Genomic DNA, 71859 nt, shown 5'->3' on the forward strand with positions numbered 1-71859 from the left:
GTGGTGCAGAGTTCAGCTGCCTCTCCCACCTGCTGGCTGCGTGAACTGGCGTAAGTTCCTTCGCTGCCCCTTGCCTCAATTCTCCACCTCTAAAATGGGGCTAATGATTATACTCACTTATCCTGGTATGAGGACTGAGCCAGTTTACATTTATAAAATGCACATTAAATAAAATAAATTTCCACCAAGAATCTGCTCATTATCATAACCCTCACTATCTAAGGGCAAGCTTTGGTGGGAAGCAAAGTAAGAAAGAATCTTGTATTAAAGAAATACGTCTGTGATTGTAGATTATGTCCTACTTCTAAAGAAATCAAAATGCAAAATTATGTTTCCTGGCCTCTAGAAAATAGAATTTTCTATTTCCCCCATTTTAAAAATGAGGTTTAAAACAATATCTCAGAGAGGTGTGGTGCCAGGCAAAGGGTCACGCAGTATGTAAGCTTTAGGTGATTGCAAATGCATGCATTTGGACCCCTTATTTCTGGAGAATGCCAATTAAACTATTTCTTCACCATGGCCAGGGTTTAGCCTTGGTAGCACATGCGGATCTCCTTCCTGATGGGCAACCATGAAGAAAGAGTAAACCATCTGCATAGGAGCTCTGTGTCTGGGCTGAGGAAACATCCCTTCCAAACAGAAGGCTTGCTCAACTTCAAATCCTGTTGTGTCATCTTGGGCAACTTATGTACCTCTTAGGGCCTCAGTTCCATCATCTGAAAAACCAGGGAAATAATGAGTGTCACACAATGTTGTGCGTGAGATGAAAATGCATCACACAGCGTGGACCTGTTTCACGGTGGGGGCACAGGACATTGATGTTTTTGGGGGGTTGAAATTGTCAAGCATATGGAACTGTCAATTTTAGGTCGAAAAGCACTTGAAGCTCATCAATTTCATATAGTTTGCCCTACTACTATGGACCCTGTTGTGGTTGGCACAAGGACAGGGCACACCAGCCCCATTTTGCAGTGAGCAGCTGACCCTCAGGGAGAAGTCACGCCCTGCCCAAGGTCATGTTCTGCTCAGGAGGCTGGGACTGGAACCCACCTGCCAGCCTGGCCCTTTCTCCCAGCCCCTCCTTCACTTTCCCAGCACTGGCTGCAGGTCATGCTGGGGATTTATTTGACTGTTCCTCTGTGCTTGTTTGTTCCTCTGTGAAATTATTGTGGCAAAGATTCAGTGAACTACAGGGAGAGTCCACAGTACTTTGATGGCGGCCGGAAAATCACAGAGCTTCTGATGCTCCTGGAAATTGGGCTGAGGTTGCCTTGACGTTTCTCCAGCAGCTGGTCAGCGGGATTGAGCATGCGCGGAGGCTCAGCTGAGCGTGGCCCTGTGGGAAGCTCACTGCACCTGTGCCGCCACCAGCTGGCTGTGCGATGTGCAGCCGCACCAGAGACTTCCTAACCAGGGTGGGGATTCTTCCTGCATCTGCCATGGGGGGGACACGTTGGGTAACTTTCAACCAGGCTGGTCATCAAATAACAGAAAGTGGGGGTGAGCAGGAACCCAGAAATTACACCAGATAGTCCCGAGAGGAGGCTGCTGCTTTTGGATTCAGAAAGCCTGGTCATTCCTCCAGGTGATGTTTATCAGCGTCTTGTGTGAGCCAATCAGCACAGGTTAGAGACGCGGCTCCAAGACAGGTGTGTGTGTGAGTCCCAGCGCTGCTGCTTCCCAGCTCTCTGACCCTGGGCTGAGGAGCTAACGGAGAACTTAACATAGCCACGCAGCACACAAGGTGTTTGACCTAACTTTCCCATTTGATCTCCACAGCCACCCTGGGAGCATTGAAATAAGGCCATTTAGGTGGGGAAATGGAAGGCTATAAAGTTGGTTAGCTTATGCAAGGTCACCCTGCTAGCACAGTGGTTTAGCCAACTGCACATTTTACATTCCCATCAGGCATGTATGAGGACGCTGACTTCTGCACATCCTCGTCAACGCTAGTTATTCTCTGTCTTTTTCACTTTAGTCAGCCATATGGGTGTGAAGTGTGTGAAGTGGTATCCCATGGTGGATTTGATTTTCATTTCCCTGATGGCGAATGCTGTTGAGCATCTTTTCATGTGCATGTTAACCCTTTGCTTATCTTCCTCTGAAAAATGTTCAGATCCGGGCAGAGCCCTGTACATACACTGGATGATAACAGAACTTAGCAAGTGGAACCCAGGAATAAAACCAGGGTGTGCTGAGTCCCCAGAATGTGCCAAGGGAGAGGCAGTGAATGTCTCCAGCTATGTCCTCTGAAGCTCAGTCCTGTCTTCTTTAGGTGAAATGCCCCTTTATCCCCCCATGGAGTCCACCTCCCAAAGGCCACGCCCCTTCCTGCTCACAGCAGGTCTCCTTGGAGCCCTTGCTGGCCTGGATGAAGGCAGCAGTCACTTAGACACCTCCGTGCCTCATCTCATGGCCTCTCAGCCTACCTCACCCAGCACTTGAAGTCCACCCCACAGTGCCTGCAGGACCCGACTGAGAAGGAGGCCGTCCCCCTACCCTCCTGGGTTAGCAGGACCAGACCCTGTTGCCCCCCAGAATCCTCATTGTTATCACATTGCTCCGGGGCCCCAGGTTGGCAATGGGAGCACACGCACTCCCTCTTCAGTGAGGGGGCTTTGCTGCAGGCCCTGGTGTCCTGTCCCCCTGAGATCCGGCTTCAGGTGAGAAGCTCCCCGAGGACAGGCTGCATGTCTCTTCCCCCATCCATCTGGCACAGTGTCTGCAGAGGGCATTTGGTCAGTGGATGTTTGTTCAACAAACAAGTAGCTGTAGAGTCTGGTCTTGGACATCTGTTCCAGGCCAGGCATCTCACCTCTGCTATCATCCCTCATCCTTCCGAGTCCCTCCAGGTAGTCCTGGTTTCTCCAATTTTAGGGGGTGATAAAACTGAGGTACAGAGAGTGGAGGGCAGGGCCCAGCTGGCGGTTAGTGCGGGGTCCCACCCAGGGCTCCTTGGCTCTGCACACCTTTCTCCTAATTAACGAGACACCTACCTGTGTCCTCAGGTACTACGCACCCCAGCTCCTACCTCAGCGCCCACAGCCAGAGTGTCTGCAGAGCGGCCCCCACAGCCTCCTCCCGCCGCCCACCAGCTCCCCCTGGACAACCTGCAGAGGCTGGAAGAGGCCCTGCGCTGCACCGTCCGGGCTGCCAAGAGCGTGCGCTGCACCAGCCAGTGGACGAGCTGCTCCCTGCTGGCCCCCCTGCACCAGGCCCATGGCCCACGGGGCTCCTGCCTCTCCTGACTCCCTTCGGGGCCCAGAGATGGACGGGGAGAGGGGCAGGAGCCCGCTACTGTCCCCCAGGCCAGGACTCAGGTGTAGCCACAGACCCCCGAAGCTCCTGTAGAGCCCCCAGCAGGAGGCGACCCCCCAGCCCAGGGCCCGCCTGCTCAGTCCTTTTTTTTCCAAATGGAGGGGGCAGTGGTCAGATGCTAAGAGAAGTGACTCCTGGGGTCCAGCCTCCTCTAGGAGAGGAGGGGCCAGGCCACCTTCTGTCCAGGCAGAATATCAGGGAGTGTTTTCTCCTCACCCTGCACCTGCCCACCTTTGGTTGTGGGGAACCTGGGGGAGAGCCCAGGGTGACATGCGCCCAGCTCCCATGGGTGAGAGGCCTTTCCCACAGGCCCACTGAGGTGCAGACACCGCAAAGGGCCCCGGGAAGCTGGCCTGCCACGGCCCTCTAAGAGCCTTACCCTGAGGCCCAGCTCTCTCCCTGGGACCCCTGTGGCATTTGGTGAGTGGCCAGCTACCTCCCGGGCCCCGGTTTGGGACCCAGTCCATGGCCTGCAGGCCAGGCCGTCTCGTGCTCTCCCACCCCACAGCGGGGCTCACCTCAGCATTTCAGGAACGGGTGTGCATAATTTATGTTTGCATATTTGAGGCATTTAAAGATATTTTTTCCTTTCCAGTGCAAATGAAGGAGACTGAATATTGACCTTAAAAGAAAAAGAAAAAAGTTCCCAAAGCCTCCTGCATCTGCAGTGAGCGTCATTGACTTGTGGTTTCTACCCTCAGGTCTGTGGGGGGAAAAGTGGACACCCCACCAAGCCCTTCTCCCAGGGCACCTCCAGGTGCACATTCCCAGACCACCTGCCTCCTGCTCGTGGCTTCTGCTTCTCCTACTTTCCACTCTGCCCAGCTCAGAATCATAAACCATTGGTCTGGAGGGGCCTTGCAAGGAGAGGCCGTCAGGCCGAGTCCGTTTTTATAGAAGACAGAGATGTTTCAGTTAAATCGGTGTCAGCGAAAGCATGAACTGGACTCTCTTTCTAGTGCTCCTGAGCACGGACAATTATGGTAGCTGCTGTTTCCTGACACCCTCAGAGTCCTCGGCGCCCCCCACTCAGCCCCTGTGTTTGCCTAGGAGGTTCCCACTGTGGCCCCTTTTACTCAAGAATGAAAGCGAGGTCCCGCTGCACTGCCCGGGCTCAGCCAGGGCTAAAACCCATGTTTATTGACCCCCAGATCCACGTTCTCTGTTTTATTTCTACACCTCAGTGACTTTTTCCTCTCTGACCCTGTTTCTCATTTACTCAGCCTTGTCCTCAGTCCCTCTTCGCTGCTCACATGCACCTCCCCTGCAAAGAACCCATTTCTGTTTATTTATCACCTGATCTTCCCCAGATGAGTTTAAAGTGGCATCTTGTTGGAATGAATGCTGAAATGCAAAGATTTCTTACAGGTTCTGAGCCTCCTGGTCTGGATCTTCCTGGGGTCTGAGAGGCTGTTACGTCCGCTAGTGTCCCACCAGGTGGGGGGAGGGGCCCGGGCTGGGGGTCCAGGGCAGTGTCCCCAGCCTCAAGGTCCCAGGCCCAGCACGGCCCCACCTGTTTGGTGAAGGGAGCCAGAGTCTGGGCCTGTGGAGCTCGGCCCTTGGGAGGGGAGGCTGAGAGGGTGCTGGCCGTGAGGGCCCAGGACTGGGCATGGCCCCTGGGCTGTGGACCTGCCTGAAGAATTTGGCCCCAGCTTTTAGCCACCTGTGTGATGCTGCCTCCCTCAGACACAAGAAGCCGTGCGTCCCATGGCCCTCTGGTTCGGGAAGGTCCGCTTCCCTGTGCTGGGTGCCTGGCCTCAGGGGTCATCTCTGTGGATGCCTCAATGTGAGCTTCAGACGTGGCCCATATCCAAACCCACGTGCAAGGTGGTGGCTGGTTCCAGGCCCTCACCCCGAGGTGAATCTCCTACCCTGGGTCTGACAGGGGAGCACGCTGAGGACATTTCTGAGGAATCACCCGGCTCCTCCAGCTCACCAGTTTTACCAGGGTAGACACAGCAGCCTCCACAAGGGTCTTCCTGCCTCCAGTCCAAACCCTCTAAACCCTCCTCCTGAGTCAGCCAGGGCCATATGTCTAGAGAAAGGCCTTTCCTAATGGGGCACCAGCGTGCTGGATTCTCACTGCCCCTTACCCATACCTCCTACATGGTCCTCTGCCTCAGCCTTCCTCATGCATGCCTTCTCAGGTCTTTGGCTGGCAGAGGGAACAGAGAGTTTTATCTAGTTTCTAATCCTTTTATACAGATGGTTCTGACGCCCATTCCAGGAAGCCTTCCCAGACTTCTTGTCTGCAGAAGGAAAGCTCCCTACACTGGGCTCCTATGGCACATGGCCCATCTCATCATCCATCATACACATGGTGAGTATCACACCAGGGGCCCTTCCTGCCAGGGGCAATATCTTATCCAATGCCAGCCAAGACTCGACTTGGGGTAGGCTTTAAATGAATGAATGAATGGATGGATGGATGGATGGATGGATGAACAAACAACAGGACTTGTCCCAAATACAGAAGCTTTATTAATGCAACTGGGGAAACATTCAAGAGATGAAGAGCTGGTGGTGGGATGAGGATGGGCCCCAGATCCCCCAGTACCCTCCTTCCCAGCTCAGTCTTCGGTCAGTCCTTGTGTCCTAGGACTCCATGTTTCCTTTCTTCCTCTCCTCCTCATGCTCTTTCTCCAGGGTCCTACACATATCCTAGTGGAGAAAAAGGCACAATTATGGTGGGAGGAAAGGTTTTTTCCACAGGGATGGGAAGAACTCTGGACTCTGGAACCAGCCCAGCAGGGACTCCCAACTTTGTCACTTCCTAGCTGGGCACCTTGGGGAATCACTTTCCCTTTCTGAGCCTCAACTTATTCACTCCAAAATGGAAGCTCAGATTCTTCATCACTGTCCTTTTCTGAGCATACCTGACCTGTCAGATCCTGAGGCAGTGTCTCCTGGGTGCCTCAAAACTGTACCCATTTTCAGAGGATGAAACAGAGTCAGTGTGGCCCCATCACCTGTCTGAGGTCTCCTAGCCAAAAAATGAGTGAGGCTTGTCGTCCACATGGTCTTCATTGGGGACCTGTGCTCTTAAGCCCTTTCCCAGGTTTCCCACAGCTGGGAGAGAGCGTGCCCTTCTAGAGGGCATATGAGATGAGCTCTGGTGGCAAATGGATGTAGTTGTCTTTATTTAAAAGTTATGAAATTATTTCATGTATGTAAAAATATATATAACCAGCTCATAAGCTGTGTGATTTTATAGATAATATTGCATAGGATGAGATGAAGTGGAGGCTCGCATTTGCATAGTTTTAAAGAAAAAATATAAAGGAGACACTTATGCAGGCAATAAGTGGATATACAAAAACTGGAATGTGTTCCTGGACTTGTGGCAGTTTGAATGACACTGAAACCACAGTTCTGAATCCCAGCTGTTCAGGCAATAAAAATGAGCAGTAGGAACTGACACAAGGACCAGGGAATGGCTAATGGCACTGCCTAGAGAGTGTCGCCCCCCACCACCCCAACCCCGCGTCCGACCACCACACCTTTGCTAGGTTGCTCCCCTCCAGTTGACCTCAAATATCCTCCCCACCTACCCTGTGCATCCTTCTGGATTTCACAGTGCCTATTCCCTCTTGGATCCCCACCCAGCACCCACAGGCCTGCGGGAAGCTCTGCTGTCCCTGCTTCAAAGCAGGATGCCCTGTGCAGCCTGGGCTGGCGGCCTTCCTTCTCTTGGCCTCCAGGGCTGCCCACGGCTGGACCACCCCCAGGCTGGCACTGGGCACTGCCTGGGCCCTCTGGCATTCACCTTCTTCCCATCCATGTATAGGATTTCCTCGTGCTGCAGGCCCATGCAGGTGAGGGCTTCGTGGAACTCCCTCAGTTGTTCCTTGGTCACCTCCTGCTTCCTGGCTGCAGGGGTGGAAGGGCCTGGGTGAGGAAGCTGGGAGGGGGCCAGGCAGGGGTGGGGTTCTGGGCACCCACCCAGGGGTGTGGGAGCCTGGGTGAGTCTGGAGTCAAGGGCTGCCCACATGCCTACCACAGAAGGCTAGTCCCAGGTTCTGCTCATCTTCTGGGGAGAACAACAATATGAAGGTCTCGGGGTCCTTGGTGAGCCACAGGTTGGAAAAGTGTTCTCTCTTCTTCACTGGAGGGGAAAAGAGCCTCTGGATGGGACAGAGAGGATGGTACTGTCCCCTCTTTCATGAGGACACCTGCGCGTGCTGAGAGTCACTCATCCGACCAATGTGTCCAGAGTTCCCTCTTGCCATTTTACAGATGAGGAGAATGAGGTCCACAGAGGAGCCCCAGGGCAGGAAAATGGGGCCAGTTCAGCACAATTGCCCTTCATGTGCCCCTGCTATGTGCTGTCTCCCTGGTGATAATTGGGACTTGTGTGAAGCCACCATCTGCCCAACAATGGGGCTGCCACACTTCATTTCCAGAGCATCTCACAGTGCGTCTAAGACAGAGGCAGGTCTGGAGCCAGCCTTGGATCTGAGTCCCAGTTCTAATTATAAGCTGTGTGCCCTCAGGGATAGGCCTTGACTTCTCTGTGCCTCTGATTACTCACATGTAAATTGGGTAGGATTTTCATCATGTTCTCTTAGGGCTACTAAATCACTTCATCCATGTAAAACACTGCATAGGAGGGGCTCAAACATGGTGGTGATAATTCCTTTGATTCCTGCATGTGCTGGCACCAGGGCCACAGAGACATAAGCCACGAGCCTTTCCTGTGTTCTCCACACCCTTAGCCCTCCTCCTCCTCTGGGTTCTACCGACCTGCCCCAGGGCCCCCATTTCCGCATGCAGCCTCCCAGGTGCTGGCCCAGGCTCACCAATGCGGGACAATATCCCCTTCTGCCGCTGGATGCGCCCAGAGTTGACATTGTAGAAGCACTCGGACCCACTAACGTCAGACACAAAGTGAGATCACAGGTCAGACGGTCATGGAGAGAGGGTCACGCTCCCATGACAGTCAAGAAGTAACAAGATTCAGGCAGATTCCAGTCGGCCCTCCCACTCCAAGGATAGGGAGACAGACCAAGGCCAGGGGAGTCCTGGAAAAATTGCTCCCATCTTCCCAGTCTAGGAGGAGGAGCCAGGGCTGGCCCCTGGGGTGCGGTGGAGGTTGGCACGTGGGGTCTCACATTGTCCGGTACTCCCTGAACTGTAGGGTATCTTCCATCAGGTTGGGGACAAGGTAGAAGAAGACTGACTCGACCATTTGAGCAATCTCATTGTAAGCAGGGTTGCGTAAGACGGCGGCGATGAAATACCACTTGCCAGAGAGCTGGGGAAAAGGCAAGAGCTGATGACGGGGAGCTGGGGCAGAATCCTTCACAGGCTCAGGCAGATCCTCCCCCCACTTGGCAAACAAGGAAACAGAGGCCCCACGTGGGGAGCTGGATGTGCAGGAGCTCACCCCACGACCAGGCATCTCTAGGGGTACCCCCTCCATGCCCAGCACAGAACTGCCCCTGCTGTGGTGCCTCAGAACGGGGTTTCTGATTTTGGGGACAGGAGAATGGTTCCCGAGGCTCCTGGATTTCACCCCAGGGTCCGGGCAAGGAAAGGGGAGAGCCAGCAGCCAGCAGGGGAGAGGGCGCCCTAGAGGCTGGGCCCAGGGCTCACCCGCTGCAGGGTAGCATCGGTGATGGGTGCGTTCTTCGTGTAGTCACACACTGGGCCCTGGGCACTCAGCAGAGGAAGGAGGCTCAGGGCAGCAAGGGCCCAGGGAAGCGCCATGCTGGGACAGGAGGGCTCTGGGTGGCCAGAACAGGTGGCAGAGGGTGCAGTGACCTTTTTAAGAAGCTGTGGTTTAGGGTATGTGGGGCCCAGCTAGAGTCCCCTGGGCTGTGACACAATCCGGGGAGCGCTTGGGAAAGGCCTTGCACAAACCCTGCCTTCTTTCCCAAAAGGTAGCTCTGGGTAAAACCTCCAAGTCCAGGTCTAATCTGGGTCCCCTTTGGCCGAGAGCACGGAGGGCTCTGGCTAATTCAAGGTTAGGATGGACGTGGGGCTGGAGAGAGAGGTAATATTTTGAATCCACAGATTTCATTAGAGGGGTCACCCACTGGGCAATTTCATCGTTTCATCCAGTTGATTAGGACCAGCAGTGAAGCAAGTGCCCATGTCACCTTCAACTTTCCCGGCTGGTTGGCACTGGGGTTTCCGGAAAGGGGAAGAAAACATGATTCAGTTCCAAATAAGAGTGTTTCTAGCCATGGAGGCAGGAATATTTACAAAAGAGGGGACAGCTAGGTTGACTTCTTATTTCCAGGAAATGGATTACTTGAACCAATTCCCAGCAAGAATCAAGGACACAGTAAGCCCACGCTGCTCCCCAGCCAGGGCCATTCAAACAGGGAGCCTGCTGTCTTTTCTCCAACATACCCCGTATCTTGGGACAGTGACCAGCACATTGTTAATACAGTAAATATTGTGGAATGAATCCTGCCTGTTTACATTCCTACTGGATGCACTCAAATGTTTCCCACATGAATAAATACTTTCAAAGAGTGTTATTACAATATGCTTACAATTTTATATTCTCAATCATTCCACATATTCTCCATTATATTTTATGTTTCAGAGCAGCCTGTACTTATAATTTTCATGGATTCTTTACTTTCATTAACTTCATCCTGTCCTCTCTGCATGTCTACAGCATTTTGTATTTGGATTATTATCCTGATGCTAAGTGTCAGACAGCAGGAAACGTGCTCCCAAAAAATATCATGGTATCCAAGAAAAGCAAAGCAAATGTCCACTAGAACCTTAAAAACTAGAAAAACACAAAAGTGTTCATCAACAGGTAAATGGGAAAAATTTGTGGCATTTTCATTCAATGGGATATTGCTAAGTAATAAAAGGGACATGAATCTTAAAAACGTTATGCTGAGGAAAAATAAAGTAGACATTAACAGGGCACATATTATATGATTCCATTGATACGAAGTTTTAGAATGGTAGGAACTCATTTCTAGTGATAGAAATGAGACCAGCAGGAAGCTGGGGCAGGCAGGGCAATTTGATGGCCAAAGGGCACAAGAGAAGTTTCTGAGGGGATAGCAGTGCTCTATACTGTCATTGTGGTGTCAGTTCCAAACATCTATATCTTTGCCAAGACTTATTAAAATGTAAACCTAAAATGTGTGCGTTTTATTGTATGCAAATAGTATCTTGATAAAGTAGATTTTAAAAAATCCTTTCTCAAAGCAGAAAAAGCAAAACCATAGCAAATTTAAAAGAAAAACACTAATGGTTTTTAATGCTGTGCCAATTTGGCAATGCACCAGTGAGTCTTTCTCCATATCTTCATCAGAACTGGAATTCCCCTTTTTCTGCATATTTGCCAGCTCAGTTTGGTTTTTGAGTTTGCATGGCTGTAATTTGATTCTTGAAAAAGTGGAGCTTATCAGGAGAGAGCAGACTGAGGGGAGGGTGAGGCATATCGAGTACTGGAAGGGCTGCAGGGCACGGACCAGGCTGAGGGGTTTGCTATGGACTCAGGTGGCATATAACAGAAATTGGAGGATGTTAAGTATGAATGAGAGTGAAATAATCATATTTGCTCTTTAGAGATGACGTTGCCTGTGTGCAGTGGGGAGGATGAGGAGGGTGGAGTTGGGAGAACAGCCTGGAAGGGCCAGTGGAGGCTGGCCCAGTGGTCCAGGAGTGAGATGATGGCGGACAGATTCCAGATGCTGTTTATTCCAAGGGGAGGCTGTGCATTGTGCAGGGATAGCAGAACCCTGCACTTTAGAGGGCTGCACATACCAGACACAAGCATGCACGTGCACGCACGCACACACACACAGCTTATTAAATAACACAGAAGCACCTGTGTCACCTGGGTTCTGGTGCCTGGTCCTGCCACAGAATGACCCATGGCCCCAACCCCCACTTTCATGACCAATACCGTTCAGGTCCCAGACAAACAGTTCCCGACATCTTATACTCCTTACTCTTGAAGAAAAGCCCACTGCATCAAAAGATCCTGATTATTGGGGGGTGATGCTGCCACTGACATAGGAGACAAGCCCTGCTTTGCAGCTTAGAGAACAGTGGAGTGGACGAACAGGAATGACAGACCAGGTAGGGTAGGTGGTGGTGCAGAGCGAAGCTGGCTCTCCCACTTGCTGGCTGTGTGACCTGGGGTAAGTTACTTCACTGCTCCCTGCCTCAATTTTTCCATCTCTAAAATGAGGCTAATGATCATATTCACTTCATCCAGGTATGAGGACTCAACCAGTTTACATTTATAAAATGCACATTAAATGAAAATAAAGTTTCTTTAAGAATCTGCTCATTATCATAATGCTCACCATCTATTTAAGGACAAGCTTCAGTGGGAAGGAAAATAAGAATCTTGCATTAAAGAAATAGTTCTGTGATTGTGGATTACATCTCACTTCTAAAGACATCAAAATGCAAAATTATTTTCTTGAATCTTTCCTGGACTCAAGAAATTAAAATATTTCCCCTATTATTAGATAAAGTTTAAAACAATAGCTCAGAGAGGTAAGGTGACATGCAAAGGGTCAAACAGTAAGTGAGCTTTAGACAATTGGAAATGCATGCATTTGACCCCCTTATTTCTGGGGAAACCCAATTAAAATATTTCTTCACCACGACCAGGGTTTAGCTTTGGTGACAAAAATAGATCTCCTTCCTGATGGGCAACCATGAAGAAAGAGCAAACCATTCTCATAGGAGCTCTGTGTCTGGGATTAGGAAACACTCCCCCCAAAAAAGAAGGTTTGCTCAAGTTCAAATCCTATTGTGTCATCTTGGGCAATTTATGTACCTCTTTGGGCTCAGTTCCCTCACCTGAAAAACCAGGGAATTGGCGCGTGTCATGCAAGGTTGTGTGTGAGATGAAAGCATGTCATACTTAGCATGTTACCTCATTCATGGTGAGAGCACAGGACATTGAGGTTACTGGTTTGAAATTGTCATTTAAGATTTGGAATTATTAAGCATAAGAAACTTTCAATTTTGTAGGTCATAAAGCACTTGAATCTCATCGATTCGTTGTAGTTTATCCTACAATTATTAACCCTATTTGTGGTTTGTATGCAAGACAGGGCATAACACCTCCTTTAGCAGAGAGAGAAACTGAACCACAGGGAAATGTCAAGACCTGGCCATGGTTATGTTTCAGTCAGGAGGCCGGGACTGGAACCGACCTGCAGCTTCTCCCTTTCCCCCAGCCACTCCTTCACTTTCCCTTATTGGCTGCATGAGTGTTCTCCAAGCCGGCTGCCTCATTTGACATTCCACCAGATGTGCAGGAGGGTGCTGATTTGTCCACATTCCTCATCAACACTTCTTATTGTCTGTCTTTTTTTTTTTTTTCTTAAGCCATCCTGGTGGGTGTCAAGTGTGTGAAGTGGCATTTGTTGTGGTTTTGATTTGAATTTCCCTGATGGCTAATGATGCTCAGCAGCTTTTCATGTGTTTCTTGGGCCTTTGCATATCTTTTGAGAAATGTCTGTTCAGATCCTGGCAGAGCCCTGTATACACACTGGATGACAACACAACTTTGAAAGTGGAGGCCCAGGAATAAAACCAGGGTATGCTGAGCCCCCGCAGTGTGCCACGGGATAGGCAGTGAATGTCTCCAGCGATGTCCTCTGAAGCTCAGTCCTGCCTTCTTTAGGTGAAATGCCCCTTTATCCCCCCTTGGAGTCCACCTCCCAAAGGCCACGCCCCTTCCTGCCCACGGCAGGTCTCCTTGGAGCCCTTGCTGCCCTGAATGAAGGCAGCAGTCACTTAGACACCTCCGTGCTCATCTCATGGCCTCTCAACCCACCTCATCGGCTCTTGATGTCCACCCCCCACGTGCCTGCAGGACCAGGCAGAGAAGGAGGCCGTCCCCCTACTGCCCTGGGTTAGCAGGACCAGACCTTTCGGCCCCTCAGAATCCTCATTGTTATCACATTTCTCCGGGGCCCCAGCTTGGCAAATGAGAGCACATGAACTCCCTCTTCAGTGAGGGGGGCTTTGCTGCAGGCCCTGGTGCCCTGTCCCCCTGAGATCCCAGCTACAGGTAAGAAGTACCCTGAAGACTGGCTTCAATGCCTCTTCCTCCATCCATCTGGCATACTGTCGGCAGAGAGCACTGGTCAACAGATATTCGTTTGATGAACAGGTAGCTGAAAGCCTGTTCCTGGGCACCTGTTCCTGGCCAGGCACTCTCACCTGTGCTATCATCCCTCATCCTTCCAAGTCCTTCCAGATAGTGCTGGCTTCTCCCAGGAAAGAGATTTGAGGGCAGGGGACTAGCTGGTATAAGTACGGGGTTTCAGGCTTGGGACCTGGAAAACCTGGAAACAGCCCAGCAAAAGAGGACGTGCAGCCAGTGGGTGCACAGTCATGCCAGGTCTCCCAGGTCCACCAGTCCCCAGAGCTCTGCCCCTCATGCGGGCTCGGCGTCCTGGCTGTGCCACACCCTCAGCCCTCAGCCTGTGGGGGCTTCTCTGAGCAGAGAGGTGTGGACCACAGCTGCACCTCTCCCACACAGTGACCATGGGGAGAAGAGGAAGAAGAAACGCAGCAGCCCAGCACAGGGCCGGACAGATGGAAGTGCACAGGGAGCTGGACCTGATGTGATGCCTGTCACACACATGGCCCCCAGCAGCGCCTCAGACACTGAAGGGGAAAACCACGTGGGAAACCTCTGGGAGACCTGCTGGGAGCTCTGGGTAACTGCCAGAGGGCCGCACTCATTAGAGGGTAAGTTTGTCCTGAACTGGGGCTGGGTGGGGGACTGGAGCCAGCCAACTGCTTTCTGACATCTAGGTCTTTGCTCAAATCCAGAAGACAAAACATGAAAAGACAGGGCATCCCAGCCTCTTTCAATTCCTGGCACCCACGTTAGAGTTTGAACCCTCCTGATTTACAGCAACAAAGACTCAGGCCTAAGGAAAGGCTCAGGCAGGGAGTGTCTCATGTGAGCCACCATCCCTGACTTCTCAGCAACCTCATGATTCTTCCCTTAGGCCATGAGAGAGCGCCAGCCCATCCCCACCACAGGTGAGATGTCACACCCTCAGTATTCCAGAGCCTCCTGCTGGGCAGCATGGTCCTGCCTGGGAGTGACCTGTAACCCCTAACCCGAGGGCTGGACAGGAGCCCAGATGGGATGGGATGTCCAGTCAGGATGGTGATGGGGCAATTCCAGCTCCTCGACACATGGGCCACAGAGATGACTAGTGAATGGGTGACCCCAGGTACTAGAGTTTAGGGAACACGCTATGCTGATTCTCCACAGATTCTGACCCATTTCCAAGAAGACACACCAACCCCACCCCTGAGCCCAGCTCCCTGTCTCTTAAGCATTCAAGGAGAACAAACAGCTCAGGTTGAGCAGAGACACAGCCCCTCACAGGTGGCCCACCTTGTCTTCTCCACCTCTTCATGCCCCCATCATGACCACATTCTGACTGTCAGGCTGACACGTCAGCACAGGGCCCCAGCTTGGGAGGAGGAATGGCTGGTGGTGGCTGAGGAGGAGGGTGGCCAGGTTTGGGGTGGGGCCATGAGGGTTCTCCAGAATCTTCTAGGCTCTCATTCCTAAAGCAAATCCCACAGCAAGGTGTTGTTCCCTGGCCTAGGAGGTTCTAACTCTAACTTGCCCTCTGGCCACTGTCCATTTCTGGATCTTAGGTCAATTCCTAACTGAATGCTCCCGGAAACAGGCAGATCTCCAAAGGTCCATGGTCTTCAGGTGGTTTCACATGCCCAACTCCAATCCCCCAGACCTCACTTTCAATCCAGGAAATGGAGGCTCTGAGAGCCCAGGACTAAGGGACCAGCAGATACCAGCCACATGGCTAGCCAGCTGACAGAGGTGTTCCTGACCCATCAGCCTTCCTGGAATTATGTATCACTCCCTGGATCTGTTCTTTGGGACATTTTTATAGACTGGAAACTGTAAAGTGGAACTTAGTAAATTCCCATTTTAAAAGCCATTCCTCTTCTTGTATATTGCATTCCCGCAGCTTGCAAAGTAAAACAGCTCCTAACAAAGAAAACATCAGATGGCATCACAGGCAAACTTTATTAAGCATTCCAATAAGAATTAATACCACTCCTCCCTGCAACCTTCCAAAAAATGGAACATGAGGGAACAGTACCTAAACTCATTCTATGTATCCAATATCACGCTAATAACAAAACCTCAACAAGATACTGTATGAAGAGCAAACTACAGACCAATCTCTCTAATATTCTAATAGAGATGTAAATATACTTAACCAAATCCTTGCAGATCAAATCCAACTGCATACTTAGAGAATTATTCATCATCACCATTAGCTTTTATTCCAGGTATCCAAGGATGCTTCAACACAAGAAAATCAGTTAACATAACTCATCACATTAACAAAAAAAGGGAAAAACTGCATGATTATCTCATTTGATGCAGGAAAGGCAAATCACAAAATTCACCACTCTATCTTGATAAAACACTTTGGAAGGTAAGAATTGAAAGAAACATCCTCTAAATAATGAAGGGCTTATATGAAAAATAAACTGCTTGCATCTTACTAAATGGTAAGGGACTGAAAACTTTCCCTCTAAGATTGGGAACAAAGGACACATATTGTCACCATGGTTATTCAACATTGGGCTAGAAGTTCTAGCAAGAACAATTTTTCAAGAAAAAGAAATAAAAGTCATTCACATTGGGAAGAAAGAAGTAAAACTTTCCATATTTGATGAAGACATGCGGTATATTTTGTCAAAACTGAAAAAAAAAACCCATGGCAATGCTTTACTTAAGCAGATCAATGATTTTAGCAATGTGGCAAGATACAAGATCAACATGCAAAAATCTGTGCTGTCTCTATTCAATACTAATGAGCTATCTGAGGGGGAAATCTAAAAAAAATTCCTGTTGGAATACCAAATAAAAAAATCAAATATCTAGGAATAAATTTAATGAAGAATGTAAAGGACCTGTACATAGAATACTGCAAAACACTGATAAAGGATTTCAAAGAAGACTTAAATAAATAGATAGACAATCCATGTTTATGGACTGGAAGGCTGATTGTCCTTCAGATATCAATGCAATACCAAACAAAATGCCAATGGCCTACTATACAGAAATGGAAAAACTAATTGTCAAATTAATTTGGATGGGAAATGGGCCTCAAATAGGAAAAAATATATTGAAACAGAAGAATGAAGTGGGAGGTCAAATCCTTCCTGCATTAGAGCTTATCATAAAGCCACAGTGGTCTATGCATCTTGAGACTTGCATAAAAGTGGATATATCAATCAATAGCATCAAATTGAGAATTCAGAAATGGACCGTTAGATCTATGGTCAATCGTTTTTGTTTGTTTGTTTGTTTGTTTGTTTGTTTGGTCTTTCGTGCATGGGCAGGCACGGCAAATCAAACCCAGGTCTATGGCATGGTAGGCGAGAACTTTGCCTGCTGAGCCACCATAGCCCACCCAGTCAATTGGTTTTTGGCACAGCCTCAAAGTCCATTGGGCAGGGACAGAACAGTTTCTTCAGTAAATGGTGTTGGGAGAACCAGATATCCATATACAAACAAATGAAAGAGGACTCCAAACTCACAATCAATGAAAAATTAACTAAACATGGAACTAAGACCTAACTATAAGAACCAGTACCATAAAGCTCCTGGAAGAAAATGTGGAGTAATATCCACAAGATCTAAGGATAGGATGTAGTTTCATAGACTTGCACCCAAAGCACAAGAAACAAAAAAAATAAATTAATAAATTAGACTTCTTCAAACTTTGAAAACTTCTGTGCTTCAAAGACCTTGTCAAAACGGTAAAAAGGCAGCTGATTCAAGAAGAGAAAATATTTGGAAACCACATGTCTAATGACAGTTTGATATCGAGACTATTTAAGAAAATCCTACAACCCAGTAATAGAAAGACACAACCCAATTAAAAAATGGACAAACGACATGAAAACATGAATATAGGTAGCTAAAGGCAGCACTGACTGAGAAGTACATTGGTGAATGATGGCACATATTTAGGAATTGTGCTGGTTTGAAATGCTATATATACCCAAGAAAAGCCATGTTTTAATCCTAATCCCATTTTGCAAAGGCAGCTGTTTCTTCTAATCCCTATTCAGTGTTGTATGTTTGAAACTGTTAGTGGAACATCTCCCTAGAAATGTGATTTAATCAACAGTGATTGTTAAGCTGGATTAGGTAGAGGTGAATTCCTACCCATTTGGGTGGGTCTTGATAGTTTCTGAAGTCCTACACAAGAGGAAATCTTTTAGAGAATGAAAGAGATTTGGAGAGAGCAGAGAATGCTGCAGCACCACGAAGCAGAAAGTCGACAGCCAGCAACCTTTGGAGATTAAGAAGGAAAACGCTTCCCAGGTTGCTTCATAGAACAGAAAGCCAGGAGAGACAGCTAGCAGATGATGCCGTACTCACTATGTGCTCTTCCAGCTGACAGAGATACTGTGACCGTGTTCACCAGGTGCCTTCTCACTTGAGAGCGAAACTCTGAACTGCATCAGCTTTCTTGAACCAAGGTATCTTTCCCTGGATACCTTTGGACATTTCTTTTGACTTGTTCTAATTGGGATATTTTCTCAGCCTTAGAACTGTAAACTATCTACTTATTAAATTCCCCTTTTTAAAAGCCATTCCATTTTGGGAATATTGCATTCCGGCAGCTAGCAAACTAGGACAGGAATGAATATTGTGCTGCTACAAAAAGTAACAAAGGCATGAGGCATGCAACGATGTGAGTGAATGTGTGGGACATTTGGTGGGGCAGAAGAAGCCAGAAACAAAAGAACAATTATGGTATGGTCTCCTTTAGAAAATGCTTCTTAGAAAACAGTGGCCAAGATTGTGAGCTTTAATGGCAGATGTGTTTGGTCCAGAGTGATAATTATTATTTCTGGATTTCGAGAGGCTATATATCTATACATAACCCGATATTTGGAGATGGAAATGAGGCTGATCAGGTTGGAGCTAAAGTACTTCAGGACACAGGGATAAGGAAGACATTGCTTATACTTTAGAACCACACATACTCTTGGAGACCAAAGGAAGAAAGGTCTACTTGTTCTGTAACTGAAATTTCTTTAGAGCACATAATCTACCTCAACGTATCTGTATAGCTCTTGAAACACAGGGAGCCCAGAGGAGGAAAGAGGTCCTTTAATCCTGTGTGGCTTAATGCAATGCTGGATACATCCTAGAGTCCCTTAAGCAGATAATTGAGAAGAGTTGGCAGGTCCCTTGGGTGATGGGAGAAAAAATAGGGAACCATTAAACTTTACCATCAGGAAATCCCCTGATGCTGTGTCCAAATTTTGGGACACCCAAATCAATAGGCCATGCCCTTGATCTTGAAGCTTACTCTTGTGAAGCTTATGTAGGTAGTGGAGAAGCTTAGCTTACCTATAGGCATGCTTAAGAGTTACTTCTGGAGGACCACTTTTGTTGCTGAGATGTGGCCCCTCTGTCTCTAAGCTGAACTCGGCAAGTCAAATTACTGCCCTCCCCCACTGTGTGGGACATGACATTCAGGGGTGAAAGTCTCGCTGGCAGCATGGGAGCTGGCTCCCAAGACTGAGTCTGGCCCTGGCACCATGGGATCAACTATTCCATTCTGACCAAAAGGGGGAAAAGAAGTGTAATTAATAAATTATCAGTGGCTGATAGTCAAATAGAGTCAAGAGCCTGCTCTGGAGGTTGCTCTTACGCAAGCTTCAATTAGAAATTGCTTCCTATCCTAACCTGCCAAACCCCAAGTAGGACCATTCTAGACAATCCTAAAGAACACTTACAGCAATATAGAAGATTCCACAAAGGTTCCATGCACTAGAGTCACTTTCCAGAAGCCTACAACCTCCAGATGGGTCCCTGGACCAGGTAAGTCCTGAATCCTAGAGGGCCCAGCCTCCACAGAACATCAGCTAGTTCCACCACTCTAACCTATATTTTTGACAGACCCTTCCAACGTGAAAAATTTAGAATGGCCATAACCCAAACAACCCTAAAGAGAGGGACAGAAACATTAAAGGTGATCGTAGAGTTATACAGAAAAGATAGGATTTAGCAAATGAATATGACTGCTGAATCATTCAACTGATAACTCTTTTAGTCTCCAGTATCTTAAAATAGCTAGAAGTGAAAACCTAAAATTCTGGAATTGAAACCATGTCAAATTCTGAAATATGTAGACAATCAATTGTGGTGCAGTGTTTTCAAATTTATTACTTTTTTGTATATATGTTAATATCAACAAGAAAAAGAAAAGAAAGGTCATTTGTGATAATTAAAAAATATTTCTTCTAGCCTCCAATGTTCTGGAGCAGCTAGAAGGAAAAATCTGAGAGGATTGTAGGGTAGCCCATGACAAACTCAGGGATCAGTCTTGTAATGGTTTTTGGAAGAGTACTTTAAAAACTATTCCTTTTGATTTATTTGCTTTCTGTAGATGTTATATTATACAATCAAAAAGTGGGGAAAAAATGGTGGGTGCTCTTCCCTGAAAATGTGCATTGTCACCTGCATGAATTTGTCTACAATTTGAGGGGCCTAGAGAAAACAAAGGGCAAGGACCCCAATGCAGGGGAGGGCAAGGGTGAAAGGATGTTCCTCATTATCATATTTATCTACATAGACTCTCATTTTGTGCAATTTCCTGCCAAAAGCCCATTATTATCAAGACCATTTATTGGCACATGTTCAGAGACCTGGGCTGACAGTGGCAGTCCTGGCCTCCAGGAGGGAGCTAGAAAAGAGCCTCCATTGGATTTTCCCCATCTATGCAGTTGGACCAACTCTGTCCTTATACAGCAAAGTCTCACATACTTCTCTGTCTCTCCCTCCTGACTGCCTCCAACTGGAACCCCAAGAGTGCAGGGAAGGGTTGGGTTGCTATTGATGCCTCGATGCTAGCACACAGTAGGAACTTCTTAAATATCTGACCCATGAGGGGACTGAGTCTGTCCTTCTCCCTCACTGTCCAGGGCCCTTATGGATCCTCAAATTTTACTTCATGCCCTGAGATGTTGCTTCCTGCTTGTGCCATGTGTGGGCCTCTTATTCCCACAGTCATTGTCCTCCCGAAGAGGAATGGTGCAGCGGACCCCAAGCAGTCAGAAACTGGGCTTAGGAGTGTAGATTTTGAAGAACATGTCTGGAAGGTAGCTCACCAAATCCCTTAATCTGGATCTGAAGCTGGGGTAGAGGAGAACGCAGATCTCAGATGAGGCCATGGTGGGAACTCATTCTCTATTGGGCTGGCTCTGACCCTCAGGGCCTCCTCTACATCCAGTGACCCAGCACCCCTGACAAAGCTGTCCTTTTCTCCAACCCTCAAGCAGGGGAATGCCTTTTAGCCCTGTACTCCATTGAGCTTGATAGGTGTGTGGGACCCAGGGCTATGCCCAGCCCCTCACTGCCACATTGTCCACACTCCCTGAGCTGATCTGGGGAAAGAGGTGGCCCTCTCTCCTCACCCATTATCCATGGCATTTTTGCATGCTCCTGCATGTACCATGCAGGTCACAATGAGAGAGGATAGGTCCCCATCTACAGGAGACCATGACAGAGTCACATCTCATTTATTGGGTGAGCCACCCACTCAAAATGTCTAGTGTTACTATCGGAGTCACTGACCACAATGGAAACCAAAGATGGAGAAGATCCATCTACTAGGTGACCTGAATAAGAGCTTAGGGAATAAGCCATTGGGTACATTGTAGAGATTTCATATACGTTTGATGACTGAGCCCTGAGCTGAGTCTTCTTAGCTATTTGTGTGGTTTGGGGGCACCCTGCCCACCCCCAGCAATTCAGTCACTGCCTATACCCAGGAAGGAGCACCCTAGTGGAATCTGAAATCTGCTTTATAAGTGGGAAAAGAGGTTTCCCAAAGGTCATGAGCTCAATGACAGGTGAGGCAGAGCTTCTGCATGGGAGAAAGGAAAATGCTGCACATGGAACACACCCACCCCCCTGCCCACTCTTTAGCAATGCCAGACACCACTGATGCATCTCCCATGGCTTCTCCCACATACTCATGACAATCACCTCCTATCACTCCACTTTTCAGAGGAGCAAACTGAAACAAGAAGCTGCAGTGAGCTTCCCTATAAAGAAGCTAGTGGTGGCAAAGGCTCACTATGCCATGGGGGGAAACAAGGGCTCACCTATCATAGAGCAAGTCCAGGACCCATCAGGTGGAGGTACCCAGGATGATAATGATATAGGACGTGGCTGTTATGGAAAGCAGGCCCCTGGTGTTCCTCATGCCTCTTTCCAATGCCTGCCTTGACGGGCTGTGCATTGCTGGTCACAGCCTTCCTCAGGGCCACTCGGATTTACACTGGGATGGGACAAAGGAGGACATGCAGTCAGTGGGTGCACAGTCATACCAGGGTTTCTTCCCAGGCCCACTAGTCCCCAGAGCTCTGCCTCTCATGCGGGATCTGAGTCCTGGCTGTGCCACACACTCAGCCCTCAGTCTGTGGGGGCTTATCTGAGCAGTCGGAACCATAACTGCACCTGTCCCACGTGGTGACCATGGGGAGAAGAGGAAGAAGAAATGCAGCAGTCCAGCACGAACCCGGACAGACAGAGGTGCATAGGGAGCTGGACCTGACATATGCCTGTCACACTCACAATCCCCAGGAGCTCCTCACACACTGAAGGGGGAAAACCACATGGGAAACCTGTGGGAGACCTGCCAGAGCTCTGGGTACCTGCCACAGGATTGCAGTCAGTAGAGGGCAAAGTTGTCCTGAATGGGGCTAGGTGGGGGACTGGAGTCAGCATCTGCTTTCTGGCTATTTAGGTTTTTGCTAAAATCCAGAAGGTAAAACATGAATAGAGAGGGCATCTGAGCCTCTTTCCATTCATGGCACCCAGATTAGAGTTTGAATCCTCCTGATTTACAGCAACAAAGGTTCAGGCCGAAGGAAAGGCTCAGGCAGCAGGTGTCTCATATGAGCCAGGATCCCCAACTTCTAAGACAACCTCACAATTCTTCCCTTAGGCCATGAGAGAGAGAGCCAGCCCATCCCAACCACAGGTGAGGTGTCACACCCTCAGCATTCCAGAACCTCCTGCTGGGCAGCATGGTCCTGCCTGGGGGTGACCTGTACTTAACCCAAGGGCTGGACAGGAACCCAAATGGGATGGGACGTCCAGTCAGGGTGGTGGTGGGGCAATTCTAGCTCCTCGACACCATGGGCCACAGAGATGATTAGTGAATGTGTGACCCCAGGTACTGGAGTTGAGGGGAAAGGCTATGCTGATTCTCCACAAATTCTGACCCATTTCCGAGAAGACACACCAACCCTGCCCCTGATCCCAGCTCCCTGCCTCTTCAGCATTCAAGAGAACAGCTCAGATTGGGTAGAGAACCAGTCCCTCATGGGTGGCCCACCTGGTCTTCTCTACCTCCTCATGCCCCCAACATGACCACATTCTGACTGCCAGGCAGCCAGGCACACAGGTCAGCACAGGGCCCCAGCTTGGGAAAAGGAATGGCTAGTGGTGGCTGAGGAGGATAGTGGCCTGGGCCATGGGGTAAAGACAGCAGGGTTTCCAGAATCTCAATGCTAAAGAGAATCCCACAGCAAGGTGGTGTTCTCTGGCCTAGGAGACCCTAACCCTAACTTGCCCTCTGGTCTCTGCCCATTACTGGACCTTGGCTCAATTCCTAATTTTAACTGGGTCTCAATTTCTAGTTTTATACTGAGGGGCTAACCATGGAGCTGAGTAAGGGCCTGCCCAGAGAGAACTGGCTGCTCAACTTCTCCATAAGGAAGCGGTGAGAGCTGGTGCCATGAAGCACCCCTACAACACTTTTTTCTTCAACTTTTTAAAATTGTAGAATATAACATTTATACAAAGCAAAGAAATAAGAAAGCAATAATTTTCAAAGTACTCTTCAACAAGCAGTTATAAGAGAGATCCCAGAGTTTGTCATGGGCTAAAATACCATCATCTCAGAGTTTTCCTTTCAGCTCCTCCAGAACATTGGAGGCTACAAGGAATAAATATCTTTTTTTTTTATCATCACAATCAATTTTTTCTTCTTTTTTTGTGAAAAATAGCATATACACAAAAAAAGCAATACATTTCAAAGTACAACACAACAATTAGTGATACAACAGACTTCAGGGTTTGGTATAGGTCACAATTCCACAATTTTTGATTTTCACTTCTAGCTGCTCTAAGGTACTGCAGACTAAAAGGAATATCAATATAATGATTCAGTAATCATACTCATTTGTTAAATCCTACCTTCTCTGTATAACTCCATGCTCACCTTTTAAATTTCTATCCCTCTCTTTCAGGATACTTGGGCTATGCTCATTCTAACTTTTACACTTTGGAAGGGGCTGTCAATAATATGGGGTAGGAAGATGAAACAAACTCATGTTCTGGAGAGGCTGGCCTCTAGGTTTCAGGACTTATCTGGTCTGGGAACTATCTGGAGGTTGTAGGTCTCTGGAAAGTTACCCTACCTCATGGAATCTTTGGAGAATCTTACAAATTGCCCTAGGTGTTCTTTACGATTGGCAGGAATGCTTTGGGTTTGGGTTTGGCAAGTTCTTATAGGTAGCTATGTCTAACTGAACCTTGCATAAGAGTGACCACAAGAGTAGTTTCTGGACTCTATTTGAATGCTATCAGCCACTGATACCTTATTTGTTAAACTTCCTTTCCCCTTTTTGGTCAAGATAGCATTATTGAACCACGGTGTCAGGGCTGGACTTGACCCTGGGAGTCATTTCCCACACCACCAGGGTAACTTTGAACCTGGCTGACATGACACACATAGAGGGGAGGGCAATTGTTTGATTTCCACGTTGGGCTAAGACAGAATGAGGCCACAGGTGACAACAAAAGGAGGTCATGCAGAGATAACTCTTAGGCACACCCACCACCCTTGAAGGGGGATTAGTACCTGAGTGGGGCACCACCTAGAACTCACCATCATCCTCATCCAGGGTCACTAATTACTTGTCATGTGGGGCCCAGGACTGTCTGCTAGGGCCCTGTCAGTGCTGGGTGGTGACTCAATGCTGGGCTCTAGGCCAAGCCTCTGCCCCACTCCTGGGCCCGGGGTACATGGCCCTTCATCACCTCCATGCATTGGTAGTGTCACCCCCAGTTTCTGCCATGCCAGGTTCCTGGGGGTCCTGACTGACTGTATGGTCCACACTGGGTGCAGGCCCTCAGACTGTGATGGTTGTGGAGATCCTCGGGCCCTCATAGCCTCTAGCCATCTCTACTCCAGCCCCTGTCAAGACCCCACCCTGGTGGCACTTAGGACTTGCCTTAGGTCCCATCCAGTCCCAACCCACATATCCAGGGAAGAACCTATGAGGGCAACTTACACGTGTGAGTGGAGGGCTCTGGCAAGTGCATGAACATAGTCCTTGTGATGGGACTTTAAATGCAACAATGGCTCTGCTCACCAGAAACAACAGACAGGATGCCCCTGTGCAATGCTGCCTTCTGCTCTGTGCCCACAGTGTCATTTGGGCTAGCACTCACCCCAGGTCAGCTGGGCAAGCCGAAGGTAGAGCTGGGCCTATTGCAGATGGAAAGCTTAGAGACAGGGCGACAGTGAAATATTTTAAAGGCACAAGAGGCCATTGAGAGAGCCTAGATAGGCCAATAGTCAAGGATAGGGTGACCTAGGAGCCAGTCACACCCCCTCAGTCCAGGCAGAAGAGAACACTAAGCAGCTCTTTCTCTTCAACCCCTTCCTCCTTCTTCCTGACAAGGTCAAGAAGCCACGTTCTAATGGGTCCAGAGTCTCTCACTAGTGTAAGATGAGCTGGAGGGTGCAAGAGCAATGGGCCCAAGGGTCAGGATGAACGCATGCTGAGGACCGTGACTGCTGTTAGGAAGCCCCTCCTGTGCATCAGTGCTTTTACTCCATTTTATAGATGAGCAGGTAGCACTGCCATCAAGTCCCAGCCTGGAACGTGGGACTCTGGAGCTCTTCTCTCAGCTCTCAGCCCTTTATCTTACTCCCTTGGGCTATCACAGCCCTTCTTCTGCATTGGATGCTCCCTGAAACAGGCAGATCTCCAAAGGTCCATGTTTTTCTGCAAGTGTTTTCACATGCCCAACTCCAATTCCCCAGACCTCACTTTCATTCCAGGAAATGGAGGCTCTGAGACGTCAGCAGGGCTATTCAAGGCCCAGCTGTGGGTTTGAATCAAGGTCCATTTGACTCCAAATGCACTGCATTGCCCCAGGGCCCATAAAAGTGACTTCCAACCTCAACCTAGAGAAGATGGGTGAGTGACAAGAAAGACCAAGGCAGCAGGGGTCTTCCATGGTGGGCAGGGGCATGGGCTACCCCACGAGTGAAGAAGATGCTCAGGAACCTGGATGGTCGGCAGAGGAGTCTGGAGTGGGCATCTACAATAGGCCATCTGCTCAGGGCTGGGAAGACCGGGAAAAGGCTTGGGGCCATTGCAGGTTGGCAGATGAGCAAGGGATGTGATCCAGGATGTTCTCTGAGAGCTTCCATGCCCCAGAGCTCAAGGGACCTTAGGGGGCACATGGTCCACCCCCAGCCAAGCAAGGACCCCTGAGCATCAGCCAGAGATGAAGAGGCCACCAGTGATCTTCTTTGTATAGTGGGTGCTATGGGAGCTGCCTGCTTCATCCTGGGGGAGAAGGGGTGGAATTCTGACTGGAGGCCCAGTCCTGGCTATGTGTACACATTCAGGAGTACTCAGCTGAGAGGACTGAGTGGGGCACAAAGGCCTACTGTGCCCACCTGCATCCCCGGAAGCTCTTCTATCTGGGGTTGGTTTTCATGACCAGGTTGAAGGTGCAGGTGCACATCACCCCCTGCTGGTGGTAGACAGCAGTGTCAAGTTAAGGTGGCAGTGTCACAAGAAGGAGCAGCTATGGGTGGGTTGGAGTGCATCAGGCAAAGGAGAGAGAGACTGAGGAGCAAGATGTGAAACTAGAGGCTGAGCTGAGGCCTGAAGTCCTTCCTCAGAAATTATGGGAGGCCATTGTTCTAAACTGTAGGAGAAAGCTAGATTAGCAGATGCCTAGGCCTTGTGGCCTGGTCCATGGGGCTTCTAGAAGCAATATTCTGGCACAAGGGTCTATGGCAATTGTATGAGCAGGCAGGAGAACAGTGGCCCCAAGATTGGAGGAATCAGAGAAGGGCTATAAAAGAGAACAGACAAAAAGTTGCCTTCTTTCCCTAGCCTCAGGATACTCTGGGACAAGACTCATGTTCATCTCTTCCCCACTGAAGCTGGAAGAGTCAATCCTTTGAAGACTGAGCTTGTTGGCTATATTCCTGAAAAGCCACACCTTCACTGGTCAGGAAGTGAGAGCTGGTCCACAAACTAGAAGCTGAGTTAGGGGTGTAACAGCTGGACGGCAGGCTTACACTGAGAGAATGGGTGGAGTGGGGGCTCTCCCAGGACCTCGCTAGGCCTCCCTGTACTGCCACTAGAGTTTGTTCATGGGACACCAGCTTATGATCCATTAACAGAACCACAGGTGCCCTAGGCACCTGAGTGATCAACATCAACGCCCCATTATCAAAAGATGGAAACTGAGACCAAAAGTTGAGGCCACTTGCCCCTGCCACAGTTTGGACAGGTATGGAGTGAAATCCCACCACACGCTGTCTGACTCCTGGGGACAGGGCTGAGCTCCCAAGCAACCAAACCTTTCCCACTGTAGCCTGTACCCCCAGCAGCATTTTATCCTAGCCTTGTTCTTTCAGTTCTTAAAGTTGTTGTTGGCTAATAGAAGGAGAGGACCCAGGTACCAAGGCAGTGGCTACTACATGACAGGGTGGCCACGGTGCTGTAATCAGAGCCCTCACACCAGATGTCCTCCCAGAGGCAACCCACATGTTGGAGTGTGTGTACCTCAGCTGTCCCTAGGAAACAAGTCTGATGATGAACAAGGGGCCATGGTGGCAGGGAAGCTGGCCACAACCACAGGAAGATGGTGCCCTTGCTGTTACCCAATTCCTGTCCTGGACTTACCTCTTTGCCTTGCTGTTGCCCTCCTGGGACGTGGACGAGGTCTCAAATTGCTCATCTGGCACAATGTTGAGATTCCTGCAGGTTGATGGGAACAATTTGTTTGGGGCCATGACTCTGTGTTCCTGGGACAGAGAGATGACAGGAGGCTGAGGATGACAGGAAGGGGACGCTGGGCAGTCTAGGGACCCGAGTCTAGGTCTGGGCTCCTGGTGCAGCCTCTCCCCACCTCTAATCCAACCCAGTCATCTAACTATTATCAGAGCTGGGTACAAACACATCTCTTCCAGCAACTCGAATTTGATCTCAATTCCCTCCACCCCACCTCACTCTCACCTGGGACAGTCCCTGCACATGGAATTCTCCCCAGGAAGCTAAGAGGAAGGGTTGTAGTGCCAAGGCGTGTTCTGACAAGGTGGTCATTGACTTCCCTCCCCTCCTACCGTGAGTGCCACTTGTGCTTACCATCTTACTCCCTACAATGCTGATGCATCTCCACTAAACTATGGATGTGCAGCTGGGCCCAGAGAGGGTGACTCTGAGGCCGGGACATCAGGGTCAGTTAGAAAGTGTGCTATGGAAAATGAATTTCTTTGCCCTCCATGGCCTGTGTCCCCTTAAATGAGCACTTACTTCCTCTTTGACCCTCGGTTCCACATTCTGCTCCAGCCGAGAGCCTGCTATACCACAATTCCTGGATGGATTTACTGGCCCTGCCTCTGTTTGTGGCCCATTCTCCAAGTCCTTATCCTCTCTAGGCCTCAGACCTATTTTCTGAAAGACAGACTCCCACTTACCCTGCCCACATCACCCAAATCCTGCTGGAAGATAAGGGAGAACTTAGGAAACAAAATCCAGAGAGTCACAACTGTTTACCTGGGCTAATGGTGGAGAAGGCCTGATCAGCTCACCAGAAAGGAAACAAGGCTAGGGGCAGTTGCTGTGGGCAACGAGAGCTTCTTCAGGGCATGAGGGGTACCTCCGTGGAATGAAAGGGATTTTTTCAAATCATTTTTCCCCATCTTCTATAAGAACTGCACCATCTGTCTTACAAATCACCCCTCTGTGGGCAGAGTTCTTTCCCTCTGATCCTCAGCCTGCAAAGCTTCTACACTCTTCAAGGGACTCAGGGACAAAGACCACCAAGGAGGAGAGTATCAGAGACAGACGTGGACATACTGCACCAGTCTCTGCCAGCTCCTCCCATCTCACCTCGGGCATCTCTTTGCCCCCCAACAATCTGCCCTCTTCAACAGGTCCCTCCAGAATCACAATATGAGTCACTTTCAGAAAAGACATGTAGTTCAAGCCTGGATGTCAGTGAGGACGAGGAGCTGCATACCCACAGGCCTGGAAGACAAAGTGAATGCCTGGGACACTGAGGAATTGCATTGCATCTATTCTCCTGGCTACCCAAGGATGCTGACACTTACATTAGCTTCCATTCTACAGAAGAGGTATTAGAGGCAGAGGGCAACTAAGCAATTTGTCTAAGACAGACAAAAGCTGGGATTGGCACATGAGGTACTGATACCAGCACTGTGTCTTCACAATGACCCTCTACTGTCTCCAAAAGGGGCAAAACCATGTTGTGGTGACCACTGGGCCACTCTGTTCTCTGACCTACTCTGGCTCCATAATTAGCTACAGCCACCCATGAATCTGTGGATGAGCCTGTCCTGCCCAGTGCCTCATGCCTTCTCAGACACTCTAAAATCCTTTTCCTTGTTTTGAGACCCAACCTGTTCAATGAAATCCAGGTGTCACTCTGAGGCCAAAAAGGACATCAGTCAAATGCTTAAGTGATGGGTTGTGATGAGGAGCCAGAAGACCTGAGCATGTGGTCTTGAGAACATCATCTCCTTCATAGCAATTTATCAAACTGGATGAACTGATCCACCCCAGATTTGCTCAGAATCTGACATCTTGTCATTTCAGTCCTACAATCCTCATCTAAGATGATGATGCCTAGTCTAAGGGAACATCCTCTCAGGATTCGACTACTGCAAAACATTCCTAAATGAACTCCCAACTACCTACTCTTGCCCCTGCAGTTCACCTTCCATGGTGTAGTCATGGTGAGCTTTTCAAAGTAGCAATTAGTGGAGATCACCTTCCTGCTTAAAACCCTCAATGGGTTCTCACTGCAACCAGAATAATACCCAAGCTCCTTACTATAGCCAAGATCCTACAGCATCTGGTCCTTTCCTACCATTGTGATTTCACATCGTTCTACTTCCTCCCTGACCATGCTCCACACTGGTCTTATTTCTCTTTTTGAGCACACCAAGTTCACTGCTGTCAAATATCTTTGCAGCTGATGCTCCCTCTCCTGGAACCCTTTGTTCAGCCCTTTGCCTGGCTGAATCCATGACATTATTTATGTCTGAACTGTCAATTCCTCAGAAACGCATTTCCAGGGTAACCTAGCTAAAGCCACACACACTCTGCCCTCAGGCACTTTCTCTCACGTGAACCTCTTTCAATTCCCTCATAGCACCTATTAGTAATTGGAATTGTTTGTTTCTACTTTTATGATCTCTTGCCTACTTCTCAGATCTTAGGACATGAAGGGAGACACTCCTGCTGGTCCCTGCTATATCCCAACACCTGACACACTGCCTGCCATAAAAAATGAAACTTAAAGACTGTCTCTGCCTACAGGTCTCCAGTCACTGACATTATCCACCCCTCAATCACTAATTTTCACCAACACCCCCAACTACCAAACCCTACAAGTTTCCAATCAACATTCTCCAAAGATCATCTCTAGTGGTCACTGACCCCTACAGAATGCTCAACCTCTAAAGCTCTCATCACCAGAAACACTCAACTCTCAGGTGCTTAGTCAGAGAACTGTAGAGGAGCTTTATCATCCTATCGCCGAAAGCCCAATGAAGATTCTGGATACCATCTAATCATTGATTTGCACAAACCTAGCATCACCGTTTCTCCCCAGACCACAAAGAGATGAACTGTGATCCACAGGGAGATCTGAACATTGACCCCACATGTACCCCAACAGCCACTGTCTCCCCATGTTCTAGTCTGCCAGCTGCAGGAAAGCAATATACCAGAAACATAAAGACTTTGAAAAAGGGGAATTTAATATGTCACACATTTACTGTTCAAACTATGAAAAATTTCCAATTAAAGCTATTCCACAAAAATATCCAAATTAAGACACCAACAAGAGGTTAGCTTCACTCAAGAAAGGCCCATGAAGTTCAGGGTTTCTCTCTCAACTGGAAATGCAAATGGTGAACATGGTGATGTCTGTGAGCTTTCTGTCCAGGCTTCTTATTTCATGAAGCTCCCTCAGGGACATAATCCTTCTTCACCTCCAAAGGTCCCTGGTGGCATGGGCACTCTGCTTCATGGTTCTCATCACCCATCTGGCTCTGCTCCCGTGGAATCCCAACTTTCTCTGCCTCTAAAGGATTCCAAGAAAGGTACACCGGGAATGGGTGGAGTCACATCTCCCTCTAATCAAAAGTTAATACGCACAATTTGGTGAGTCACATCCACATGAGAACAATTTAAAAACTCCCACCCAGCAACACTAAATGAGGATTCAAGGACATGGCTTTCCTTAGGCCCACAAATTCAAACCGACCCACCCTACTAACACCCACTGTCCTCATGACTCATCATAATACACTAATTACTTACTCTCAGAGACATGACAAACCAGACTTCCACAAACATCACCATTCCTGAACCTCAGCCTCCATCTCAGACCCCACAGATACTACCAATCCCCTAACGCTGCAGCCCCCAACTCTGCCCCTCTCTGACAATCCAGCCTCCAACCACCATAGACACCATAATCTCTGAATCCCAAGCATCACACTCACGGACCACCACTGACCTCCCCAATCTCTTGACTGCCCACAAAGACCCCATTCTTTCTTAACCCTGTCCCCTCAGTGGCTGTCACAGACCTCCCAACATTGTCTCTGCAGATCTTACTAAATACTGATTTTCTAAACCTGTAGCACTCACCCACCCCACAGATTCACCCCCTACAACCTCACATAATCCTCCAAACACTAAAACCAAAAACCCACAGCAGGGCCACAGTGGTTCAGTAGGCAGTTTTGCACCTGCCATGCCAGATACTTGAGTTTACGTCCCAGTGCCTGCGTATATAAAAAAGAAAAGGAAAAACCACACCACCAAGAGCAGATTGCAATGGCTTTCTGCCTTCTAACCTCTGACTTCATCCTCCCAATGGCATGAGCTATGTAGCCACAGCAGTCAGAATGAAGTCCAGTGGCACAATGGTGAAAAGGACCTCAGAGATGGTTCTCTGCCACTCATTGCAGGAAGTGTCTCTGCAGGGCACAGGTGCGAGCACAGGCACTCACAGAGTCATCCACATGGTGGAGGACACAGAAGGGAAGCTGGAGAGTGATGGGGGATTAATCAGTGATTCTACCAGGCCAGAGACTGGACTGAGTACAGACCTCCTACACAAAAGAGGGTGCATGATGGCAAGGCAGAATAGTGGCTGGCAGACAGCTACACAGCAGTCAGAGGCCATCACCACCAGCAAAACACCTTCTGTGTGGCACAGACAGAGAAATACACAGAGTTGGACTAAACAATCTTTGTAGATGATGGTCTTGTGTGGCCACCACAAACCTGACAGCATCTGCAGCCTGGTGGTTGTGGAGAAACAGAGCTCCAAGAAAGAATGATCACTAAGGAAGAAGCACATGGGGGCAGAGAGGTTCCAGTCTATGCAAGTAATATTCTGTAAACTGATTTTGGAGAAAGGATCTACCACAATTTGTTTAGAGAGGACAATATTATTTTCCAGGTACAGAACATGTGGACATTTTCCCTTACATTAAGCCAATGTGATATAATCTTCTTTTTGAATGTTCTATGATTTACACCAAATAGACATTAGTAAGATACTAAGCCTTGGAATCCATCTTAAAAATCTGTAATCACAACACCTGCAGTCACAGCCTCCTGATTACATTAGATCACTTGAATACTTTTTCTAGTACGCTGTTTCAGTCACAAATGATACATCAATGTAAAATATGTATAAATAATGCAAAACTCAAGTTTCAATTTTCAAATATATAGTCCCCAAGAGTAAAAGGGTATTATTTTGCAATTTTTTTTGATGTTAATAGGAACATCGATGATGGAGATAATCTCACATGCAAGGCCTCCTGCTCTCAAGTGGCTAATGACCCAGTCTCAAAACTGAGACCCTGCACAAGTATCATTCATTGAGTGCCTGAAGAAGCACTCTGCCATAAGAGACACACTGACTTTTAAGTGATGCAAACCTAGATTGGATCCTTGTTCTTTTTTTACATAAGTTAATTTAAATTACTTTTTTTTCAATAACTTATAACCTCTGAATCATTTTTTTCATCTGCAAAATGGTTATAATTCCCACTACTGTTGAGGCCATAACCATATAATCAGGCCTACTACATTTTATCACAGGACAGTAATCCCTACTACAACTAGTAGAACAGAAACATCAGACTTGTTATTTAATTTGTGCCCTTCAAATATCCATGATTGCTATCCTCAATAATCAATTGGGAATAATAAAAAATCAACCAAACACCATATTTAAAAATTTGAAATGAAAATAAAGTGTCAAAAACCTGAAATCTATAATTATTTATGGCTTTGCTTTCTGAACAGGGGCAAGATGTGACACAAAGGCTTTTGTTAAATATTTCATTGGGACATTGGTTTCAGGGAAGATTTTCATAGAATAGTAATTTTCTGTCTTCAGAGATTGCCAAAAAGTTTAGAGAGAATAAACAAAATGGTAGGCACAAATTATGTTGTAGGTAAAAGCAATGAGATTCATAGATTGTGAAAAGTAAATTTGAAAGTATTAGAACTAGCAAAATAGGAAGAACATTACTTGGTAGTATCTGCATTCAATAGCAAGTTCCTTCTTATTTATTCAATGTCTTCTATAGGCCAAGCATTATGCTGTGATCTTGGCATTTACGGTCAACAAGTAAAATCAAATTTCTCCTATTATAGATCTCATGGGACCTAGAGGACAGAAATAGCAGTAAATAAATGAGCAAATAAAAAAGATAGGAATTCAACAATTTCTGATGAAAAGCTTTACAAAGGAAAAAAAGCACAGGGTATTATATTTGAAGATAATCCAGGATGCAAGAACCAGAGGAGAGTCATTTCATTTCTAATGAAGAGGAAGAACAAAACATCTCTTGTAGTAAGTGCGTGTCAGTGATAACTTGTTGGTGTGACTGGGGAATGCAAGTGCATCAGATGAATGCAGCTTCTCTGTTCAAACTTCCCAAGACTATGCTCCTGAACTGATTTCATCTTTTTCAATGCAAGGTATGCTGAATTAAGAAACAGTGTTTATTCTGACTCTGTCAGACTATATCACTTGTTCCTTTTTTTCAGCTTCTACAGACACATTGACTTAATTCGCTTACACAGCCCTGCTCATAATGCAATATTAGACTAAATTAAAGAGTTTGGGTAAAAAGATTTAGGTTGTACGTCTGTTTTTGTCTTAAAAGTACAACGGGTTTCAGACACTATGTATTAATAAAAGGAACAATTCAACAAGAACACATAACAAGCATAAATTATTATGTACCAAGCCAGAATGCTCCAAAATGCATGAGGCAAACACTGGAAACACTGAAAAGAGAAATAGGTACATCTACCATAATAGTTGGAGACTCCAATTCCACACTCTCATCAGTGGACAGAACATCTAGACAGAGGATCAGTAAAGAAACAGATAATTTGAATAATACAATAATGAACTAGACTTAACAGACATTTATAGAACATTACACCCCACAACAGCAGGATACACCATTTTCTCAAGTGCTCATGGATCATTCTCAAGGATAGATGATATGCTGGGTCACAAAGCAAGTCTCAATACATTTAAAAAAATTGAAATCATACAAATCACTTTCTCAGATAAAAAATGAATCAAGTTGGAAATCAATAATAGACACAGTGCTAGAAAATTCACAAATATGTGGAGGCTCAACAACACAACAACAAACAACCAGTGGGTCAAGGGAGAAATTATAAGAGAAATCAGTAAACATCTTGAGGCAAATGAAAATGAAAACACAACATATCAAAACTTATGGGACGCAGCAAAGGCAGTGCTAAGAGGGAAATTTATTGCCCCAAATGCCTATATCAAAAAGAAGAAAGGGCAAAAATTCAGGAATTAACTCTCCACTTGGAAGAAGTAGAGAAAGAACAGCAAGCTTACCCCAAACCAACCAAAAGGAAAGAACTAATGAAGATTAGAGCAGAAATAAATGAAATTGAGAATATGAAAACTGTTGAGAAAATCAACAAAACCAGAAGCTGGTTCTATGAGAAAATCAATAAGATTGATGGACACTTAGCAAGATTGACAAAAAGAAGAAGGGAGAGGTTGCAAATAAATAAGATCAGAAATGGAAGAGGAGACATAACCACTGACCCCACAGAAATAAAGGAAGTCATGACAGGATACTATGAACAACTTTATGCTAATAAATATGACAATGTAGGTGAAATGGACAACTTCCCAGAAAGGCATGAACAACCAACTTTGACTCAAGAAGACACAGACGATCTCAACACCAACCACAAGTAAAGAAATTAAATCAGTCATGAAGAAGCCCCCCAAAAAGAAAAGTCCAGGACCAGATGGCTTCACAGGTGAATTCTACCAAACATTCCAGAAAGAATTAGTACCAGTCCTGCTCAAACACTTCAAAAAAATGGACGAGGAGGGAAAGCTACCTAACTCATTCTATGAAGTCAACATCACCCTCATACCAAAGCCAGACAAAGATATCACAAAACAAGAAAACTACAGACCAATCTCTGTAATGAATATAGATGCAAAAATCCTCAACAAAATTCCAGCAAATTGAATCCAGCAACACATTCAGAATTATACATCATGACCAAGTAGGATTCATCCCAGATATGCAAGGATGGTTCAATATAAGAAAATAAATTCATTTAATACAACATATGTCATGGTCAGGGACATGTGTCAACTTGGCCAAGTTGTGGTACCTGTTTGTCTGGTTGGGCAAGTGCTGGCCTGTCTGTTGCAATGAGGACATTTCATAGAATTAGATCATGATCACATCAACTGCATCCACAGCTGATTCCATTTGTAATCAGCCAAAGGGGAGTGTCTTCTACAATGAGTGATGCTTAATCTAATCACAGGAAGCCTTTTAAGGAGGATTCAGAAGAGACAGGTTCCATTCCTGCTTCAGCTGGTGAGCCTCTCCTGTGGAGTTAATCCAGACCCTCCATCAGATCATCAGCTTCACAACCTGCCCAGCAGATTTTGGACTCTGCATTCCCGCAGTCACGTGAGACACGTTTATAAATTTTATATTTGCGAGTGTTCCCTGTTGATTCTGTTTCTCTAGAGAACCCTAAACTAATACATCTTGGTACCAGGAGTGGTTCTTAAGAAACAGAATCTTAAAAATGAGCTTTTATGAATGGTTTTCTACTCTGACTGGACTCAGAGACACTAAGAACTCTGATTCCCATAATCAGAATGACATTCCCAAACCATGGAGTGAGTTGGCAAAAGAGATATTCAAAATAGCACCATTTGATTCTCCTAATGCTTCTTTTGTATGAAGCCAGACTCTGGGGGATAATGTTTTTGACACCTTTACAGAGTTTGTGGAAATAAGAGGCATAGAGATGTTGGTTTGTTGTTGTTAGATACACTGGCTACATTAAGGGGTGAAAGGGATGCTTAAGCACCCTGTCTGAAAGGTGTAGACGTTTTTATGAGTATCCTGAAGGAAAATCTTATTTCCTGCAGCCGTAGACTTGAGATATCTGAAAATCAGACTCAAAATCTTATTGTTAGAGTAGCAACTTTACAACATAAACTGAAGTCTCAATGTTGCATGGTGTCTGCCATTAAAGTGAGGGCACTGATTGGAAAGGAATGGGACCCTGGAAAATGGGATGGTGACATATGGATTGATAATGATGTCAGGGGTGAGGTTGAAACCCTAGATCATGCTGAGCCTTCTCTAGATAACCCTGTAATAGTTTGCCCTGAGGACATAACCGTCCCACCTCCAGCCTGCCTTGAGGAGTTGGTCACCCAACCTCCTCCTGAAGGGATTAGCCCTAGAGTGATTAATCCTGTTTCACCAGATGAAACTGCAAACAAAGGCCCTGAAGCAAATGAAAATGAAAACACAACATATCAAAACTTATGGGACGCAGCAAAGGCAGTGCTAAGAGGGAAATTTATTGCCCTAAATGCCTATATCAAAAAAGAAGAAAGGGCAAAAATTCAGGAATTAACTGTCCACTTGGAAGAAGTAGAGAAAGAACAGCAAGCTTACCCCAAACCAACCAAAAGGAAAGAACTAATGAAGATTAGAGCAGATATAAATGAAATTGAGAATATGAAAACTGTTGAGAAAATCAACAAAACCAGAAGCTGGAAGATATTTCTAATTCTTTTCATGAGCCACCCCTACCACCCCTCATTTCTTCCAGACCTATGACTAGACTAAAGTCCCAACAGGCCCCTAAAGGTGAGGTACAAAGTATCACACTTTAGGAGGTACTTTATACTCCAAAAGAACTGTGCGAGTTTTCCAAATTGTATAGACAGAAATCAGGGGAATATGTGTGGCAATGGATTTTAAGGGTGTGGGATAACAGTGGGAGGAATATAAGACTGGATCAGGCTGAATTTATTGATATGGGACGACTAAGCAGAGATTCTGCTTTCAGTGTTATAGCTCAAGTGGTTAGAAAAGGTATTAACAGTTTGTTTGGATGGTTGGTTGAAACATGGATCAAAAGGTGGCCAGCACTGCCTGAGGGTGAAATGCCAGAACTGCCCTGGTATAATGTAGATGAGGGGATCCAGAGGCTTGAAGAGATTGGAATGTTAGAGTGGATTTCTCATGCAAAGCCTGCTCTTATACTCCAGGAATGTCCAGAGGATGCACCTTTTACCAGAACAGTAAGAAATAAATTTGTGAGACTAGCAACATCATCCCTAAAGAGCTCTGTGGTTGCACTTCTCTGTAGGTCAGATATTACTGTAGGAACTGCTGTCACTGAGCTGGAATCCTTAAACACAATGGGGATGACAAGATCCCAAGTTGGCAGAAGCCAGGTGGCAGCACTTAATTGCCAAAGACAGGGTAGACTTGACTATTATAATAGGCAGCAAACTCAAAGCAGGAGTCAAAATTATATGACACACAGAGATTTGTGGCATTGGCTAGTAAATCATGGGGTACCTAGAAATACAATAGAAGGGCAGTCTACTAAATTACTGTTCGAGCTGTATAAACAAAAGAGTTCTAGGTCAAGTGAACAGAAGTCTAACCTGAATTACAAAAACACAGAGTCACGGCCCCTTAATAAATTTTCAGACTTGAAACAGTTTACAGATCCAGAGCCCCTTGAATGAAGGGGAGGCCAGGTCCCTTTGGGGGAGAACCCTGTTACAGTGCCACAAATTTATACTGTTAATCTTCCTCCAAGCCTTCCCCAAGGTGACTGATGGCCTTTTACCAGGGTAACTATGCATTGGGAAAAAGGAAATGATCAGATATTTGGGGGATTATTATACACTGGTTCAGAAGTGACATTAATTCCAGGGGACCCAAAACGTCACTCTGGACCACCAGTCAGAGTGGGGGCTTATGGAGGCCAGATGATCAATGGAGTTTTAGCTCAGGTCCATCTCACAGTGGGTCCAGTGGACCCCCGGACCCATCCTGTAGTTATTTCCCCAGTTCCAGAATGTATAATTGGTATAGACATACTGAGAAACTGGCAGAATCCCCACACTGGCTCTGTAACTCATACAGTGAGGGCTATTATGTTGGGAAAGGCCAAGTGGAAGCCACTAGAACTGCCCCTACTGAGCAAAATAGTAAATCAGAAGCAATACCAGATTCCTGGAGGGATTGCAGAGATTACCGCCACTCTTAAGGACTTGAAGGATGCAGGGGTGGTGATTCTCACCACATCCCCATTCAACTCTTCTATTTGGCCTGTGTAGAAAACAGACAGGTCTTGGAGGATGACAGTGGATTATTGTAAGCTCAACCAGGTGGTAACCCCAATCGCAGCTGCTGTTCCAGATGTGGTATCATTGCTTGAGCAAATCAATACTTCCCCTGGTACCTGGTATGCAGCTATTGATCTGGCAAATGCATTTTTCTAAATAACTATTTGTAAGGACCACCAGAAACAATTTGCTTTCAGCTGACAAGGTCAGCAATATACTTTCACTGTCCTACCTCAGGGATATATCAACTCTCCAGCCCTATGTCATAATCTTGTCTGCAGAGACCTTGATCATTTCTGCCTCCCACAAGACATCACACTGGTTCATTATATCGATGATATCATGTTGATTGGACCTAGTAAGCAAGAAGTAGCAACTACTCTAGATTTAGATTTACTGCTAAGGTATTTGTGTGTCAGAGGATGGGAGATAAATCCAACAAAAATACAAGGGCCTTCCACCTCAGTGAAATTTCTAGGTGTCCAGTGGTGTGGGGCATGTTGAGATATCCCTTCTAAGGTGAAGAATAAGTTGCTGCATCTGGCCCCTTGTATGACCAAAAAAGAGGCACAATGCCTAGTTGGTCTTATTGGATTTGGGCGACAACATATTCCTCATTTGGGTGTGCTACTCCGGCACACTTATCGAGTGACCAGAAAACCTGCTAATTTTGAGTGGGGACCTGAACAAGAGGAGGCTCCGTGACAGGTCCAGGCTGCTGTTCAAACTGCTCTGCCACTTGGGCCCTATGATCCAGCAGATCCAATGGTGCTGGAAGTATCAGTGGCAAATAGGGATGCTGTCTGGAGCCTTTGGCAGGCCCCTATAGGAGAATCACAGTGCAGACCCTTAGGATTTTGGGGTAAAGCATTACCATCTGCTGCAGATAACTACTCTCCTTTTGAGAAACAGCTTTTGGCCTGCTACTGGGCCTTAGTAGAGACTGAGCACTTAACCATGGGCCACCAAGTTACCAGGAGACCTGAGTTGCCTATCATGAAGTGGGTGTTGTCTGACCCACCAAGCCATAAAGTTGGGCATGCACAGCAGCACTCTATTGTAAAATGGAAATGGTAAGTCTGAGATAGGGCCAGAGCAGTTCCTGAAGGCACAAGTAAGTTACATGAAGAAGTGACCCAAATGCCCATGGTCTCCACTCTTGTCACATTACCTTCTCTTTCCCAGACCAGAGCTATGGCCTCTTGAGGAGTTCCTTACAGTGAATTGACTGAGGAAGAGAAAACTCGGGCCTGGTTTACAGCTGGTTCAGCACAATATGCAGGTACAACCTGAAAGTGGACAGCTGCAGCATTACAACCCATTTCTGGGGTGTCCTTGAAGGACAGTGGTGAGGGGAAATCCACCCAGTGGGCAGAACTTCGAGCAGTGCATCTGATTGTTCATTTTGCTTGGAAGGAGAACTGGACAGAGGTGCATTTGTATACTGACTCATGGGCTGTTGCTAATGGTTTGGCTGGATGGTCAGGGACCTGGAAAGACCATAATTGGAAAATTGATGACAAAGATGTCTTGGGAAGAAGTATGTGGATAGACATTTCTGAGTGGGCTAAAAACATGAATATATGTGTGTCCCATGTGAATGCACACTGAGGGTGACTTCAGCAGAGGAAGATTTTAATAATCAAGTGGATAAGGTGACCCGTTCTGTGGATACCAGTCAGCCTTTTTCCCCAGCAACTCCTGTCATTGCCCAATGGGCTCATGAACAAAGTGGTCATGGTGGCAGGGATGGAGGTTATGCATGGGCTCAGCAACATGGACTTCCACTCACTAAGGCTGAGCTGGCTACAGCCACTGCTGAGTGCCCAATCTACCAGCAGCAGAAACCCACACTCAGCCCCCGATATGGCACCATTCTCCGAGGTGACCAGCCAGCTACATGGTCTACTACATGGACTACTCCCTTCATGGAAGGGGCAGTGATTTGTTCTAACTGGAATAGACACATACTCTGGATATGGGTTAGTTTTCCCTGCATGCAATGCTTCTGCCAAAATTACCATCCATGGGTTTACAGAATGCCTTCTCCATCGTCATGGTATTCAACATAGCATTGCTTTGGATCAAGGAACACACTTCACAGCAAATGAAGTGTGGGAATGGGCACATTCTCATGGAATTCTCTGGTCTTACCATGTTCCCCATCATCCAGAAGCTGCTGGATTGATAGAACAATGGAATGGCCTTTTGAAAACTCAATTACGGTGCCAACTAGGTGACAAAAACTTGAAAGGCTGGGGTAATGTTCTCCAGGAAGCTGTATATGCTCTGAATCAACTTCCATTGTATGGTGATGTTTCTACCATAGCCAAGATCCATGGGTCCAGGAACCAAGGGGTGGAAATGGGTGTGGTACCACTCACTATTACTCCTAGTGATCCACTAGGAAAATGTTTGCTTCCTGTCCCTGTGACCCTGAGCTCTGCTGGTCTACAGGTTTTAGTTCCAAAACAGGAAGTGCTTCCTTCAGGAGAAACAACGATTCCACTGAACTGGAAGTTAAGACTGCCACCTGGTCACTTTGGGCTACTTATGCCACTGGATCAATAAGTCAAGAAGGGGATTACATTATTGTCTGGGGTGATTGACCGTGACTATCAGAAGAATTAGGACTGCAACTACATAATGGAGGTAAAGAAGAGTTTTCTTGGAATATAGGAGATCCCCTAGGGCGTCTTTTAGTACTACCATGCCCTGTGATTAAAATCAATGGAAAACTGCAACAACGCAATCCAGGCAGGACTACCAATGGCTCTGAAACTTCAGGAATGAAGGTTTGGGTCACCACACCAGGCAAAGAACCACGGCCAGCTGAAGTGCTTGCTGAGGGTAAAGGGAACATGGAATGGGTAGTGGAAGAAGGTAGTGATAAATATGAACTTTGGCCATGTGATCAGTTACAGAAACAAGGACTGTAGTGCTGTTTTGTTCATGTTATACTATTTAAGTTGTAAGATATCAACTTTAAGTATGAATGTTGCCCAAGGATTTGTGCCCTATTCTGGAGAGATTTAATGTGTTTCCAGTATTTGCAGGACAGTTGAGTATTGTCAGGTAAAAGAAAAAAATGTGTGTTTTATTATTTTCATTTGGAAATTAGGCATGGTTTAAGGTGATATATATAGCTGCCAAGTTGACAAGGGGTGGACTGTTATGCTCAGGGACATGTGTCAACTTGGCCAAGTTGTGGTACCTGTTTGTCTGGTTGAGCAAGTGCTGGCCTGTCTGTTGCAATGAGGACATTTCATAGAATTAGATCATGATCATGTCAGCTGCATCCACAGCTGATTCCATTTGTAATGAGCCAAAGGGGAGTGTCTTCTATAATGAGTGATGCTTAATCTAATCAAGGGAAGCCTTTTAAGGAGGATTCAGAAGAGATAGGTTCCATTCCTGTTTCGGCTGGTGAGCCTCTCCTGTGGAGTTCATCCAGACCCTCCACCAGATCATCAGCTTCACAGCCTGCCCAGCAGATTTTGGACTCTGCATTCCTGCAGTCATGTGAGACACATTTATAAATTTTGTATTTGCGAGTGTTCCCTGTTGATTCAGTTTCTCTAGAGAACCCTAATACACCATATCAACAAATCAAAGCACAAAAACCACATGATCATCTCGATTGATGCAGAAAAGGCATATGACAAAATTCAACATCCTTTCCTGTTGAAAACACCTCGAAGGATAGGAATAGAAGGGAACTTCCTCAAAATGATAAAGGGAATAGATGAAAAACCCACAGCTAACATCATCCTCAATGGGGAAAAACTGAAAACTTTTCCCCTAAGATCAGGAACAAGACAAGGATGTCCACTATTACCACTGTTATTCAATATTGTGTTGGAAGTTCTAGCCAGAGCAATTAGAGGAGAAAAAGAAATACAAGGCATCAAAATTGGAAAGGAAGAAGTAAAACTATCATTGTTTGCAGATGATATGATACTATATGTTGAAAATCCCGAAAAATCCACAGCAAAACTACTAGAACTAATAAATGAATACAGCAAAGTGGTAGGTTACAAGATCAATACTCAAAAATCTGTAGTGTTTCTATACACTAGTAATGAACAATCTGAGGGGGAAATCAAGAAAAGAATTCCATTTACAATTGCAACCAAAAGAAGAAAATGTTTAGGAATAAACTTAACTAAAGAGACAAAGAAAACTATAAGAAATAGTTAAAAGAAATCACAGAAGACCTAAATAGATGGAAGGGCATACCGTGTTCATGGATTGGAAGACTAAGTATAGTTAAGATGTCAATTCTACCTAAATTGATTTATAGCTTCAATGCAATACCAATTAAAATTCCAACAACTTACTTTTCAGTAATAGAAAAAACAATAACCAAATTTATCTGGAAGGGCAGGGTGCCCCGAATAGCTAAAAGTATCCTGAGAGAAAAAAAATGAAGTTGGAGGGCTCACACTATCTGACTTTAAGTCATATTATGAAGCTACATATTATGACCAAGATGGTGAAAACAGCATGGTACAGGCATAAAGATAGATATACTGACCAATGGAATAGAATACAGCGTTCAGATATAGACCCTCTCATCTATGGACAATTGATCTTTGATAAGGCAGTCAAGTCAACTCACCCGGGACAGAACAGTTTCTACAATAAAAGGTGCCTACTCTGGGATCTGTAGTGTGACTGCTTGCTGAAGTGTGCTGTGGTAGTTAGATTCAGTTGTCAACTTGGCCAGGTGATGGCACCTAGTTCTGTTGCTGTGGACATGAGCCAATGGTACGTGAACCTCATCTGTTGCTGATTACATCTGCAGTCAGCTAGGAGGCGTGCCTGCTGCAATGAATGATGTTTGACTTAATTGGCTGGTGCTTAAATGAGAGAGCTCAATGTAGCACAACCTAAGCAGCTCCGGATTCTTCATCTCAGCACTCGCAGCTCAGCCTAGGCCTTTGGAGATGCAGAAAGGAGTCACCCCTGGGAAAGTTGTTGGAACCCAGGAGCCTGGAGAGAAGGCCAGCAGAGACCAGCCTGTGCCTTCCCACATAAGAAAGAACTTCAGTGGAAAGTTAGTTGCCTTTCCTCTGAAGAACTAACAAAATAAATCCCCTTTCATTAAAAGCCAATCCATCTCTGGTGTGTTGCATTCTGGCAGCTAGCAAACTAGAACATGTGCCTTAAAAATTATTGCTTTCTTTTTCTTTGCTTTGTATATATGTTACATTTTAAAATAAAAAACATTTAAAAATAAATAAATGATGCCTAGAGAACTGGATATCCATAGGCAAAAGAAAGAGGACCCACATCTCACACCCTATAAAAAAATTAACTCATAAATGGATCAAAAACCTAAACATCAGATCTAAGACCATAAAATTGTCAGAAGAAAATGTAGGGAAGTATCTTATAAATCTTATACTAGGAGGCAGTTTCCTAGACCTTACACCCAAAGCAAGAGCATTGAAGAAAGAAAGAAAGAAATGGGAACTCCTCAAAATTAAACTCTTTTGCACATCAAAGATTTTCATCAAGAAATAAAAAGACAGCCTACACAATGGGGAACAATATTTGGAAATGACATATCAGATAAAGGTCTAGTATCCAGAATTTATAAAGAGATTGTTCAACTCAACAACAAAAAGACAGCCAACCCAATTACAAAATGGCCAAAAGACTTGAACAGACACTTCTCAGAAAAGGAAATACAAATGGCCAAAAGGCACATGAAGAGATGCTCAACTTCCCTGGCTATTAGGGAAATGCAAATCAAAACCACAATCAGATATCATCTCACACACACCAGAAGGGCCATTATGAATAAAACAGAAAATGACAAATGCTGGAGAGGATGTGGAGAAAGAGGCACACTTACCCAGTCTTCATGGGAATGTAAAATGGTACAACTGCTGTGGAAGGCAGTTTGGCAATTTCTCAAAAAGCTAAATATAGAATTGCCATATGAACTGGCAATACCATTGTTAGGTACCTACTCAGAGGATGTGAGGGCAAGGACACAAACAGACATTTGCACACCAATGTTTATAGCAGCATTATTTACAATTGTGAAGAGATGGAAACAGTCAAAATGTCCATCAACAGATGAGTGGCTAAACAAACTGTGGTATATACATATGAAGGAATATTATGCAGCCGTAAGACAGAATAAATTTATAAATTATGTAACAACATGGATGGACCTTGAGGACATTATGCTGAGGAAGATTAGCCAGAAACAAAAGGACAAATACTCTATGGTCTTACTGATATGAACTGACATAAGTGAATAAACTTGGAAAATTTCACTGGTAACAGAGACCATCAGGAGGTAGAAATAGGGTAAGATATTGGGTAATTGGAGCTGAAGGGATACAGATTGTGTAACAGGACTGAATGTAAAAACTCAGAAATGTACAGCACAATACTACCTAACTGTAATACAATTATGTTAAAACAGTGAATGAAGCTGAATGTGAGAATGATGGAGGGAGGAAGGCTGGGGGCACAAAAGAAATCAGAAAGAAAGATAGATGATAAAGATTAGATGGTATAATCTTGGAATGCCTAGAGTGTATAATGATAATGACTAAATGTACGAATTTTAAAACTGTTTTTCCATGAGGAAGAACAAAGGAATGTCATTACTGCAGGGTACTGAAAATAGATGGTAATTAATATTTTTAAATTTCAACTTATGAGTGAGACTAAAGAAAAAATGTTTATTTGGTACAATATTCATATTTTGATTAGTGCATTTCCTAATATAACTTATATAGATATCTTAATTGAACACCATAAGTACATGGAACCTTGAGTAGGACATGAGATTTTGTTGGTTTGTCCAGAGGGATGCCCCAATAAATCCCAAAGTGATTTGATCACTGAATAAAAAATTATTTGCAAAGTCCCCTTCGGGAAATGGTGAGAATAGGGGAAAATTCAACCTCCCCAAGTTGAATTCTTGATATTCTCACAAGCAGTGTGAACAACCAAAGCTATAGGCTGAGCCCCCAGTCTTGGGGTTTGTTCATATGAAACTTAACCCAAAAAAGGACAGGTCAAGCCTACTTAAAATTAGGCCTATGAGTACCCCCAAGAGAACCTCTTTTGTTGCTCAGATGTGGCCTCTCTCTCCAGCCAACACGACAAGCAAACTCACCACTCTCCCCCTGTCTACATGGGACATGACTTCCAGGGATGTGGACTTTCGTGGCAATGTGGGACAGAAATCCTAGAATGAGTTGAGACTCAGCATCAAGGGATTGAAGACAAACCCTACAATGAGCTGAGACTCAGCATCAAGGGATTGAGAAAACCTTCTCAATCAAAAGGGGGAAAAGTGAAATGAGACAAAGTGTCAATGGCTGAGATTCCAAACAGAGTCGAGAGGTTATCCTGGAGGTTTTTTCTTATGCATTATGTAGATATCACCTTGTTATTCAAGATGTTATGGAGAGGCTGGAGGGAACTGCCTGAAAATGTAGAGCTGTATTCCAGTAGCCATGTTTCTTGATGGTGATTGTATAATGATATAGCTTTCACAATGTGACTGTGTGATTGTGAAAACCTTGTGTCTGATGCTCCTTTTATCTACCTTGTCAACAGATGAGTAGAACATATGGAATAAAAATAAATAACAGGGGGAACAAATGTTAAAATAAATTTAGTTTGAAATGCTAGTGATCAATGAAAGAGAGTGGTAAGGGGTATGGCATATATAATTTTTTTTTTCTGTTTTCATTTTCTTTTTCTGTTGTCTTTTTATTTCTTTTTCCGAACTGATGCAAATGTTCTAAGAAATGATCGTGATGATGAATATGCAACTATATGATGATATTGTGAATTACTAACTATATATGTAGAACGGATTGATCCTATGTTAAGAATTTTTGCATTTCTTTCTTGTCATATTTTTTTAAAAATTTAAAAATTAATAAAAAAATTTTTTTAATGTTTTTGCATGAGGAAGAACAAAGGAACATCATTACTGAAGGGTGCTGAAAATAGATGGTAATTAATATTTTAAAATTTTACCTTATGTGTGAGACTAAAGCAAAAAATGTTTATTTGGTAGAAAAAAAAGTACAATGGGTTTCTGATATTTCTTATGCAAAGAAAAATAATTCAAGCCAGGGTAGTGTGGTAGTTTGGGGTTAAAATTAACCCCAATTTTATTGGATTATGTTTCTAAAGATAGATGTTTTTCACTCCATAAATGCATTCTATGAGCACTACAGATACTTTAAGATATCTATGAAAGAAAAAGCAGAAACTAAATGCAACCCACATTCCATCACTGAATACATCTACCATGAATATTTAGTTTCTTATTTTCAATATATTTTGATTAATAAATAAGATATATTTACATGTAGACATAGTGTTTACTATATATGACATTGAAAACATCTAAGATTTATAATTTGAATTAGTCTCTATATGGCACAAAATTTACCTAAATATTATAACTATGTGTATGTTCTTGTTAAAACAGTTTGAGAAAGACATCTCTTTTGAATATACTTTCATAACATTCCATCTTAAGAAAACATATACAGATTTCCTCCCTAGTTTGTATTTAGGTTTCCAATCCTTTTGTGCTAATCTAAAGCTATACTGAAATGAACAGCGACATGGAATATTTAGGGATGTATCTGTGAGGACATTTTTCATTAGAAGAGGTAGTAAAACTACTTGATTCATGCACTCAGCTGCTTTCCCTCATGGCACTACCAAAAGCATGTATCACAGACCAATGTACCTGGGAACATCTTTTTTACTGTATTCACAACATCTCCAATGATCATTGATTTTTCTTTACTTCCATTCGGTAAGTAAAATAATGTTACCTCATTTTGGCTTTCACTTGTACTTGGATCTTTCATGCATTCTTTGGGATTTAGTGGTTAGGGCAAATTCTTCTTTACTGGTAGGTTTCCTTCTGCCAAGTTTCTTTTTTTCATTGATATGTTCATCCTTTTCTGATAAATTTGTAAGAGACTGTTAGAAATTAGGAATGTGTAACCTTTGCTTTTTAAAACAATGGGGCTCACAAAAACACCCCAATTAGAAAATACCTTCTAAACCCAAAAAGCCCATAGCAGGGACCTGAACTACTCCCAAAGCACCGCCCCTGGCCGACCACAGCCACCCCCAGCCCCTGAGCCCTGGGAGACCAGCTCTGACCCCCAAACCGCCCCTGGCCCGCTGTAGCCTCACCACGGTGCTGCCCCCAGGCTCCCGTCATGCCCCCCCCCCCGCCCCCCCGCCTCTCCAGTGCTTCCCGCCTCCTGCTCCGGTGCCTGGTCTCTGCTTCGTCAGGCCCCAGTGGGAGGCCCCCTGGGCAGCCGCCAGGAGGGCGGCCTCGGCTGCTCCCAAGGTTGCGATGACGGCGCCTCTGCAGAGCCTCCCGGCTGCGGCCATCTTGACAATGGCGCCACCGCGCAGGGGAGACGCGGGGAACTCTGGGGGCGTTGGGGAGGGGGCGGGCGGGAGGGGGAGCGGGCTGAGGGGAGGGGGGTGCACGAGACGGTCCTGGGCTGGTGAGATGGCAGTTAACAGACGCAGGCTACCTCAGTCACTGCAGGAAGGCCCCATGCCTGCCGCCCGTCCCTGGTCCTGGTAGTTGGACCATGAACACTGCTGACCCAGAATCTCTATCTCAGGCCTCCAGGTGCGCTGCACACGGGAATTCTCATGCTTAGACAGTCTTAGAGGCTAGGACAACAAAAGAAATCGGAGAGAGAAAAAGAGGAAAGCGCGATCAGGTATAAACCATCCTTTGAATTGGAGAACCTTTCAAATTTTAGCCTTTAGTGTAACTTTGAAATAGATGGCAAATCCTGTCATTTGCAGTATAAGGACAATGAAGCAGCAGGTTCACGAATACACCACTCCTCAGAAAGAGCCTAGGTTTGATGTTTTGTCCAAATCATAAGGCAATTGAAGCAGAACTAATGCCTCAAGGCGCTATTTGAAGTACTCATATTATTATTCATTGAAGAGTTATTTGTTGAATTTTGACCTTGTGCAGACTAAGAACTGTGCTGTTGAGGGTCCTGGGGAGAGAGTGGGGGCAATGATTTGCCCTTGAGGAATTTACATTGGGGAAGAGGGATTGGTGAAGTTATCCCAAATACATGGCTGTGCTTGACTCTTTGCACCTTGCACGTAGGTAAATATCTCCCTATTGCTCTCAGCCAGCCAAGGTTGCACCTGCTCACCACCAAAAGTGAGCTCATCAGCCTGATGTGCATTGAAGCCACTAGTTAGTCACTAAGTATTTTGAGAAGAGAAAGGGTTTATTGCTTAGTCGACTAATAAGAAGACTGGAGGAAACCTTAGATCAGTCTCCGTGAAGAAAATAGAGTCTGGGCTTTTCTACTGCCTGGAGAAGGCCAGCTCCAAAGCAGTGGTGACAGATTCAGTGAGAGGCTGTGGGCTAATCAATCTGGGGGAAGGCAGGCCTAAGGGGGAGAGTTAAGCAGAGCATGCTGTGTAGTAGAAAATGCTTGGTCTTAAATAGAGGCTTATCATGCTCAGTGGGGCTTGAACCCATCAGAATCAGCCAAGGCAAGAGCTACAAAGGCAAAGGAAACTAACTTTTCTTGCAGTGAAGCAAGCTTTTTCTGAATAAATATGAGGAGGAGAGAGTTCAAGCAAAAGAAATGAAATCTTTTGCAGTCTGGTAAGAGAGGGTTCACTTCAGTGCTAAGGTGGGTTGGTAATTGGAGGTTTCACCTGCCCTTTCAGTCTTGTGTCTGAATCCAATTCTAAGTGCTTCTTCAATGAGCCCATAAGAAGCACTCCTCAGAGTACCTCTCATCAGACAGATTAAGCTTAGCCTAATGATCTTATTCCTGGTTTGTTGTTGTTATTCTAATAACTTTTCTGTACAGCAAAATGCATTTGTCCCATTTATTTTTAAATAATCAGACAATGCTTTTCCCTACTCTTCTGACATCCACTTTTCGGCCCACCAGAGTGTGTTCCTTATAAATACTGTTGAAGACAGTATTCTAATATGACCTCATTATTTCCATCCATAGGTGATTGATCCTTGTATGGTCTCCTACCCTTTAGTGCATGAGAAACTTATGACTGAATGAGATGTCACGACCATGAGTAGGTGTCTACTCGGTTGATACGGAGTTCATCAATATGGAGACTATCTGGCGTAGGCTTGATCTGATCAGGCGAGCCTGTATAAGGGACTGTAACTTTATAAAGTCACACATTGGAGATATGAGAGGTCATACAGAGAGGACCAAGTGGCATGGCCCTGAGAGTGGTATCTAGGGATTTAAAGTAGTCTGGTCAACAAACAGCAAGACAAGGAAGATCTGAATTGTTTAATCACCAGAAATGTGTCTGGCAACAGCCTGAGAAGGGGTGGGAGCTTACCTACTAAAGACTCCAGTTAGTTCTCAGCCAGCCAACACGTTGATCTGTTTTGTGAGACCCTGAGCAGAGTACATGACCACTCTGCTCAGACTTCTGACCTGCAGAAACCCTGAGGTAATCAATTTTGTGTTGCTTAAATGTGGTGGTAATTACTTACACAGAGATCAAAAACTAACTCCAACATTAAGGACTAGTGGACATGCAAAAGTGGGTCTCAAAGGTGGACACCAGGATGATGCCAGGATGGCAGCCCAGGGAAGGGCTTGGTGCCAGCAGGGATTCTTTGTGTTCCATCTTCTCCTGTTTAACATCTGGCTGCCTTGACTATCCCCTCTAGGTTGAGCTCCTGCCCAGTTGCGGTTAATGTCAAATCAGTTTGTCGAGCTAAGATCTGGTTGGGCCCAGTGGTATGGAGTTTTCTGGCCATCAGATAAAAGAATTCTCTATTATTTCTCTCTGCTTCTTCTGGTGCTATTGTGAGAAACAGTCAGGCAGTTGACTCTAGGGAAGCACATCTGCAAAGGATGGCTCCTCACTTTACATTTTCTGATTTTGGTCCTCGTTCTTATTCTTTTCTAAAAGAAAGGGGGGCATTCCAATAACCCCAAATTTAATTGGCCTCAGTGGGGATGTTTTGATCAAGTTAAATTGAATTATCTCGAGGAGAAACATTAGCAGCCCTCAAATTAAAATTGTTTGCTAAATGAGATATTTTGACAAATAGCTCCTAGTTCAGCAATTTGAAAGTAAAACCTGTGCTTCCACTGGCTGCTTTAGTTTTCTCCCCCCTACTGTGCTGGCTGCTTTTCTCTCTCTGTTTCTGGCAGTGCTGCTAAAAACCCTTTCTGCCTTTGCTACTCCCCACCCCAAGCCAGACCTTCTGCTCAGTCCCCCCCAATCCTCTTAAAATTAACCCATTGGACCCAGCCCCAATATCCTCCCAGACCTCAAAATCAAATCTAAGGGAAGTAAGATTAAGGACAGGACAGAATCACAGATGCTCACTAGTCCTTTATTTCTTGGGTTCAAAGCATTAGGGAGAGTAGGGTCCAGCAGAAGTAATCTTGGGGTGGCCTGCTTCTTTGATGGAAAGAGAGGTCACTGGATTGCTTAACTGTGCAGACCTCCCTGTAAGTATGCAAATAAAGGAACATCCTGAAATGGCTGTGGAAATGGAGCACGTTACAAAAATAAAAGAATTAAAGTTACAGCTAAAAAGAAGTGTGTGGATTTCCACCTCCAGTTTAATAACGAGCTGGTAGGAATGCTAAATAAGACAGATAATGATATGGAGGTGGGAAACCTGTCAGTTTTAAAAATTATGAAGGAATATAAAATAAGAGAGAGAGACTTAACTAAAACTGAGTTATTTTAGCTAAAAATAAATAAAATAAAAGATCTGGATCCAAAACCCTGTAATTCCTGAAAGAACACTGAGAAATAACCAATGCAATTAAAATATTAGCAAAAGTGCAAACAGTCAAACCCATGCAAAACCTCTTTAACAGCCTTACATAGCCAGGAAGTGAAACTAGAATTATAAAGGAATATTCTGTTGGGGAATTCATTAAATTGGGAAAAACTTCTCCTAGTAGCCAAGAATTAGAGACTTTGGCCTGTATCTGCCTTAAATTTCACACACCTCCTAAGCAAACTGTCTTATGATTACTTTAAAAGAATGACCATAAAGAGGGCAAAGGCATCAGGAATCGCTGTTAACTTCTCTCATTTGAGAACTATGATACAAAATTGTAGAGCTAGTTCCTGATTTACTCTAACTCAGTGCCCTATACTATTGGGAAGATGCCCCTATACTAGGGGCTAACATGCCCCTGATGGTTTTTACAAAACTGTAAAAACAAAATACCATCATGAACTTCAAAATTCATATAAAATTAAATCTTTTGGGGGGGCAATATAATGTCTACATGTGCCATCCATTTTTGTAAAAATTTGTATACTGCTGTTTCAAAAATGCATTGACTAGGGGTGAATTGAATTCACTACTGTTCCGTGGGACAAGAGAGGAGTGAAGGAGAGAACGACCTGGACCGAGGCCTGGGGGCTGAATAATAGAAAAGGGTCTCCAGGTTTCTTGGTGGGAAAGGCGGGGTGGGTGGAATCTCTCCCCGCCCCCACCCGTGAACCTCACCCGGGGCAGAGGGCAGCCCGCGGGGCGGGGCGGATGATCATACCTCCGCTCCAGCCTGCCCCCCTTTGGTGGCTGGGCCACCTCCCTGAGCAGCCCCCGCAGTCGGCAGCGCCCGTGGGGAGTCCAGAGGCGCACCCCGGCCACCGCCAACAGCCCCGGCCAGCCGCTGGGTACCGGGAGGGGCCGGCCCATAGGGAGCGGTGTGTGGCCGATCCACCGGGTGCGGGGCGCTAAGGACCACCTGCTTTCCTGGGCGCTGCGGCCAGCTCCCAGGTCCCTTGCGCCAGGACCTGCTGTCCCGCTGCAGCCGGCCTGGAGCAGCACCCTGTCCTGCAGGCCAACTTCCACCCAACAGTGTGGTCCGGGAGGAGGGGCGGGCCTGGGGAGGAGGTGCCTAAGGAGCACCGCCTGCTGGTGGCAATGGGGAAGTGCAGGCACACACACTGTCTAGGGTTTCATTCCTTTTTTTTTACCTACTTTTAAAATGTATTTTCCTCTCTTTTTCTTTTATCAGAGGTATTATTGGTACTTTCATTTCTTACTTTTAATTTAATTTTATTTAATTATTGTTCGTTTTCTGTCCCTTCTATAGACACTGGTTTGAGATCATTCCCAAAATATCTTTGGGTGTGTACTTCTTACTTTGGGGCCTACTGCTGTTGAGGTGTGATTCTGTTGTTATTTTTTTCATATTTCCATTATATTTTAATTTTTTTATCATTATTGTTTTTATTTCTGCGGGGGGGGGGGGGGGGCCTGGGCCAGGAATTGAGCTGCGCATCCCACCTGCTGGATGGGCGTTCTGCCAGGAAGTTCACATGTACCTTGGCTTTAAGTTTAATAGACATTCAAGCAGAACTGGACCCTCTACATGACACCCAGGCCTTGGTTTGGCAGGGAATTTCTGTAGTATCTTTATGTGGCTTTTCTGTTAGGGTGATATTGCCTTCATAGAATGAATTAGACCGTGTTCCTTCTGCAATTTTTGGAAGAGATTGAGCAGATTGGTATTAGTTTCTATTGGAATGATTGGTAAAAATATGTCTGTGTAGCCATCTGGATGTGGGGTTTTCTTTGTTGGAAGATGTTTGATGACTGAGATGATCTCTTGTGATTGGTTTATTGAGGTCTTCTATTTTTTCTGTGTTAAAAGATACATATTGCAAACTGTGGACAAGAGCTAACAGTAATGTTTTAATATTCTCCCATCAATAGTACCCAATGTACAACACCAAAAATATGGGTCAACAATCGGTGGGGATAAGGGGTATGAGAGAATTTGGGCTTTCTTTTTGATTCTTACTTTGTTTCTGGACTAGTGACATTGTTTGACAAGAAACTAGTCACGCTGACACCAGCAAGTGTACTGTCTTCACTACATAGCACCACTCCTGCAGACACATTCTGCCTGTCCAAGTTGCAAAATTAGTGAAACATAAGCCATATAATCAAGCGCCAGGCAACTCATGCAGCTCCCTCTCCCTTGCTCCCCTTCCCCGGTCCCCCACACCCTAATTTTGTTCCTAGCAGGGATATGGACTACTTCCCCAAAGCTTGCCTTTTGAGTAGTGACTTTTTGTTGTTGTTCCACTATAACATGACTTTTAGTTCAATAAAATTCTTCTGTGCTTTGCTTTTCAGTCTGTTTTCAACAAAACAGTCTGTTGTCAAAAGAGTGGGGTTCGAAGGCAGACATTGCGACGATGCCTGAATGACAGCTCGGCGAAGAGCTTGACACTGGCAAGAACCCTCTGTGGTCCATCTTCTCTGGTCATCATCCGGCTGCCTTGGCTAGCCCCCCTCATAGCTTTGACCTCACACCCCATAGCCATTGAGTCAAAACTCGTTGTTGACCCAAAGTCTGGTCACGTGTCTGGTACAGTGTCTGATTCTGCCTGTCAGGTAAGAGAATTCTCTACAGTTTCTCTCTGGTTCTTCTGGTGCTGTTGTCATCAGTTGATATGTGGAAACACCTCCACACAGGACGGCCACTCATTTGATGTCATCTCACTTAGAACCTAATTAATGTTCTTTTCTCAAAGTGTGGACAAAGTTAATGTTTGATGACCCTAGATTTACTTGGCCTCAATGAGGAAGTTTTGAACATTGCAAATGATATTATCTTAGGGAAACATTTGGTCCTTCTATAGTTTCTCCCCAAATCCCCAAAGGGATGCTTTGAATAAGAGGCTTTCAGAAGCTATTGAGGGTGAGTGCAAAGCCCAGTAGGAATCCATCAAATAAATGAGGAAAGTTTAAAATAGAGACTGAAGACCAAATGAAAGTCTTTAAATGTGAAACTGAAAATCTCATGAAAGAGTTAAGTAGAGACTCATGATCAAAAGGAAGCATTCAAAAGAGTCTCCTGATCAGTGCAAGGAAACAGAAAGCAAGACTTCTTGTTCTAGTCAAAAGCTACCATCTTCTCCGCCATGCCCCATACCCTCCCGAAACTTCCCAAACATTCAATCCCTGGCTGCCTAAACCTGATCATGCTGACTTTACTCACCAGCTTTCACCTCTCTCCCTCATGAGGATCCCATGACACAAGGTTCATCACCACCCACACTGGTCCTGCCCTGTGTTCAGTGCTCTCTGCACGGGGTAGAGCAGTCCTTATTCAGAGCAGTGCAGTGGGTGCATTCAGCACCCAGTCCCCACATGCTCACAAGGCTAGGAGAGGTGATGGGTGGGCTCTGGCCACAGGGCAGCGTTCCATATATCGTCATCTGCGCGCATACCAGGTACCTCCTGGTTAAGTAATACTTCCTCATTCCTTGAGGTTCTGACAAGGCACTTGGAATACTTCCTGTACTGTTCCCAAAGGAAGGGGAGAGGCGAGGCAGGGGTGCAAACAAAATTTCAAGAAAGGAAAATATTTCCCTTACAACTAGGGTAGCACCTACCCCTGTGAGCCTCACATGCCCCTCCAGTGGAAGGATTGGAATTGAATCCCTAGGAAATTCTCAGGGTGTGTTTTAAATAATCAGTTTAAATTGTGGAATTGGAACCCATACCACACCTTGAAATCTGTTCTAGAACTTATTGTTGCCATATGCTTTGAAATTTATTGCTTTTTTGAATATATTTTTCAGAAAAAAAGAACATAAAAGTCCATTGTAATGGGGCAATGCAACAGTGGCTCAATGGCAGAATTCTCACGTGCCATGCCAGAGTCCCAGGTGTAATTCCTGATGCCTGCCCATGCAAAAAAATAATGAAAAGTAAAAGTCAGTTGTGATAATAAATGCACAGCTATGTGATGATATTGTGAATCACTGTACACTTTGGATGATTACATGGTATATGAATATATAATAAACATCCATAAAAATCAGGCAGTAAAAGAAAAACAATATGATAATCAGACCCACCTCCCTCTCATGAAAGGGCAAAAAAATATTCTATGGCAATATTGGTGGAGTCTCAGCTCCCATATGAGGATTTCCCCATGTCCTCTTAGAATGCCATAACCTGACAAGTAACTACTACAAAGTTATCAGTGTAACCAATCCAGCATCCTTTTCTGCCTTTACCACCTGAATAAACAAAAGTGAGTGCATCATCCTGATGTACACTGAAGCCAATATTTAGTCACTAAGCATTCTGAGAAGAGAGAGAGTTTATTGCTGAGTTGAGTAGTGAGGAGACTGGAGGACACTTAGATCTGCCTCCAAGAAGAGTGTGGGCTTTTCTACTGTTTGGGGAAGGAAGGAGGAAATGGGGGGAGTGATTGGGTGAGAGACTGTGGGTTAATCCATCCAGGGGATGGCAGGCATGAGGGGAGGGTTTAGCAGAGCATGCTGCCCTACGAAAAATGCTTGGTCTTAAATAGACTTAGCATGCTCCATGGGGCGGCAGTGGGGTGAGGTGGGGCCAGGACCCTGGGAAGGTCATGGGTGGGGTTCCATGGGCCTGAGGAGGGTGCAGGGCCCACTAAGGCTGTGAGTAGTTCACTGGAGCCCAGGTGAACCTGTCAAGGGGCAGGGTCATGCCAGGCAGAAGGAAAGGCTCAGGGCTGGAATTTGCCTGGGGCTGGGAGGCCCCAGGTCACTGGAGGGAGGGAAGTGCCTGCCTGAACTGGCCTATTCTCACTGGGGATAGCTAAGTCACCTAACCAGCTGGAGACATGCAGGGTGACCCTAAGGCCGACAGGCATCAGGGCCACTTAGAAGCAGCCCCTTGACCACTTGAGCCTTTTCTTCTTCCTGCAGAGAAGGGCGGAGCGGGCTCTCTTCTTCATTTTCTGACCCATGAGGAAGGTCCGTTTCATTAGAAGTAAATGATAATTTCCTGAAGGATCCATGGCATAGAAGACATTACCATCATCAGGAATGATCAGCCCTGGTGGGGACAGACAGAGGCACAGTCAGCAGTGCTTATGGGGTTTCCCAAACCACTCCACTCTTTGTGCAGCACACAAAGTCAGACTCTCCCAGAGACACGAGTCCCTCAATTAGCTCCAGAACCACCAAAGACTCCCTGGACTGATGCCTGCTCAAGGGCAAAACTCAAGAAGCACTGAACCCAACAAATCTTGTAACATGTGACTCCAACTGCACCCCTGGGAACCTCAGCCTAGAGCTAACAGAGGGTCCTCCCACCAGCACACCTTATGGCCAAGTGCTTGATGCCTTCACTGATGGGGAGGTAGGTGCTATAAGAAGCGTTCTCGAAGGCAGATGTCCCTGAATACTGCACTCTTGGGGAAAAGGTAGCTGAAGCCCAGAGCAGGGCAGGCCAAGTACAGGCCTTTGATGGGGGCCAGGGAATCCTCCATGCCCTGAGGTCCCTCAAGTGAGCACTGACTTCCGCTCTGATCCTCTTTGCCACCTGACTGCTCCAGCCTAGAGAGTGCTGTACCATAATGCTCATCAGACTTCCTGCTCCTGCCTCAATTATCTGGCTACTTCCCTAGGACCTCAGATTTCCTTTTGTGAAAGACAGAGTCCCACTCACTTTGCTCATCTCAACAAAATGCTAATGGAATATAAGTGAGGATTTAGGAAACAATGTTCTGGGAGTGAGAACTGATTCCCTGGGCCAGTGGATGAGAAGCCATTACCAGCTCACCAATATGAATAATAATAAAGTTATTCTTTATTTATAGTGTATGGAGAGGCTCTGTGTTCTCACATGGAGTGTTTTCTTCTCCTACTGGGGATAAAAACCAGGCAGAGAGCACACGTGTAACTGCTCTATGGGCCCACAACCCAGGCTGCCTGACACTGAGTCACTGCAGTGAATGTGAATTGGGTCCCTGGAGCCTCCAAAGGGGATCAAGAGGATTTTATTTTGCTTTGACATCATAAAACATAGACTTTAATATTTGCTATTGGTGTCCACAGACCCATGATTGTTTGGGATGCACAACTCAGCCCATCCTGACTAGAGGGTGCCCTGCCCGCAGAAATCCTGGGGCAGGAAGAGAGGCCTTTGTCTTGGATCTCAATCCCACAGTCTGCACTAGGGCTCCAGTGCTTGGGCCACATCCAGGGATGACACACGGAGAGGAGATGCAAGGCTCAAGGGAGACACTTAAGGCCCCAAGGGCCCAAAAATGCTGAACACCTCCCTTTTGGAGGCTGTCTTGGGCAGACACTTCAGATGGTGGGGGCTAAGAGTAGAGTACTGAGCCTACCCCCTTACAGAGAAACTCTGGGCCAGCTCCCTGACTTACTTCCATCTGGTGAAATGATTTGCACCAGCCTGTAGTCCTTTGCTGCTTCCAGATCCAGGTAGTACTTGTCCTTGGCTTTGAGGATCACAGCCGGAGACCTGTCATGGTAGGTGATCTGGGCGTGTTGGGGGACAGGCCATCAAGACATGGTTTCTGGAGCTGGCTCCCACAAGGGAGGTGGCTGAGGCCTCACTGGAGCTGTCTCAGCAGGGAGCACAGGGCTCCAAGACTCCAGCTGGGTCTGGGTGTAGCATGGCCCCATTGCCCTCTTCTGCTTCCTTCATAGGCCTCCATGGAAAGAGGGCCCTTTCCAATCATCCCATCCCATTTCCTACAAGAAAGGCATGTCTCCCTTACAGGCTCCTCCAGTAGGGCTGAGCTCCTTTCCTCTGGGTGCTCAGGCTGTTCACATCCTACTCATTTCCAGGCATCACAATATAACAGGGTGTTGGGGACAGAAGTAGCCAGTTGGAGCCAGCTTCACCCACCACTTCTCATGCTTCTCTTTCTCCCTGAGCTCTGACCTCCTATACAGGCTACTCAACGATGACAGAATTAACGACTCTGAGAACAGGCATGTAGTCTAAGCCTGGATAGCAGCAAGGAAAAGGAGCTGGATGCCCAGAGGCCTACTGTATGCCAGGCATGTGGTGGTTGAGGGGACCCACTCCTGTGCCAAGCCCTGAGCTGGGGCAGTGCTCAGACAAAGAGTCATACTAGTGACATCTCGATACAACCATCGAAACTCCAGTCTACAACTGAACTGCAGAGAAGGGCAGGGCACGTGAGTAACCCAACACCTCAGACAGCCTTTGTGCAGGTCAGGGATGAGGTGGCTCCATCAGCAGATCTATCCAGAATCTGCTCCCCTCATGGCCTCTTCCCTGCATCAGTCCCTACACTCCATTCCTGGGTGGTTGTGGCACCCCCTAACTGACTTCTCTGGCTCTACCCTACACAGAGTTAGATGTGACTCAACCCCTGAGGCCTCTGTGACCTCAAGTATATCCCCTGACCCCTGCAACTTAACCTCTGACCTCCCGAGAACTCCTCAGTTGGGCCAGGCCCATGTTGAGCTTGGGGCTCTCCATGCTATCCTTTCCCTCCCTTCTTTCAGGGGCTGCATCAGTGAGGTTTTCCCAGGCTGGCCAACCTCAAAGTGGAAGCCTCACATCTATGTCCACTGTCCTCAGCCCTGACTGATACCAATCACCTTTCTTTACTACTTGTGGATCTGTGTGGCTCTCTGTCCTTCCCAACCCACTAGGCTCATGGTTCCAGGAGGGCAGGGAAAGAATATGTCAATCATTCTGCCTTCCTGTCTCTCCAGCGAGGGGCCCCTGGGGTCAGCCGTCCGCCCAGCTCACCACGATGCTCTTAGGCACGTTGCCATGGTCCCCATCCAGGATGATGTGGACGATGCAGGAGTTGCCTACCTGCTTGTTGTAGAGCCGCAAGGGGCCCAAGGCTCTGTGGGTGTTCAGAGGGGCGCTGGGCAGTAGGCAGTCTGAGGAGAAGCTGTAGTCACCAATCGGTGGAAGGAAAGTGAGAGCAGGGTCAGCCCCAGAGCCTGTAGGATACTTTCGGCAGAAGATGAGCTTCAGGCAGTTTGAGAATCTGTGTCCAAGTCAGGACTCCTGACCCTTTTTGAGGGTGTGGAGAGGGGAAGACCGGCACTGGAAAGGGCCCCAGAAGTCAGACCTTCAAGGAGAAAAATGGGCAGGTACCTGCTTCTCCTGGCCATCAGGGCATTTGGAGATGAGGCCCACACTCATTTCCAGGTCAGACTTGGAGGCATTGGCCTCACGTCTGGGGAGTGAGACAGCTGTGACTCCAATGCTAAGGTCATGCCCAAGCTGGAGCTGGACACTGGGCAGGGAGGCACCGCTGAAGCTAGGCTCAGCGCTGAGCTCCTGAGGGCTGGATAGAAGGGTACCTTAGCTGGGGTCGGTGCCAGGGACCCATCCACTCTTTCCTGTGCCTACTACCCTTGGGACTTGGGCCACCCTACTAAGGATTCCTGCATGCCATGGGAGCCCTGAACCCCAGGCACCAGAGAGATCACTCAGCATCTCCTATTTCCACTGTGGGACACCCAGACCCAGACCGATGGGAGCATGATGCTGTCACAGGGGTGGTCAGGAAAGGAGAAGGGTCCCCAATACTAAAGTGTAGATACCCTGAGGCGATGCTGAGTACAAAAAGACACTGAGCCCCGTGGCAGCTGCACCTGCCGGCTTGGAAAGGGAACTCATCCTGCAATCCGAGGCTTGACAACATCTGGGAGGTTTGGCGCATCAAGTGTGCTGTTGGCCGACATGGCTGGGGGCTCCTGCTCACAGGACAGATGGTAGCTACAGGGCAGAGGGCTGCTGTGAGACTACAGAAAGCCACAACTCAGGCCACCAACCAGACTCAGACCAGAAGGAGGAGGCGGCCAGGACCCCAGGGGATTCCAGGCCACAGGTCTGCTGGGTGCTCAGAGCCACAGCCACAGGCTCTCTGGGCCTGGTGTCAGTGGGGACAGGTGGGGCCCTGCTCCTGCCACTTTCTGCCCTGGCCTTACCACTCAGACTTGCTGAGCTGTTCCACAGACCCAAACCAGGCCCTAAATTCCTCCATGGGCCAGAAGTGGATATAGGTGTATCCGGCCTGGAGGCACTCAATCCTAGAAATGACCTTGTATTCCTGGGGCACAGGGAAGAAGAAGATGGAGAAGAGGCCAGGGTGGCCTTGCTGGGTGGGATAGGGGCTGCAGCTGGGGTCTGTGGATTTGGTCACAGGAGCCTCCTCTTCCCTGCACTCTCATCCAAGGCCTCTCTGGTCTCGGCCCAGGATTCTCACAGACCCTCCTGCAGGGAAATGTCCTGGATGCCACCACCTCCTGAACCCCCGTGGGAAAGTTCCACCTCGTCTCTGTGAAACAAACTCTCCTGGTGAGAAACTGAAGGTGGATGGAGCAATGGAATGTCATGCCCTGTGAGTCTCAGACCCCTCCTCCCACACCTCAACCTGCAATGATGCCTGAGCACCTCACCTTCAATCCTATTTCATAGTTTATCAATCTCCCCTGCAAGACAGAAAGCCAGGTCCATCAGCAGAGGCCCCAAAAGGCCCTGGCCAGCCTCCTCACCCTCTCCTGTGCACAATTGGGAGGGGACACCAGGGCCAGGCCAGCCCATGCAGATCTCAGACCTAGTCAGGGATCTGGGCACCAGAACAGGGGGCCCTGGGCAGAGGCATAGGGACCTTCCAGCCTAACCATCTCTGAATGCAGATGGGGAGAATGCAGGTCAGGCAGGAAGTGACTCAGCAGCAGTCTCACCATGGAGGGGCCGACTCCACTCCCCCCCCCCATGCCCACACCTGAGGGACACTCTGTGCTCAGCTCAGTCAGGGGATGTGGGAGAGGTATAAGGCCTATGGCTTCTGCCTACCCTTTGCTTCTGTGGCTGTAAGGAGGACATGATACCTCAGCTCCCAGAACTCCTATGGATGAACTGGGCCCTGGGATCAGAGCACAGGACTCAGGGAAGGGCTCTTTCCCCTATGCTGATGGGACTCGACACCCTCTTCCTGGCCCCAATTCCTACTCACTTGCATAGAGACAGTGGGAGCTAACTTAAGGGTGGCCAGCACTTGAGGAACAGAGCCCCCACACTTGCCCCTTGTCCTGCTGGGAGTTGAGGAGTGGTTGGCTCTGCCAAGCTTGGTCTGAGTCAACACAGCACTGAGCACCACTTCCCAGGGACTGGTTTTCCCACCCTCATGCTGTGTGGCCAACAACCCCATGCAGTGAGCCATGCAGAGAGAAGGAAAAGGTGGTTCTGGAGCTGTGGTTCTCCAGTCCTGCCATCCTGAGCCCACTGGATTCTCTGACCCCCATTGTTGCCCAAGGCCATGCCAAATGCCTGTCCTCACCAAGGAGCCCCTTGGGAAATTCCCTCTGCCTAGAACTCTCTATGTCCACACAGGAATGGACATAATTTCATAAATCCTCCAAACAATTTGCATCCCAAGCTGGGGCATATGTCACTGTCCATGCGGCAACAGGAGGAGAATCCTACTGCTGAGAAGGACACCAGCTAAACCTTTCCATTTATTCTCTGTTCCTGAAATGGCCCAGCTACTTCTCCCATGCCCAAGGACCAGTGCCTCCTGGCCCCAAACTGTCCTTGAGCAGTGGCAAGCCAAACAAATCCCTCTCCCTCTTAGTCTAGACAAGACCAACCCTGAATTTTTCAGGGAATATTTCACTGTGAATCAATGAACCCCACAGCCCACCATAGCACCACCACCTGCCTCCATTTTACCTGGACTGGCCCAAAGGCCTGGATGAATGGGTTGGAAACTGAGTGATGATAAACCTTCCATATCTGATGGGATCCATTTCCCATGTCAACTGAGATGCTTTCTTACCTTATTTTGATTTTGCTTGGGCAAAGAGATTGCCTTGGAGGAAAGCCTCAAAAGGCTCCCCCAAGGCTTGGCTCTGTACCTGACAGGTCAGCTGCTCTGTTTGAAGGTAGGACTGCTGAGGTTACTGTACTGCCTTCCAGCAGGGCTAAGGTCGCTGATGGGGCAATGACCAGCCCTTGCCAAGGTCCCTGGTTCCCCCAGGGGCTGCTGTGGAGAGGGCCAGGCCACCTGGAACCTTCCTTCCATGTCTACTTCAGGTGCTGGATGGAGTTGCTCCTTAGAGCAGACAGGATTGCATGCAGGGATACAAGTTCTGGAGCACTTGACACACCTGGAGAAGGAGAAAGGAATGAGCTGGAAGGGGGTATGCACTGGCATCTCCACTTCTGGATGACCCTGACATGCAGAAACACCCCAAGGACACAGCCTGTGCCCAGCCCGTGACACAACTGAGGGAGGAGGGCTTTAGCTCCATCTGAGGAAGAAAAAGAGGTAGGAAGTGAGTGCCCCACTTCTGGAACAGGCAAGGTAAAGACTGTGCCAGCAGCAGACAGGGCTAGGGCTGAGGGAGCAACTTAGACCACAGACTCAAATCCTGAAAGGTGATCAAAGCCAAGAGTGACACCCACGACCCAGGAGGCTGGGAGGTCCTGCTCGCCCACAGCATACCCTGGCCACCACTATCCTGTGTTTCAGGATCCTGGCCCTGTTCGAGGCCTTTGTGATCTGGTCGCTGAGGCAGGTGGCTATTACACAGTTGGAGACACAGTGCATTTGGGTGATGATGGCGTGGATCATAGGTGCCAGGTGCTCCTCACTTTTCTCTGAGCGCAGGGTCGAGATGGCATGCACACAATCGAAAGCTACCACCTTCCTGAACAGCTCCTGGGGACAGCAGGAGTCTCACGCTGCCTTGCATCACTCAACACAGAGCCCACCATCCACAGGCCACTGCCCAGTGTTCTAAGCAGCAGCTTTGCAGGTGGACATTGTGGTTTGGGCCATGAATGGGCCTCTGGCTTTGGTTCTCTGCTCCTTGAGGGTGCCCAGTGTTTGCAAAACCCAGGACCCTTATGCTGGCAAGGAGGAGAGAGCTGCATTTTCCTCAAGTCCTTACCACTGCCAAGAATAGGACGGGGACTTCAACCCCACATATGGAGGACACAGCCCAGGGAGCACGTTCTGCACCTCCTGACAGCTGCATGACTCCCTCTAATCTCATTCACACGCATATCCCCTGCTGCTGCTACATCCAGGACCTTAGTGTGGAGCCCATCCTCATGTCCAGGACACATCATGTCTGATGCATGCGGAGGCCAGGGAGGCCTCTGGGACAGATGGCTGGGCTAGCCCTGGACTCTGCTGCACATCTGATATTCCTCTCTGCCCCCCAACAGGCCAGTCCCTGACCAGTTCTCCTTGGTCCTAAGATGTTTATTGTCTGCACTCCCGTGCTGTGACACGCATGGTCAGGGCAGTGTCCTGCGATGTCCTCTCCAGCTGGGAATATGAGACCTTAGGAATGAAGAACTTGCCCACATCACCAGGCTGGAAAATGGTGGAGCTGGGATTTGGACTCAGATCACTGCACTCAAGGTCTGGGAATGGCAATTCAGGGACAGAAGATGCCAAAAAAGGTCCACCACATTCCACCCTAAGGAGCCCAGATGCTCACCACGTCGATCTGGGTGAGCTGCTCTGCCAACAGCCTGGGAGGGAATGCCAAGACAGGGGCCGTCCTGTCCCTCAGCCCCTGCTCTCAGCGCCCATGTAAGGAGCAAGAATAATCTGCTGCTCCCCCCTACCACCCCTTTGCTACCCACTCCGGATACTTCTCCAGCCTGTATCCCCCTCACCAGTTCAGTCCATGCCGACATCATCACTCCTATCCAGAGCAGGAAATTGTGAATCTCTTCATCCCAACCCAGGCTGTGGGCACCATCCTTGGGAAGAAAGAGGCACACGTTAAACAGCTAGCAAGATTTGCTGGGGTTTCCATAAAAAATGCCTGAGCAGAACGTCCCAATGTCAGAGAAAGAATGATAATCATAACTGGGCCACCAGAAGCCCAGTTCAAGGCCCAGGGACAGATCTTTGGGAAACTGAAAGAAGAAAACTTCTTCAACCCCAAAGAGGTGAAGCTTGAAGCCCACATCAGAGTGCCCTCTTCGACAATCAGCCAGGTGATTGGGAAGAGTGGCAAAACCGTGAATGAACTGCAGAACTTAACCAGTGCAGAAGTCTTTGTGCATCACGACCAAACACCAGATGAGAACGAGGAAGTGATTGCCAGAACTATTGGGCATTTCTTTGCTGGCCAGCGCAAGATCAGGGAAACTGTACAGCAGGTGAAGCAGCAGGAACAGAAATATCCTCAGGGAGTCGCCTCACAGCACAGCAAGTGAGGCTCCCCCAGGCACCAGCAAAACCATGGATGAATGTAGCCCTTGCAACGCCTGACAGAAGGAGACCAAACCCAGCCAGCCGGATTGGGAGCAAGCCAAAGACCACCCTGAGAAATGACAAGTCTGCAGAGGGGCCGGTCAGGGCCTCTGCAGCGGCCCGGAGGTCAGCCCTCAGGGCTGAGGTGGGGGGCGGGGGAAGGGAGAGCTCAGCAGTCTCCCCAGGACCGCACAGCAGCGGGCATGCCCACTGCAGGGTTCTGCAGGCTTCCCGGCCATCCACATCACCCTCCATTCTGATCTCCCCTAAACTCCAACGACGCTATCCCTTTTAGTTGAACTAACATGGGTGAATGTGTTCAAAAGCAAAGCAAAATTCATACCCTTTTCCTTTTTTGTGGAAAATAGTCTCTGTACATGTGTGCACATATTAGAAGGGGAAAGATGTTAAGATATGTGGCCTGTGGGTTACACAGGGTGACTGCAGTGTTAATATATTTTAGAAATAATATATCAAATAACTCAGCTAACTCCCATTTTTAATCAATTATATATATGCATTTTCTTTTTAAAGAGAAAGCATGCTTTTCTAGACTTTCAGGAATAAAGTCGTTCTTGGGGAGTTCTAATGCTGTTTTAATAAGGAACTTCAAGGCCACCCAACACAAAATTCACCCAGAGGGAAATCTCACCTGAAGGACACTCACAGCAGTTCTGGATCACCTGTGTATGTCAACAGAAGGGATACCGTCCGTCTCTTTGAAGAAGAAACTCTGCCTCTCTTCATCCCTGTCTAGCTCACATAACCATTTCTCTTTGTTTCACAGGTTTTAGACTGGTTTTTGCATACTGCTATATAATTCTCTGTCTCTGTTTATCTCTCCCCTGCTTTCTCCATCCCCTTCCTTCCCATGCCCATTCTTTTTATTCCCTCATCCCTCTGTCTCCATGCCCTGTATCTGCACACCCACTCCACCCCCTCTTCACTCCCCCTTATACCCACCTACCCCCCACCCCAGCCCCTGACAAAGCAGTGCTCTGAGAATCACATCATGCAAAAGGAACACAAGCAAAACACACAAACCAGCCTCAACATACACTTGGTTACTTAAAAGAACAAGAGTCAATGGTACTTGTCCTAGCATTCTGGAAGAGGAAAATAGGAAACTACCAAAACTGATGAGCCAACAAACAAAAGTTCTAACAAGAAAGAATGTATTTTGTCCTTTTTACATTTTGGTGTATAAGCCATCAGTATTTGGCAAAATGACTGCTTTCTTTTTGAAAAAAACAATGTGGAGGATAATAGAAATTTACTAGAGGTCGTTGGCCCAGGCGTTGAATTTACAGATTTTTTTAAACAAGAAAAACACACCAAAAAAGTTACCTCAGGTGTTTTTTACCTCAGCACCTTGCTCTTGTGTTTCCCTTAGAGATTTTGTAAAACTGATCATTGGAACATTTTTAAATTTTTTTAATAAAAATGAATTGGAAAAAAGAATAAGATATCAATTGCCAGCCTGGAGAAGTCCAAGGGTGCAACAACTGTTCTGAATTGTCTTCCGCTAGCCAAGAATCTTACATGGCCTTCTTTTGGACAAACCTTGAAAACGTTTATTTTGAAAAGATGACAAAACAGAGAGAGAAAATATTGGAGATGTCCTGAATATTATAGGGTATGCGCCATTAGGGCTTTTTCTGCAAAAGGATAAACAAGAACTGGTTTATGTTTTGTACCACCAGACTGCAATGCCAGTTTCCTTTACTGCAAACAGTGTTCTGTGGCAAAAAACAACAAAAAAGAAATATATTTAGCTAAAAAGAAAAAGAATGATCTTCTGGTGGAGCGACAGCTGGCGCTGACTGCAACTCAACAGATGGCACTGCAGGTGACACCTGGTCTGCCTCCTGCTGCTCAGTGGGTGCCTCAGGTGTGAGGCAGCAGGTGCCAGATCCACAGAAGCCACAGGATTGGAACCAGAGGGTGGCAACTGAGGTGGTATCAGAGCCACCACCAGCTCTGCTGGTAAAGCAGGTGATGTCTCCAGCTTTGGTTCCCAATCTGGGGATGATGCAGCCTCTGGAGGTGGCCAGGCAGATGGCATCGGAGTGGCCTCCCTCTCTGGAGCTGGAGTGAGGATTGTCAGAGTATGTGGAAGGAGCTCTGGAGGCCATGGTGGCTCCACGTCGGCAGGTGATATTGGAGGCGCTGCCACAGGGGCCTTCAGGTCTGCAGCTGACAGGATTTCTGCTGGCATTGATGGAACTGGCCATGGAGGGGGCACTACAGTGGTTTGCAACCCTGGGTCTCACATAAGAGCCCCAAGAGGTGGAAGATGCAACAACAGAACTGGTTTTCTATGGACCTTTCCCTCCACAGAAATGCCTGCACCACCTCTACCTGCACCACCTCCCCCAAGGAGGCCACCTTCAGAAAATCTCCCAGATTGCAAGTGCTCAGGGGAGTGGGCCGATGCCCCTCTTGACTTCCTGCCCAAAGGCAAAAAAGGGATTTTGCCCCTGTAACCCTCACCTCCTCCTGTACACCCCACCCATCCCCATCTCCATGCTCCTCACCCTGTGTCTGGTCTCACTGGGCCCTGATGGCTCCAGCTCAGAGAGGAGGACTTGAGCCTGCCTCTCCAGGACAGAACCAGGCAGCACCACCTGCACAAAGGCCACCAGCTGTTTGAGACTGGGAAAGTCCGGGGCTCACAGAAATCATCAGGAAACTCCTGGAGCCATGTGAGCACGAGGCAGGAGAAGGTGCTCGGGGTGGACAGGGCCACAGAATGAATGAGGAACAGCCATTCCTGCCACACTGCCCTCTGGTGACCAGCCTCCTAGGTGTGGGGCTCCTGGGCAAGACCAGCCAGACTATTTCTGTATCTGCCAGCCCCCAGCATTCCAGACTCAGACTACACTGAGGACAGAATCCACTGCGATGCAACCTCAAACCTCCTTTGAATGGGAATACAGGATTCCAGAGACCACTTTGTAGCAGAGCCTCTTCAAGCAGAAAGCAAATTTCTAAATGTTGACAACCCCTTCCCACTGAGCTCCCTTTACAGAAAGCCTGGCATGGGGAAGCACTTTCCATTGCCCATGTCATTCAATTCTGACTCTGACCTCAGCAGGCTGGGCCCAATATGAGCCCACTACAAAAGGAGAAAACTGAGGCTAGACGCTGCAATGACCTTCTCCAGATATTCAGCTCATACCTGCCAGAGTTTTCATGAGATTGAGTACAAACATGTGCTCACCTTTTGGACACCCAGTTCAGGACCTGTTGTATGGAAAGGAAGGTGTGATCATGGGACACGAGGAAGGATATGCAGGCCTGGTTGCCCTCCTTGACGGCTGCCACCATGAGCTCCATGAACTTTTCCCATGCTCCCAACTTGCCGGTGTACTCCAGGTCACTCTGCAGTGGTGACACATTTGCACCCTGAGACTGGAAGAGCAATAGCAGCTGGTTAGAAACTGCACTGGGAACCAGGAGAGGGGCAGGCTGGGGGTGTATGCAGACCTGCCTTTCCCTGGCCCTCCCTGCCTTGTAGCAAGAAGTGGGGGAGGAATGCATCTAGCAGAAAAGGTCTGAGACTGCAAAATAGAAGTGAGGGGAAGGAATTATGAAGTCTTGAAGACCTTGTCATCATTCAGGGAGCTGAGTAACAGTGCTTTACCCCTGTGAATCCTCACAAACCACCCCCATTCATGAGATGAGGAAACCTGGAGGGGGGACTCAATTTCTCGCAAGAAAGAAGCTGGAGCCATTCACCCTGGAGTTTTATGATCTTCCCTCCATCCTTTGGAGGAGGGTCTGCTCCAGATATGGAGGGGAAGGGTCTGGTCCTATCTCAGTCGTCACCACTTTGGAGGTAGTGCGTGGAGAAGACCTAGATGGGGAGAACACATTTGTTTTCACACCAGCAGCCAGATTTGAATGTCTTTTGCCTTAAAGGGAGTTCTGAGAATCTGTAGCCATGGTGATCCCTGCTTGGGCAAAAGACCAAATGCCAGGAGGACCCAGGTGGGAGAAAGAACCCCACAGAGTGAGGACTTGAACAAAAGCTTCAGAGAAGAGCAAACCCAAATGGCAGCCAGACATGGATGGGGCTCCAGCTTGCATGGGGCAACTGGAAATCAAATCACTAAAGTGATTCCATTGTGCCCTGACACCAGACTGGCCAAAAGAAGAGGATGTTCACAGTTGGACAGGGAGGATGCAGGGAAGCAGCCATGGTCAGAGACTGTTGGTGGCCAATGAACCACTGCACCCTTATGGAGGCTCACTGGCTCCAGATATTAAATTTTGTCTGTATGTGTGTGACACACCCATCCCATTCTGGGGATTCTCTCCAGGAGGTGGGATGGGGGTCTAGTCCATTAGGACACACAGAAGATGTTCCCTACTGAATGACTTAAATAGACCTAGAAAGAAATCCCTTCAAAACCTGCAAGCAGGGAGAGGCCCTATCTTCTAGGCAGCTTTGTTTCTGGAATAGAATGCAGAGACACAGGCCACAGTTCCTGCCCTGGAAGGTCAAGGGGGTGTGTTAAGGGAGTGTACAATTTCCAGCAGAACTGTTGTCATAGCATGAACCCATTTTGAGTCAAAATCACCCCTGAGAGTTTGAAGATGGCGAAGGTGTAGAGAAGGTATGCAAGTACCATCCAACTGACTGCTCATGGGCACAGCAGGTTTCCAAAAGTAACAATAGAAAATGCAACCAAAAATGAAGGAATGCATTGTCTTATCAGAAGTAAAAATAATCAAACTATCAAATTAGTTTGATTGAATGCCATAAGAACTTGGAATCTCAAGTAGGACATGAGATTTTGTCAAAAAAAAAAAGTAAAAATAAATATCATCATCCCTTCTCAGATGTTATAACAAAAAAATGAAAAATGACTCTCTACAAGGCCAAGGGCAGACCTGCACATGTTGCTGGCATGGGTTGGGGGGGAGGCCCACACGGCTTTGCACTGATTTGTGCCAATCAGATAGCAAATCCATGGGTTGGCACCCAAGTGAAGACACCACAGCTGGATCAGTGCTTCTGGCCTGTCCCAGCTGCGTCAGGACTCAGGGTTGGAGAAACCACCATGCTGCTCTCACTTGATCACACTGCTGGCCCAGGATAAGGGGCCTCCTGGCCATCACCGCAGAGGGGCACCCCATGCCATCTCTGCCACCCTGATCAGGTGGAAAGGTGTCTGCACACTTGCCCAGTCCACATCGATAGGAGATGGCAACTCTTGGGCCCAGGATTAACATGTTGCATGGGGATTACTTCACACCACCACTTGCCTTCCTAACAGCCATCCATGACTTCAGGTGTGAACACAAAGTGCCCATGAGGTTTCCCAACCTGGCTGTGGATGACCCCATTCCTCATGCCTCCTCACACTGAAAGAAGGACTGATGTGGGGCTGCAGAGGCAGGATGACAATGCTGGCATTTCTTGAATTCTCTGACCTTAGGCCACTTTGACTTACTTTCGGGAACTCCCTGACCAACCGACAGCGGCAGCAAGGTGGAGGGTTCAGCCAAACCCTGCATCTACTGAAAAATGTCTCCTTCCTAGCTTTTCTCATGCCAGATCCTTGTGCTCTACAAATGCAACATGAGAACATGTTGATCTGTCGACCATCTCTGGCTAAATGAGCCTGGTGGTGGGCTGTTGTGGAATCTAGGTGCCTGGTTCTATGTTCCCCTGGACTGCAGCTCAAAGGAAGTGAGGTCATCTCAGTCCCTTTAACTGAAACTTCTCAACCATTAGGTCCTCCATGAAAGCCCCTCTTGACACCTGATGCTCATCCTCCTTAAACATGTTACTCTGTTGCCTGGACCAAGTTTCCTCAACATATCATTCCTCGCAGCTACTTGTGAAGGCCTGGGTGCTGACTGGGCCCTGAGCATAAGGATGGAGAACTCAATTTAAACACTGATCAGTGTAGGAGTCAAGGGTTAAAACAAGACCTGCAGAATTTGTTGGGAGCAGCTGGCCTCAGGGTGGTGGCTGTAAACTGTGGAGATTGCTGTCTGCTTTATGTAGAACAGTCTGGGAGGAAGAGAATGTTTACCCCAAATGGTTATGTTAAGTATGAAAGAAGAGAGCACTGAAAGATAAGCACTCTGTTCCCGCAGGAAATGCATGCATACATTTTGTCACCCTGCAGTATATAAGCAGGATCTGGTTAAGAATAAATTTGTCTGTTGTTTGTTAAAGTTAAGCTTCAGAACCCCTGAACCCGTCCGTCTGTGTCTTTCTTTCTCATCATTCCTTAATATCCTTCAAGCTCCATTTCATAGGAAGCAACACTGATCTTTCTTATAAATCTTTCTTTATAAATCTTGTGACCGTAGTGTAGTCATTGTTGCTCTCATCTCAGGGTCTCCCAGTGTCTACACTTACACAATGGGATCATTCTACCATCTACTTCTGGGGTCATCAGGTGGATGTGAGATAATAAGTGTAAAAGCCATGACTGGTTTTCAAGTAGCTGACATGCAAACAGAGATGACAGCATTACAAAAAGTGGTATTCCAAAGCAGGGAACACCACACTCATCAGGGGTGGCTGTGGGTGTGTGATCCTTCGAAAGGTAGATTCCTGCTTTCATTTCTGGCTCAGCACGATGACAAAGTTGAAATTAAATGGAATTTATATGTGATGGGTCCGAGGCATGATACCCTCCCATGGGTTCACATAATAATTAGAATCAGACACAAGTGGGCAAAAGGGCTTAGCCAGTAGACAGCTTAGGTCCAGCTGAAGCTAAAGTATGAGCTTCATAGAAGAGTCCAAGGAAATGTTCTCTAGGCACAGCCTCAAAGACAAATCAAAGAAGGATAGATGGTTTAGGGGAAAGGGTGTCTTTCAGATGGGCAAACTCTTGTCCTTTTCCCAGAGTTAAAAAGTTTCCAGTGAGGCTGGCCATGGAGGAAGCATGGTAGGCAGTACGTTATGAGAAGAACTCAAAGAATGTAGTGTGCAGGATTCAGGATGTGTCATACAGGAGAAGAAGAAGTTGAACAACAGGACATGGTCCAGGTGGTTTCATGACAGCCTCAGCAAATCAGAGCTGAGGGAACTCTAGAGGGCACATGTCCACCCCACTGAAGCCCAGATCCTTGACATTCACCCATGGGAGAGGAGGCACACCTCAATGACTTCACTCACACAATGTAGCTAGTATGGTGGCCATTTGCCTTCTTCCTGTATGGGAATGCTAACTGGAATGCCCAGAGTTGACTACTTGTCAAAACTGCTGCTCAGGAAACATCGTACCCAGACAGATCTTGCAGCCCTAAGTCACTTAATCCTGACACCTAGGTTCAGATGGGTGAATTGAGATGCCTGATGTCCAACAGCTCAGAGGAGATTCTGGGAATGATACCCAAAAC

General features: G+C 47.0%; 2 protein-coding genes across 10 annotated transcripts in view; both read right to left on the minus strand.

Annotated features, from left to right (window-relative positions):
- Positions 1 to 1310, minus strand: part of LOC143656102 (alpha-1-acid glycoprotein-like) — a 5650-nt gene extending 4340 nt beyond the window's left edge. The window contains 1 exon segment of the mRNA XM_077127881.1: positions 1271 to 1310. Coding sequence (XP_076983996.1) covers positions 1271 to 1310 — 40 coding nt within the window.
- A 4474-nt stretch (positions 1311 to 5784) lies between these two features.
- On the minus strand, positions 5785 to 47637 carry LOC143669319 (alpha-1-acid glycoprotein 1-like). 9 transcript variants are annotated; one of them, XM_077144086.1, is made up of 10 exons: positions 47239 to 47526; positions 33227 to 33363; positions 28528 to 28665; positions 27319 to 27393; positions 8914 to 9044; positions 8430 to 8572; positions 8118 to 8188; positions 7316 to 7423; positions 7085 to 7188; positions 5785 to 5979 (listed from the first exon to the last, which is right to left on the minus strand). In XM_077144086.1, the coding sequence occupies exons 4-10, from the start codon at positions 27371 to 27373 to the stop codon at positions 5914 to 5916; spliced, it is 678 nt and encodes a 225-aa protein (XP_077000201.1). In that variant the 5' UTR covers positions 27374 to 27393; positions 28528 to 28665; positions 33227 to 33363; positions 47239 to 47526; the 3' UTR covers positions 5785 to 5913. The 9 variants fall into 9 exon arrangements, with proteins under 9 accessions (XP_077000201.1, XP_077000167.1, XP_077000150.1 ...); XM_077144052.1 differs by having other exon boundaries at positions 27319 to 27440; XM_077144035.1 differs by lacking the exons at positions 28528 to 28665; positions 33227 to 33363 and adding an exon at positions 47609 to 47637 and having other exon boundaries at positions 27319 to 27440; positions 47239 to 47370.
- Positions 47638 to 71859: the final 24222 nt, after the last annotated feature.

The sequence above is a fragment of the Tamandua tetradactyla genome, chromosome 2 (assembly GCF_023851605.1).
Source record: "Tamandua tetradactyla isolate mTamTet1 chromosome 2, mTamTet1.pri, whole genome shotgun sequence".
NCBI lineage: Eukaryota > Metazoa > Chordata > Mammalia > Pilosa > Myrmecophagidae > Tamandua > Tamandua tetradactyla.

Excerpts from the sequence above, each read along its gene's own strand:
- LOC143669319 (XM_077144035.1), bottom strand. Across the intron at positions 7,424-8,117 it reads GGGGATATTGTCCCGCATTG|TGAAGAAGAGAGAACACTTT; the intron begins GTGAGCCTGGGC and ends TTTCCCCTCCAG. Across the intron at positions 5,980-7,084 it reads TATACATGGATGGGAAGAAG|GATATGTGTAGGACCCTGGA; the intron begins GTGAATGCCAGA and ends TTTCTCCACTAG.